The following is a 72089-nucleotide window of genomic DNA, read 5'->3' as shown; positions in this document are numbered from 1 at the left end:
CCTGAAGAGACTCAGGATGAGAAAACACAGGATTTCTGTCCCAGACAGCTAAAGAGAAAGTGTTAGTCACTCAGTCGTGTCCAACTCTTTGCAATCCTGTGGATTGTAGCCTGCCAGTCTCCTCTCTCTGTCCATGGAATTTTCCAGGTAAGAAAACTGAAGTGGGTTGCCATTCCCTTCAGAGGATCTTCCCAGCTCAGGGATCAAACCTGGGTCTCCTGCATTGTGGGAAGATTCTTTACCATCTGAGCTACCAGGAAAGACCAATGGCTGAGGTTCGTATCAAAGGAATGATTTCAGTGAGCTAAAAGTATTAAATTCCTTAACTTGAGATATCTGGATTTCTTTAATAGTAAGCCTTTGACATTTCAATGACCTGCAAAAACTCCTATAGATCCTGGCTCCTCCCTCACCTCTTGGGTGTTGTCCCTTGGAGCCATCTGAGGGTCTGCTTTCTGGGCTTAAATCTTCAGTTTCATCCATCAGAGAAAATATTCTCAACTATTAGCTTGTGGTTTTTTTTTTTTTTTTAAGTCAACATCTCTGACAAATTTTAGTATACAAGAATATTGGATGGGTCAGAAATATGTTTGGGTTTTTCTGTAAGATGTTATGGAAAAATCTGAATGAACTCTTTGGCCAATCCATAGAAATAGAAATAATTTTATGACTATATCTATTATGGATACCATTGTTTCATAGTACTATCTACATAGCAATATGAAACCAATCAATGAAAATACCACATTCCTCTCATATGTGTCTTTGAACTTAAGCATAAACAGCTGCAAACAGTCACAATGCCATCTATACAGATGGATTTGTGTCTCTCCACCAGGCACTTAGATATATGTGTCTGTATATCAAACAGACAAGCGTGCTGCTCTTGAAATCAGAATTTATGTCACTTTAAACTTGTCTACATATTCTCAGGGCATGGGTTGCTAATGCAGTTATGAAAAACAAAGACAGTAATAGTGTGAAGCCAGTTAACAGCTAATATGTCTGGCAAAAGAAAAAAAAAATGACAAATGACAATCTTTCTTTTTTTCTGCTTTCCTGAATTCAGTTGCTGCATTTGCTGTTTTAAAGCAAATCTGCATGTTTTGGAACTTATGCATATCCTTTATCAATACATTCTTAATAGAGTTTTCTGGAAATTAAAAAAAAAATAGTTCTGTGACAAAACATGCTATACTATAAAAAGCTATGTGAATCACAGCAGTGAAATTAATTCATGTAATACTCCAAGTACAAAGAGAAAAACACTTTATATAATAAAAAGAAATACATGAAGTAGGAGCAATAAGATGGGTTATTTCTAGTAAATGATGCCTTTATTGACTATATTAAGCTTTCTCAGTATTTCTCATTTGTGCCTAATGCCAACTATGAAAACAAGCAGGGAAGGTGTTTTTTTTCCCAGTTCTAGAAGCTTACCTGGTAGATGGGAAATGCCCTCCTGACCCCCCAACAAAGAAGTCCAAGTTCCAATTCCTAGAAATTGTGACTGCTTCATTGCAAAACAAAAGGGACTTTCACAGCTGTGATTAAGTGATGGATACTGCTCCATCCCAATATAATCCTAGCATCCCTAAAAGAGGGAGGCAGGAGAGTCAGAGCCATGGAGAAAAAGTCACGATGGACACAGAGGCTGGGTTGACACAGAGAAGGAATGAAAGCTGGGGACACTGGCAGTTCTGGAGGCCGAAAAAGCAAGGAGAGAGATTCTCCCTTGAAGGCAGTCCTCTTGACACCCCGATTTTAGGACTTTTGACCTCCTGAACCATAAAATAATAAAAGCCACCATATTTACAATAAGTCATTAAAATAGCAATATAAAGCCAATACACATGAGAAAACTAACACTCATATTTTATACATGAGTTTATTCCAAATCTCAAATCCAAAAATTATCGGGCCTACATCCAACCCAGGATACATGACATTATTTGCTGCTGTTGCTGCTAAGTTGCTTCAGTTGAGTCCGACTCTGTGCGACCCCATAGACGGCACCCAACCAGGCTCCCCTGTCCCTGGGATTCTCCAGGGATGAATACTGGACTCGGTTGCCATTGCCTTCTCCAATGCATGAAAGTGAAATTGAAGTCACTCAGTCGTGTCCAACTCCTAGCGACCCCATGGACTGCAGCCTACCAGGCTCCTCTGTCCATGGGATTTTCAGGCAAGAGCACTGGAGTGGGTTGCCATTGCCTTGTAGAGTTGAAAAAGAAATAAACAGAAACCTCAATTAAATAAGTTGTGAGACCAGCAAGGGGCTGTCTCATGCTCTGTGACATAGCCCAGCTCAACAGGAAGGAGAAAGACTCATAGCCATTGACTCAGTTTCCTATAGCCCTTCCAAGTGTCCCTTTTCCGCCCTATAAAAGTTTTCCTTCCCTTGCTGTGGGGAGACTTCCACATGTATCACTATGGGTTCAGATCCCAGTTGCAATTCTCTGCTGATCCCAAATAAGCCTATCTTTCCTGAAGAAATATCTGGTAGTCTACAGGTCAACAGAGTAATTTAATTCCATCAGCCACAAAGGTCTCCGTTCAGCTCAGTTAACTTCAGTTGTTCACTTGTGTCTGACTCTTTGCAATCCCATGCACTGCAGCACGCCAGTCCTCCCTGTCCATCACCAACTCCCAGAGTTTACTCAAGCTCATGTCCATTGAGTCGGTGATGCCATCCAACCATCTCCTCCTCTGTCATCCCCTTCTCCTCCTGCCTTCAATCTTTCCCAGAATCAGGGTTTTCAAATGAGTCAGTTCGTCACATCTAGTGTCCAAAGGATTGGAGTTTCAGCTTCAGCATCAGACCTTCCAATGAATATTCACGACTGATTTCCTTTAGGATGGACAGGTTGGATCTCCATGCAATCCAAGGGACTCTAAAGAGTCTTCTCCAACACCACAGTTTAAAAGCATCAGTTCTTCAGCACTCAGCTTTCTTTATAGTCCAACTCTCACATCTATACATGACTACTGGAAAAACCATATCTTTGACTAGATGGACCTTTGTTGGCAAAGTAATGTCTCTGCTTTTAAATAAACTGTCTAGGTTGGTCATAACTTCTCTTCCAAGGAGCAAGCATCTTTTAATTCCATGGCTGCAGTCACCATCTGCAGTGATTTTGGAGCCCCAAAAAATAAAGTCTGTCGCTGTTCCCACTGTTCCCCATCTATTTGCCATGAAGTGATGGGACAAGATGCCGTGATCTTAGTTTTCTGAATGTTGAGCTTTAAACCAACTTTTTCACTCTCCTCTTTCACTTTCATCAAGAGGCTTTTTAGTTCCTCTTCACTTTCTGCCATAAGGGTGATGTCATCTGCATATCTGAGGTTATTGATATTTCTCCCAGCAATCTTGATTCCAGCTTGTGCTTCCTCCAGCCCAGCGTTTCTCATGATGTACTCTGCATATAAGTTAAATAAGCAGGGTGACAATATACAGCCTGACGTACTCCTTTCACTATTTGGAACCAGTCTGCTTTTCCATGCCCAGTTCTCACTGTTGCTTTTTGACCTGTATACAGATTTCTCAGGAGGCAGGTCGGGTGGTCTGGTATTCCCATCTCTTCTCTTGAAGAATTCTCCACAGCCTGCTGTGATCCACACAGTCAAAGGCTTTGGCATATGCACTAAAGTAGAAGTAGACTTTTTTTTGAAACTCTCTTGCTTTTTCTATGATCCAACGGATGTTGACAATTTGCTCTCTTGTTCCTCTGCCTTTTATAAATCCAACTTGACCATCTGAAAGTTCATGGTTCATGAATTGCTGAAGCCTGGCTTGGAGAATTTTGAGCATTACTTTACTAGCAGGTGAGATGAGTGCAATTGTGCAGTAGCTTGAGCATTCTTTGGCATTTCCTTTCGTTGGGATTGGAGTGAAAACTGACCTTTTCCAGTCCTATGGCCACTGCTGAGTTTTCCAAATTTGCTGGCATATTGAGTGCAGCACTTTCACTGCATCATCCTTTAGGATTTGAAATAGCTTAACTGGAATTCTGTCACCTCCACTAGCTTTGTTTGTAGTGATGCTTCCTAAGGCCTATTTGACTTTGCATTCCAAGATGTCTGGCTCTAGGTGAGTGATCACACCATCATGATTATCTAGGTCTTGAAGATCTTTTTTGTATTGTTCTTCTGTGTATTCTTGTCACCTCTTCTTAATATCTTCTTCTTCTATCAGGTCCATACCATTTCTGTCCTTTATTGTGCCCATCTTGTCATGAAAATTTCCCTTGGTATCTCTGATTTTCTTTATGAGATCATTAGTCCTTCCCATTCTATTGTTTTTCTTTATTTCTTTGCACTGATCACTGAGGAAAGCTTTCTTATCTCTCCTTGCTCCTCTTTGGAACTCTGCATTCAAACAGGTATATCTTTCCTTTTCTCCTTTGCCTTTTGCTTCTATTCTTTTCATAGCTGTTTGTAAAGCATCCTCACAACCATTTTTCCTTTTTGCATTTCTTTTTCTTGGGGATGTTCTTGATCACTGCCTCCTGTACAATGTCATGAACCTCCATCCGTAGTTCTTCAGGCACTCTGTCTATCTGATCTAATCCCTTGAATCTATTTGTCACGTCCACTGTATAGTCGTAAAGGATTTTATTTTGGTCGTTTTTGAATGGTCTAGTGGTTTTCCCTACTTCAATTTAAGTCTGAATTTGGCAATAAGGAGTTCATGATCTGAACTAGTTAATTCAACCTAATTTGAGGACAGCCTCACACAACATAAATAGACCTACAGTAAAATCTTGAGTTAGAAGTCAAAACCACATAAAAGATGCTGTAAAACTAGGCATTAATTATTAATAGAAAGGGCCCTCCTGAATGAACCAAGATGTGATTATTGACATAAACAGTGACAGCGTTAGAGACATAGAGAAGAGTTTAAGAAAACTGAGTCAAAATAATCACCAATAAGGTAAAGCTAAAGTAACTATGCTATTTTATGTTTTTATGTTATGGTCAGTGAGGCCCTTAGAGGAAACAGGGGACAGACTCAGGATGTCAAAACTTTATTATACTCTCAGGCCCTAGAAATGATAGGCAAGTCACATCACATACGGTCTCATAGGAAGCCCCAGGTTGTGATCAGAAGGCACAAGACAGGTGCAAGGGGCAAGCACTAGACCAAAGCCTATATTGGGGTTTCTGTGTGGAAAGCAAGGCAATGTGATTAGAAGAGTTTAGGACTGGTACTCTGGATGATTTTGTAAAGAATGGGAGGAAAGTTCAAGAGAGAGGGGAAGATACATATACTTGTAAATACTTCATGTTGATGTGGGGCAGAAATTACCACAATATTGTAAAGCAATTTTCCTCCAATAAAAATTAAAAGAAAAGAATGCAACAAACGAGAGGTTAATTTCCAAAATATAAAAACAAATCATAAAGCTCAATTATTAAGAAAAAAATCCAATCAAATAATGGGTGTAAATGAAATGGACATTTCTCCAAAGAAGACATAGAAATGGCCAACAAACACGTGAAAGATGCTCCACCTTGCTGATTGTTAGAGAAATGCAAACCAAAACTACAATAGGGGTATCACCACACAGTGATCAGAATGGCCATCATCAAAAGCCTAAAAATAATAGTTGTTGGAGAGATGGATAAAAGGGAACGCTCCAACACTGTTTGTGGGAAGGTAAATTGATACAACCACTATGGAGAACAGTATAGAGGTTCCTTAAAAAACTAAAAATAGAGATACCCTATGATCCAGCAATCCCAGCCCTGGGTGTATATCCAGAAAATATGAAAAGTTTACTTTGAAAAGATACATTCACCCCCAAGGTTCATAGCAGCACTACTTACAGTAGCCAAGACATGGCAACAGTCCAAGTGCTCATCAACAGACGCTTGTCTTAAAAAGGTTTTATTTTTATGACTAACAATCATCTTTATATTATAAAAGGTAGTTGTGAAATGGGAGCTGAGAACTAGGAACTCATTGACACTCCATCCAGTACAAGTCCTGGAGGGGTTGCCTGTGAGGCTGACTGGGCTGAGAGTTCACAGTCAGCTTCTTGCTCTCACTGTAGAATTGCTCTCACATATAGAATTGAATTAAGTTAGATTGACTGTATCCTTGAAGGGACTCCTCTCCACTGATAACTGGAGCTGAGTTTATCAGTTCATGTTTATTTTGTTCACATCTAAATGCAAGCCTGAATCCTCCCAGGCGATGTGGAATGGAGAGCAGCTTAACCAGTGTCCTAGGGCTCTGATCAGAACTGAAATACGGACATAAAGGTTTCTGTGAAAACATCTAAAAATGTCATTTGTTCATAATCACATCACTAGAAATTACCTAGAAGGTAGTTTCCTCTGAAAGGTCATAACATGACATCCTGGTACACACTACATCTCTTTTCATGAGCCATATTTTAATTATCCAATTTCTTACATTTGGCATAAATACTGAAGTTCCAGATTTATTAAAGTGAGAGGCTGACATTAGAATTCTTTGAGGTCATTCAGTGTTGACCAATCTAATCTCACATCCATTACCTATAACTGGTTATGCCAGACCAGGAGTCCCCATCTGTGGGACCTAATGCCTGATGATCTCAGGTGGAGTTGATGTAATAAGAATAGAAATAAAATGCACAGTAGATGTAATGTGCTTGGATCATCCCCAAAACATCCTACCCCTGTTGGTGGAAAAATTGTCTTCCATGAAACCAGTCCTTGATACCAAAATAGTTGGGGACCACTGGTCTATATGACACTGATGAAAGCCTTCTTCCTGTTTCATTGTCCCTGACCTGCACTCTGAGATCCTCCAGGCTCAATGTTCCTGGAGACAGTCGATTAAATGGTAAGGGGATTCCTGTACTCTTCAGCATAAAAACCTTTAAATGTTTACTTAAGGTGTTCAAACTATTCATTCCAGACCTCTAAGTCTTATAAGATCTACCCCCTTTCCACCTCCACTTCATATGCTATGTATTTGTACAGTCTATATTGTGGACATTAGACTTTGGTATTAAAACTAGCTGATTTTCCCATGTCTACACCTGCCTGCTGAACCCCATCCACCCTTCCAACTTCAACTCAAGATTCTTTAACCATCTTTATGAACTCTGAGATCAGACTTAGAGCTTTTTGCTTTATGCCATCAGCATAGTTTGTAAACACTCCTGTTATGGTAATAATCACCAATAACTGTGTACTATCCTTCTCTATGAGATTTTGATCTTTTTATGAACAGGGGCAAGTTATTGATTAAATTGCCAAATTCTGTCCCTGATCCAGCATAGGAACTGATTGTCACATAATAAGCACTTGAGAAATGGAACATTTCCTGCAATATTTGTAAACAAAGGATGTCACAGTCAACAGCAATTGCAGCTGGTTCCGATGGTGAGCTGATGAGCCTGAGGGAACTCAGGAAATAAAAAATATCCACCATCTAGCAGTCATTAGACTGTAGCCACTCCCTATAATGAGCCCTGAGAAAACTCAGGAAGTGAAAACAGGATACTGGCCCCAGATAGCTGCGATGCATATCAAAGAAATTATTTCAGTGAGCCCAGACTCTTGCATCTTCCAATACATAGAAAAGTAATAAATTCCTTAACTTGGAATATCTAATTTCCTTTAATTAGCAATAACCTTTTGATGTTCAGACTATCTGCTCTTCATTGCAAAACTTGTATATAACCTGCCTGCTACCCTCACCTCCTTGGAGCAATTCTCTCAGGGTTACTTAAGATGCTGTCTCTCAGACTTGAACCTAAAAATTCCCACTGAATAAAACATAACCCTTGGCTTTTAGGTTGTGAATTTTTTTTTTAAGTCCTTACACTCAAGGATATTTGTTTGATGGATTAATTAACTGAGGAATTTTTCCCTAAACTAAACAAACCTGCTTTTCCTGACACTCAGGGAAGTTACATCAACTACAAATTGGTAAAAAGTAACTGTATCTGTTAATCAATTAGCAAGAATATTTCAAAGCTCAGTCTAATTTCAGTATGACCCTACATCCTTTCCAGGGTGCACGTATTTTGGAGACAAACCACCTTGCTCATTAACTCATTTGTTTTCTCCATAAGAAACTGGTTTGTTTGCCCAGCAACATCTACTTTCACTTCAGCTGAAACTGGCAAAACTGCCAGAGGAAAGAATTGACATTTTCCGTCAATTTCTGGAAAGTGCACTATTACCAAATGTCATCAGGCTCGAGTTATATTGGGAATTAGTTTAAACTGCTCATGTACATGCTCGCAAAGTTTAATGTCAATCTTCATGGCATAACAAGTAGGGCAATCTAGTATCTTGTGAAAGAGACTGGCCCTACGGTCACTGAATACTGCATTTGGCTCAATCAATCAAATACTTTTGGACAAGTTTTGTGGTGCTAAAGTTGAGTAAAACTCGATGGGGCTAAAACAGACATGGAAGATACAGTCTTTACTCACAAAATCTTTCTCTATAAATGAAGAGGCAAAAAAAAAAAAAGAAAGAAAACCACATACACACATTAAAAAAATACTGAGTAACAAAGTAGAAGGGTAATATATTGCACTGAAAAGGAGATATGCTTTTGAGTTCAAAGTCATACATCGTAAATAGCAAAATCTTTAACTGAGTGATGCATGTTTAAGGAGAGATAGATTTCACACAAACTGCTGGTTGGGTGGCTCAGACAGGAAGAGCAGAGGATCTGGGCACATGTAAGGTCACAATATTTGGGCTGATGTGGGAAGATTTAACTCAGAGAAAGGATAGTTTTCAACGAAGAGGCTGAGATAAGGGATGGAGGAGGGTGACAATTTAAAGCAAGGAGCAAAGCCAAATTCAGCAGGAGGGAGAAGACAACAGGAAGTCAGATTGTGAGGAGGGCCAAGCTGTCTTGTCCTGTCAACATCAGCAGGTGGCAGGTGAGTCAGGAGGTGTCCTGGTGCCACTGTTTCTGCAGGTGCAGGTGAGGGGGACATTGCCAGCATAGAGAGCCAAAGTGATGAACCATGCTGCTAGAATTATGGCTTGGTTACTTCCCTCTATCTGACACCTGTTACCTGATTTTCTTTCCATTTTTTAAATCTGGAAAATGAAAACACATAATATGTGGCAGAACTCATTATGTTCCAGGGACTCACAAGAGAATAAAATGAAAGAATAGGTACAAGTCCCCAGCACAGGTCCACATACATATTACATAACCATTAGCTTCTGTCCCTCCATGCAAGAAAAACAAACAAAAACAGCCAAAAAGGGAAGGTCGTTACTGACTGATTGATAATTTCTGCAGGTGCAGAAACACATTTCCTAATTTCTCTCATGAGCACAGAAAGTAGAGTATCTGTACAAAAAGGACAACATGAAAACATTGAAAGACTCACATGTAAAATATAGGCTTCAATTCACACTCAAATTAATCCAAAGTATTACACAAACTTCTTGCCTAGAGCTGGTAATCTCTCAAATGCACAGACACATAAAAATTAGGCACTTACAGAAAATTTCTGTTTTTTTTTTTTAATTTTGAAAGGAAATCCAATGCAAGCCATTGGTCACAAGTATCTTTCCTGGGAACAACTATTTTCCAGTGGAAATTGACTTGCACACATCAAGGTGAACACTGCATGGTCAGCGCCCTCCTTCCCTGTAACTGGGGCACTACACAGGAACCCAGGTGCCTAATTTGCTCTGAAAGCAGCTTGACAGCAGGGTACCACTTAGTATCCTCTGGACAAAAGAAAGGAGAATGAAGCACAGCTGTCTGCAAAGGCAGCCTTAAGGGAGACTAAATAGGTGGAAGCTACAGCCCCTCAGAGCCCAACTTCACAAACACTTTGAAAGTTATGTCAAGCATGACAGGTTAGCAGAAACTCTCAAAAGCAAAAGAAACTCAAGGAAACCATCTTTGGAAGGTTTCAATTAAAAGATTGCATAAGAAAAGTTTTCATGTGGCCCCTTTAAGAAGGAACACATTTGGGTTGCTTTTTCAAAGGAATCATGGGTTATAAGTTTCCTAAACTCCCCAACACACTGGCACAAACAAATTTTATGTCTGGCTGTGCAAATACAATATAACACACACACACACACACACACACACACACACACACACATATATATATATATAGTAAATGCATATATAACTTTGAACAGCACCAAGAACTGCTTTTTAAGTATTTTTATCATGTTACATAGTCATGAGATCATATTAGCTCTACCAATGATCATAAATGATTTGCATTTTAATTTCTAACAGCAGTTTATAGGTACAAACTGCCAGGAGAACTGTGTTCAAGACACAGAACCTTCATCAAGTTCAGTGAGAGAAGTGTGGTTAACTGCTCACATTGAGAACAGGGAAGAAAGTGGTTGTGCATATACTGTAGATCTGGTAGTTCTCAATTTAACTACAAGTTATGATAACCACCCCAATCCAAGAAGAATAGGAAAAGTAGGTAGACTTAATTTATTTAGTAAAATTTTGATGCATCTTGTGCTATAAATTATTCCAACAATAACTATACAGCATGTTCAGCATTGTATCTTAGAACAAAACCATCACAATATTAAAATGATTCATCCAAAATGAGTTATGTCTCAGGAGTCTCACCATATTTGTTTATGCTTTTCTGTTAGAACTGACCATACAGGATTTTCTTCTCACAGGAGACTGAGTTCCTTGAAGCTAGGATGGCATCGTGTTCATTTGATACCTAAGCTAACACACTGTGTATAACACAATTGGTCCTCATTTAAACTGTATTGAAGGAACCATCAAAGGATGAAGGATAGAAAATATAGTGGACAACAGAGTAAGAGGTTTTAGAGACTGGAAGAAATGTTGAGGATTTTTCTGGTATCTTGAAACTGGGGTCAGCATCTATTTGAAAACTTAGAAATATATTTAAGATAGGTGAAGAAACAACTAAACTATAGGGTCTATTTTATTTGTATGTCTATTTTGCTGTTACACTTTTCTCTTGGTAAGTATAATCCATCAACTTCTTCTTTCAGGACAACTAGTTTATTCTGAACTACATTTGAAACTAGTACAGGTCTTGGAAGTACAAACTCCAAAATCTTACCAAGATATACCCATTATATGTATCCTTTGCTGTGATTTACACGAAAATACTTCAAGACAAACCACATCATATGTATTTGCACATGTTTGGTTTAATCTAGATCCCAGGAATGGCTAACTAGTTGCAAGTGAGAGCACAGAATCAGGAATAGTGCTGCCAACAGTGTCATCTGTGTTTCTATCAGGAATCAATGCAATCAGAGGCAATAATCTGTCATTTAAACTTTGTCAATAACATTAAGTTTGGTCATTAGCAGAAAAAGATATAAGAAATAATTTTTTATTGTAAAATGAATGTTCAAGTTTTATCTGGCAGGAAATAATCATAGAGGTATTTCAAGTTGTACGCAAAAAAAAAAAAAAAAAAAAAATGCAGCATCTGAACCAACCGGTGACCCCATAGCAATAGTCTCTCAGGAGTCCTGTTGGTCCCTCAAGCATCGGTCACTTAAACCAATCACAAACCAAACTTGTCCTTCTGTCTGCATGTCCATTCATCAATCTTTATATCAAATCTGATGCAAAGTGCTAATTATAGTGCCTTCACCAGCAAATGCAAATTTCCAGAGGTATAGAATAAGTACATGTTAATTCTATAAGAATAAGAAATGGTAAGCATTTTCTTCAATTCCTAAAAACGTTTGTACATTTGAAAAAACTTGAGTTTAGACTTATCTTTTTTAGATATTTAGAATAGGAAAAAGGAGTCCATAATGGCAGTGGCTAAAAGACAAAGAAGGGAAAAGACCACAAAAATAGACCAGAAGAAGGTCAAGGATTGGAGTGAGGGCCTAGGTGAAGCAAACAGCTCCTGCCCAGTCACACAGGCAGGCTCAAGGGGAGGAGAAACAACAAGTAAAAGGAGAAGCCAAAATTGAGTCTCTCCTCTCGTCTCTTCGTGTCTTTTGGGTCAGCCTGCCCTCATGCCTTGAGGATGTATTTTCCTTTGCTTACCAAGTAAAACTGAGTTGTAACATTGTTCCATCCATTACTTCAAATTTTTGCTGTGGCAAGACAGAACTGAGGAAATTACAAACTCCCCCGACATCTTCCTTTGGCTTTCCACCTAATATGGATTAGTTGGCCCCAAGAAACATCTATTCATTGTCAGCTAACAATATTCACCAAAGGCACTTGATACTTTCTGAACAACCAAACTGTCCTTGGTCAGTTTGCAACAATAATGATCTCATTATCAATATACTACAATTATTGCTATCAATGTCTTTCTCTTTACCAGTAGCCTAAACACACTTAGAGGGGCAAGACATATATCGTATCCAGATCTTGATATATAATACAATTCTAATAAAGAATTTTAGACTTAGTAAATGATTAACCATCTTGAGTACTCAGAAAGGAGCATAAATATTGAAATGTAAAAGTCATCTCTGTTGGTAAGCAGACTGTTGCATTTTTAACAAAATGAAACATTTACATTGGGATATTGGCAACACCATAAAAACAATGCTTCTCCAAGAGTTACACCATGGTTGTAGAATAAATAACTTCTTTGGAGTTATTGACACATATTTTTACAATTGACACCTCAACCTGATTTCTTTCTTTTCACCTCCAGAACAATTACTATGAGATAGCCAATTGCTAAACGTGTTGGCTACTTGACAGCCCCCATTCAGAACTAGTTCTCACTTTCCTCCACTTCCTTAGAATCACAAACTCAAATTCTATTTTTTTCTAAGTTTCTTTCCACTCTTGTTACTAAAACATTTCCAAGGTCCCCTCTTGAATGTATTTTCTTTCATTTCAGGAATTCAAATAAATAATTCATTTGACTATGGCTAGGTTTTCAATGGCCTTTGGCTGGTGGGCTTGGAACAATACTTACTTAAATAAAAGAATAAATGATTTGAATCTCTCAGAATTGTATTCATTGCATAGAGCATATAAAATTATATTGAATATTAAATTGTTCTTGCTGTAGCTGTAATTTTCAACTTCCAACATTGATCTATCTGATTAATTTAATGTTGCTTTAGTTCACAACCTTTAGATTCCTAAACATCTTGTGACTTCCCAGCCTGAATCAACCATTGTTTTGAAGTATTATCAAGCCCCACTGTGATAATTATATACTTCAAAATGGTCTTTAATAGTTTATACACATATACTTATCTCCTTTATTACATAATAAGCAAATTAAATGGAGGTTAACAAAGAAGAATACTGACCTTCCTTCTCAAATTAGAAATTGGCATTATAAATGGAATGTCCAGTTTTCTAAGAGTCCTCTCTCATTTCATAAAGAGCCAGCTGGTGAGGGAATTCTAAGAGAAATAGTCCAGACCCACAGCATAGAAAATCATACTTCAAAGCTTTGCTAATGTCTGTGATTTGTTAACATGCATTGTATTCTAACCAAGAGTATACACTTCAGGGGTGGTCACTTGGCATGTAAAATACTCAAAGAGAAATTAACATCAATGCAATACTAAAGGAGACTTTCATACCCTACACTGAATAATGGAAACAAAAATTCAGACAATCAATAAGGAAATAGCTGATATGAACAACACTGTTGACCAAACAGACCTAACAGATGTACACAGAACCCTCTAACAACAGAAAAATGCATTTTTCTCAAGCACGCTCATAACAATCTCCAGGAAAGATCACATGTTAAGTCACAAAACAAATTTTAATAAATTCAAGAATATCAACATCATTCTAAATATCTTTTCTGATCACAGTGAAAGGAAACTAGAAACCACTAACAGTAAGAAAACCAGACAATTATAAAACACATGGAAACTTAGCAACATTCTGTTGAACAACAACTGAATCAGAGGAAATCAAAAGTGAATTCAAAAAATATCTTCAGATAAAAATATAAACAGAAAATACCAAAATTTATGGAATGCAGTCAAATCCTTGTTAAAACAAAAGTTAACAGTGATAAATGCATACATCAGAAAAAGAAAGGTCATTTCATACAGATACCAAACCACTATGTTGCATACCCAGTACAAGGTTATATTGATTGTATCTCAATAAAAATAAGACCTCAAATAAACAACCTAATTTTAAACCTCAAGAAAATATAAATGGACAACAAAGTTAGCAGAAAGAAGAAAACAATAAAGATTAGAGAAGAAATGAATACAGAAAAATATAACCAACAAAAAAATCAGCAAAATAAAAAGTTGCTTATCCAAAATATAAAACTGATAAACAGCTAGATTAACTTAGGAAAAAAGAGAAGACTGACATAATTAAAATCAAAAATGAAAGAAAAGTCATTATAATACATGACACAGAAATAAAAAGGATCAAAAAGATTATTATGCTCAATTACATACCAAAAAATGAAACAAACGAGAAAAAAATGAATAACTTTCTATAAGCATGGAACCTACTGAAACTGAATTAATTAAGAAAAAGCATGAATAGACCAGCAACAAATAAGGAGACTGAATCAGCAATTCAAAACATCCCAACACTGAAGCCCAAGACCAACAGCTTCACTGGTGAGTTCTACTTAACGTTGAAAGAAACAGTAACACCAATCTTTCTTAAAATGTTCCAGAATATGGAAGAGAGAATTTGCCCAAACTCATTTTATGAAGCTGGCATCACCATGATATCAAAGCCAGATTAAATACACCACAAGAAACTCAAACAGCAAAAGAAAAACTACAAACCAATAAACTTGGCATGGATGTGAGAGTTGACTATAAAGAAAGTTGAGCACTGAAGAATTGATACTTTTGAACTGTGGTGTTGGAGAAGACTCTTGAGAGTCCTTGGACTGCAAGGGGATCCAACCAGTCCATCCTAAAGGAGACAAGTAGTGAATATTCATTGGAAGGACTGATGCTGAAGCTGAAACTCCAATACTTTGACCACCTGATGTGAAGAACTGACTCATTTGAAAAGACCCTGATACTGCAAAACAGTGAAGGTGGGAGGAGAAGGGGACAACAGAGGATGAGATGGTTGGATGGCATCACTGACTCAATGGACATGAGTTTTAGTCAGCTCTGGGAGTTGGTGATGGACAGGGAGGCCTGGCATGCTACAGTCCATGGGGTCACAAAGAGTCAGACAACTGAGCGATTGAAATGAACTGAACTGAATAAAGTTAATGAACTTCAGTGAAAAAAAAATTATCAATAAAATACTAGCTAAACCAAATTCAAAAGCACATCAAAAAGATTATACATCATGACTAAGTAGGATTGATACCCAAAATGCAAGGAAGACTTAATAAATGAATAAAAAATTTGAATAAAAAAACACAACATGATCATCTCAAAAAATGCAGAAATAAAAAATGTTTAACAATTCAACATCCATTCACAATAAAAACTCTCAACAAATTTTTAGAGAATAAAACTGCCTTTAAAACTGCCTCAGCACAATAAAGGTTATATGTAAAAAGCCTGCAGCAAACATCATGATACACTGAGAGAAACTAAAACTTTTTTCTTCACAATCTGGTACAAAGCAAGAATGCTACTCTTGCCATTTCTGTCCAACACAGCATGCTCTAGCCAGAACAAGAAGAAAAGAAAATAAATAAACTTCATTCAAGTAAAGGTAGTACCTTTGTTTGCAGATGACGTCATCATATATGCAGAAAACCCTAAGGGCAAATAAAAAAAAAAAAACTGCTAGAACTAATAAAATAATTCAGTAAATTTGTAATATATTAATACAAGGTCAATATACAAAAAACAGTGACTTTTCTATATACAAACATCCATCCAATAAGAAAATTAAGAATATAATCCCTCTGACAATGGCAACAAAAATAATAAAATGCTTAAAGATAAATATAACCAAAGAAGTAAAAGACTTGTACATTAAATATGATAGAATAACAATGCAAGAAGATAGAGAAGACAAACAAATAGAAAAATATTATTTGTACATATATTAGAAGACTTAACATTATTAAAAAGTACATAGTTCATGAAGTGATCTACAAATTCAGTGCATTTGCTATCAAAATTCTAGTTACATTTTTTACAGAAACTGAAGGAAACAAAGCTGAAATTCATATGGAACCATAAAAGATATTGAGTAACCAAGAAGTTTTGAGGAAGAAGAACAAAGCTAGAGGCAGACATCACACCCTTTAATTTCAAAACATATTGCAAAGTTACAGTAACCAAGAGTATGATACTGGCAATAACATCTAGTTGTTTGGACGTGACCCCCAAATTACAGGTGAAAAAGCAAAACTAGATGACTGGGACTGCACCAACTACAGTAGGCAGTCAACATCATGAAAAGGTAACAAATGAAAAAGGAGAAAATATTTTGCAAATGGTATATCTCATGAGGGGGTTACTATCTAAACTATATAAAGATTTCATGCAATTCACTGGAAGGAAAACAAATAACCCAACTAGAAAATGGGTACAGAACCTAAGCACACATATTTTGAAAGAAGACGTTGATGATCAAAAGGTGTATTTAAAAAAAAATTAAAAAGCTCAACATCATTAGTGATTTGGAAAATGCAAATCAAAACCAAAATAAGATCTCACCTCACACCTGTTAGAATGTTTATAATAAAAAGACTGCTGCTGCTACTGCTAAGTCGCTTCAGTCGTGTCCGACTCTGTGCGACCCCATAGACGGTAGCCCACCAGGCTCTGCCGTCCCTGGGATTCTCCAGGCAAGAATACTGGAGTGGGTTGCCATTTCCTTCTCCAGTGCATGAAAGGGAAAAGTGAAAGTGAAGTCGCTCAGTCATGTCCGACTCCTAGCGACCCCATGGGTCTGCAGCCTACTAGGCTCCTCCACCCATGGGATTTTCCAGGCAAGAGTACTGGAGTGGGGTGCCATTGCCTTCTCCGTAATAAAAAGACAAGAAATAGCAAATCCTGGAGAGTGTATCAAGAAAAGGCAAGCCTTGTGCACTGTGGCTGGGAAGGTAAGTTGGTACAGCCACTATGGAAAACATTTTAAAGGTGCCTCAAAAATGTTAAGAATAAAACTATCATATGATCTAGCAATTTCACTTCTGGGTATATGCCCAAAAGAAATGATATCAGTATCTCTAAGAGATATCATTATTGGTGATATTATTATCACCAATATTCCCATGTCACTGTAGGGTTACTAACAGTAACTAAAATATGGAAACGATGTAATGTCCATCAGCAGATATACAATAGAATAATACTCAATTTGTAAAAAAGAGAAAAAAATCCTGCCACTTGTTACAACATGGATAAGTTTAGTGAGCATTATGTTAAGTGACATCAGACAGGCACAAAAAGACAAATAAACTGCATGAACTCACTTATTTGTGGAATCTAAAATTTTAATTGACAGAAACTGAGAGTAGAATTGTAGTTGCCAGGAGTTGGGGATTAGAACATGAGGAGATATTAGTCAAAGGTTACAAAGTTGTACAGGATGAATAAGTCATGGAGATCTAATATGCAGCATGGTTGTTACACCTAATAATATTGTATTGCACACTTGAAATTTTCTAAGAAGCTTGATCGTAAATGTTCTTATTATAAAACTAAACTATATAAGGGGATGGGTATGTTAATTAGCTTGATTGTGGTAATAATTACACAATATGTAAAGTGTTAGTTGCTTAGTCATGTTTGACTCTTTGTAACTCCACGGACTGTAGCTCACAAGTCTCCTTTATCCATAATTCTCCAGGCAAGAATACTGGATGGGTAGCTATACCCTTCTCCAGGGGATCTTTCTGAGCCAGGGATTAAACTTGGGTCTCCTACATTACAGGCAGTTTCTTTACCATCTGAGACACCAGGGAAGCCACACAATATGTATGCATTTATTCTAACAACATGTTGTACATATTAAATATATACAATTTTTATTTGACAAAAATAAATAAAGACCTTAAAAAGGAGTCTTCATTCCAACCACACTACTAATGCTACATTACCAACATTTTTTTTTTTAATGCACAAAAGAGCATCAATTACCAAAATATGTTAGAACTGTTGTTGTTGTTGGGGAAATAAGGTTCACAGATGTGTGAACTTCTTAAAAATATGTGCAGTTACTGTCTCACGGTAAAATATATGAACAGAAGGTACTTTAGAGATCATCTGGTCTCGTGTCAATGTCATAAAAATTAAAAATAAAAGCAGAACTATACAGGGTACTAGTTGACAAGATATGTTGTGGATTTACTTAGATTTCTATTAATTATCACATTTTGGCCGCTAAAGATGTGTGACTTTGGGCCATATTACTTAGATTTTCTGTGCTTCAGCTTTCTCACATGTAAAAGATAAGTAATGATGTCACCCTATTTGAGATGCTGCAAGAATAAAACTGGTGGTTTAGATGGTAAAGAATCTCCCTGCAACAAGGGAGACCCAGGTTCAATTTCTGTATCAGGAAGATCCCCTGGAAAGGGAATGGCAACCCACTCTAGTATTCTTGCCTGGAGAATTCCATGGACAGAGGAGCGTAGCAGGCCACAGTCTATGGTGTTGCAAAGAGTTGGACACGACTGAAGCGACTAACACAACAAAAACAAAGTATAATTAAAACACATTTCATGTTATGCTATTGAATTTTGAAACATTTTAACAAGCTAAGAGATTGAATTAATCAAATGAAATTTAGTTTTACATTTTATTTTAATCAGACATCAGATGTAATGAATCAATTTAGGTTCAGCAAATTTTGAGTAAGAGAAATATGAAATAAACAGGGCTTTATAATTTTTGTGTATAGATTTTTATTTTATATAAGATATTGAATTTCAGTGCTAATAAATTATTTGTCCCAGTCTTAAAGCTGATAACTGGGGGAATAGACACTGATACTGAGTCTTATTAGTCTCTAAAGTATTATATAATATTAAGTTGGCCAAATTCCAAATTTGAATGAACTTTTTTGCCAACCCAATATATTAAATATATTCCAATATATTGGAACAAAGACAGGCAAAAGGCATAATGGTGATCATAGATACATAGATGTTGTTAAACAAAGCAAGAACACCAAAAAGCCATGATTTTAGAGTTAACACATTTCACCTACTGCTTTTGATATACTATGGACATCTATACCCTCTCTTCAAAACAATAGTGACCAAAGATAAAAAGAAAATTCATTTGTTTCTTCTACCCTACATAATACTTATTTATACATTGTCAAGGGAGAGTCACGTTTTTCCTATGTAAATAAGCTGTCAGAGAATCTTAAAAAATCTTAAAGGCCCTTGAAGTATAAATACTGACTTTTATACTAAACATAAAAGCAAATATGACTGAATCATTAATCTGAAAAAAAGTCAAAAGAACATTTAATCTATTTCCTGCCTCAAGAAAGAATTTCACTAAAACTTTATCTGTAAGATGTTAAATGCCTCCAGAGAAATACTAACTTCCCAAATATTTCAAAATTTTATTGAACGTATAGAAGACTGCTGCTGCTGCTGCTAAGTCGCTTCAGTCGTGTCCGACTCTGTGCCACCCCATAGATGGCAGCCCACAAGGCTTCCCTGTCCCTGGGATTCTCCAGGCAAGAACACTGGAGTGGGTTGCCATTTCCTTTTCCAATGCATGAAAGTGAAAAGCGAAAGTGAAGTTGTTCAGTAGTGCCCGACTCTTCACGACCCCATGGACTGCAGCCTACCAGGCTCCTCCATCCATGAGATTTTCCAGGCAAGAGTACTGGAGTGGGGTGCCATTGCCTTCTCCGTATAGAAGACTACACAACACATATTGTATATGAATCCTAATGTGCCAACGCAAGTGTATAGGAATGCGAACTTTTTTTCTGTAATTTAATCTTTTGTTGTTCAGTCACCCAATCATGTTCGACTCTTTGCAACCCCATGGACTGCAACATGCCAGGCCTTCCTGTCCATCACCATCTCCTGGAGTTTGCCCAAGTTCACGTCCATTGCATCGGTGAGGTCATCCAGTCACCTCATCCTCTTATGCCTTCTCCTTCTGCTCTCAATCTTTCCCAGAATCCCAATGAGTCAGCTGCTCACATCAGGTGACCAAAATACTGGAGTTTCAGCTTCAGCATCAGTCTTTCCAATGAGTGTTCAGGGCTGATTTCTGTTTAGATTGACTAGTTTGATCTCCTTGCTGTTCAAGGGACTCTCAAAAGTCTTCTCCAGCACAACAGTTCCAAGGCATCAATTCTTTGTTGCTCTGCTTTTTTTACAGTCTAGCTCTCACAACCATCCATGACCACTGGGAAGAACATCACCTCAACTATACGGACATTTGTCTGCCAAGTAATGTCTCTGCTTTTCAACACACTGTCTAGGTTTGTCATAGCTTTCCTGCCAAGTAGCAAACATCTTCTGGTTCCATGGCTGCAATCAATATCCGCAATGATTTTAGAGACCAAGGACTGGAAATCTGTCACTACTTCCAACATTTCCCCTTCTATTTTCTATGAAGTAATGGGGTCAAATGCCATGATCTTAGTTTTTGTTTTTTTAATATTTAATTTTAAGCTGGCTCTTTCACTATCCTTCTTCACCCTCATCAAGAGGCTCTTTAGTTCCTCTTTGCTTTCTGCTGTTAGAGTGATATCATCTACATATCTGAGATCATTGATGTTTCTCCCACCTATCTTGATTCCTGCTTGTAACTCTTCCAGCCCAGCATGTCTCATGATGTGCTCAGCATATAGATTAAACAAACATGGTGACAGCAGACAGCCCTGTCATACTCCTTTCTCAACCTTGAACCAATCAGTTGTTCCATACAGGGTTCTAACTGCTGCTTCTTCATCCGCATACAGGTTTCTCAGGAAACTAAGTAAGATGGTCTGGTTTTCTAAGAGCTTCCCATCTCTTTAAGAGCTTTCCACAGTTTATAATGATCCACACAGTCAAAGTCTTTGGCGTAGTTGATGAAACAGAGGTAGATAATTTTCTGAAATTCCCTAGCTTTCTCTAAGATCCAGTAAATGTTGTCAATTTGATCTCTGGTTCCTCTTCCTTTTCTAAACCCAGCTTGGACATCTGGAAGTTCTTTATTCACATAATGTTGAAGTCCAACATGCATGATTTTAAGCATGACCTTACTAGCATGGGAGATGAGTGCAATTGTCCGATGATTAGCACATTCTTTAATACTATCTTTCCTGGGATTTGGAATGAGGATTGACCTTTTCCAGTCCTGTGGCCACAGCTGGGTCTTCTAGATTTGCTGACATGTTAAATGCAACATCTTGATGGTATCATCCTTTAGGGTTTTAAATAGTTCTACTAGAATCCCATCTCATTCACTAGCTTTATTAACGGCAGTGCTTCCTAAGGCCCACTTGACTTTGCTCTCCAGAATGTCTGACTCTTGGTGGCTGACCACACCATCCTAGTAATCTGGTTCATTTGGATATTTTTCATACAGTTCTTCTGTGTATTCTTTTCATCTCTTCTTGATCTCTTCAATGTCTCCTAGGTCTCTACCACTTATGTCCTTTATTGTGCCCATTTTCAGGCAAAATTTTCCCTTGCTATCTCCAACTTTCCTGAAGAGATGTCTAGTCTTTCCCTTTCTGTGGAAATCTTTATGTCCAGCCTAAACCAACTGCTATCAGTAACTTTCCCACAACTGTGACCCTATTAGAATAAAGGTATTTGTGGTTTGGGGTAGGATCTGATTCTGGGCGACTAGTCTGAACAGGAATTGGCTAAAATGCTAATTTTAGTCTGTGGTGGGATATTTTGTTTCCATGGTTCTCTGTTTTTTCCCTCAGCTACCTCACTCTCTGATCCTGTAAGAACAGAGACCGCATAGTCATCTTCTATCTGAGTTGTCACCCATTCTCAGCTGCCAGTGCGGAAATTGAGTCTCTCTCAACAGGTATGACTGCATCAGAAAATATTACCAAGATTGAATCTGTTTCCTAACACATCTCAGATAAGCTTTTCTCTAATTTGGGTTCATCCATAGGAAGATTCTTTCCTGATTTTAAACTTTGTTTCTGCCTTTCTTTTTCCCTTTCAACCAATCTCTGTCTTTCTATGTCTCCTTCTCTCTCAATCTCTCTCCTCAACATTCACATACACATAAACTGCCAAACACAACTATGCAATTATTTACAACAAAGTAATTGTTTTCAAATTGTGAATTATTTTTCAGTCTGTATAATATCAAATTGTTCTACATTGCTCAGTCTGTTTATTAGTTTAGCTATGAGCAGAAACAAAAGTGAGATAAAATTAAAATTCACACATTTGTTTGCAAACTTATAGGACAGTCTTACATTTCAGAAATAACTCCTTTATAATTGATGTCAGATGCAAGAATGTGTCCACAAACATTTGAAAGGACTGAACTAAGAAAAAACTATAAAGAGATTTTTAGCAGCACTGTATAATACAATATATTTATACAAACAATATGACATGTCTTGTTCTAGGCACCTGGTAAGATAAACAAGATCTCACCCAAATAACAGACTTGTTAATTCAATGAAAAATATGGTTCATAAATATTTGTTGGTATAAAAGAAGTTTGTATGTCCTTGCTATGTGCATGTTTATATGTGCTAGTTATGAAATTGAAGCCCATTTTGTCATAAGTAATATTTGAGTGCATGTTTGTATGTGTAGGAAAAGTGTTATACACCAAATTAACAATAATTTTCCCTGGATGGATGTACTAAAGCCTATTTTACATTATTTTATTAAATAATCTTCATTTTTCCCCATGTTTGAGGTATCATAATGGTTAATAAAGTAAGTGTGGCCACCTGATGCGAAGAACTGATTCATTGGAAAAGACCCTGATGCTGGGAAAGATAGAAGGCAGGAAGAGAAGGGGACCACAGAGGATGAGATGGTTGGATGGCATCACCAACTTGATGGACGTGAGTTTGAGCAAGCTCTGAGAACTGGTGATGGACAGGGAAGCCTGGCATGCTGCAGTCAATGGGGTCGCAAAGAGACACAACTGAGCAACTGAATGAAAATAAGTTTGACCTCACAATAAAACACCATTAGCACTCCATCAGAGTCTTATTTTGAAGGCACAAAAATCCTACTGAAATATAAAATGTTTTTTACATAAACTGGCTGTTGGTGCTTAAAATCGTATCATTGACTTTTCATTCTTTTCAGCATATAACGTCTCCATTAACCCTCAGGAGTGCAATGCTATTAATGAAGAAGAATATAAAATAAGGATATAGGAATCAGGATCTGAGCAAATAGACAAGATGTATGGAAATGAGATTCTTTTCCCATTTTTTCCTATGCCTGGCAATGACAAAAATCTTCACTAAAATTTAGCTACGGTCTATTTGTCAGAGAGCATCATAAAATAGGCATGATATCCATACAGATAACATTTCAGCTCAATTTAAGTATGAATAATTTATATTTCTAGGCAAGTTTAGAAGTGCTTTTCAATTGGAAGCTTCAATTTAAAGTTATGATTCTCAAAAATTTTAAAGGCAAATAAAATACTTCACTGTGTAAATATCAAAACAATTGATTTCTTTTATCTTTGATGAAGACAGTGAGATTGGAAGAGGGGATGTTCTCTCCTTTTTCTTTTCAAGTTATTTAAGCTAAAAATTAAAACAGTTCACCCATTTGTCCAAATCTCCACCTCCTGCCTCTGGTGACCACCAATCTGCTCATGTTCTCAGGATCTATAAGTTTATATGTACACTACTTACATATTACCAAATTGGTTCCAAATTGGGAAAGGAGTACATCAAGGATGTATATAGTCACCCTGCTCATTTAACATATATGCAAAGCACATCATGTGAAATGCTGGGCTGGATGAAGCACAAGCTGGAATTAAGATTGCAGGGAGAAATATCAATAACCTCAGATATGCAGATGACACCACCCTTATGACAGAAAATGATGAAGAAGTAAAGAGCCTCTTGATGAAAGTGAAAGAGGAGAGTGAAAAAGTTGGCTTAAAACTCAACATTCAGAAAACTAAGATCATTGCATCCTATCCCACCACTTCATGGCAAATAGATGCAGAAGCAGTGGAAACAGTGCCAGACTTTATTTTTTGGGCTTCAAAATCACTGAAGATGGTGACTGCAGCCATGAAATTTAAAGATGCTTGCTCCTTGGAAGAAAAGCTATGACCAACCCAAGACAGCATATTAAAAAGCAGAGACATAACTTTGCTGACAAAGGTCCATCTAGTCAAAGCTATGTTTTGTTTTGTTTTGTTTTTTCCAGTAGTTATGTATGGATATGAGAGTTAAACTATAAAGAAAGCTGAATGCTGAAATTGATGCATTTGAACTGTGGTGTTGGAGAAGACTCTTGACAGTCCCTTGAACTGCAAGGAGATCAAATCAGTCAATCCTAAAGGAAATCAGTCCTGAATATTCATTGGAAGGACTGATGCGAAAGCTGAGGCTCTAATACTATGGCCACCTGATGGGAAGAATTGACTTAGTGGAAAAGACCCTGATCTTGGAAAGACTGAAGGCAGGAGGAGAAGGGGATGACAGAGGATAAGATGGTTGGATGGCCTCACCAACTTGATGGACGTGAGTTTGAACAAGCTCTGGGAGTTGATAATGGACAGGGAAGCCTGTGTGCTGCTCTCCACGGGGTTGCAGAGTTGGACACAACTGAGCAACTGAACTGAATTTATTTACCTATTTAAATATATATATTATATATATATTTAGATTCCGTTTCTTAGACAGATCATATGGTTTTGTTTTTCTGTTTGACTTACTTCACTCGCTATAATGCCCTCCAAGTCCATCCCTGCTCTCATGAATGGCAAGACTTCATTCTAAAAAGGAATGAATTGAGTTAATAACATTCCAATGGGTTTGTATATTTTATATATATATATATATACGTTTGTGTGTGAGTGTTTGTGTGAAATCTAATGCCTGTATCCATCCATCCATTGATTATGGCTGTTTCTACATCTTGACTATTGAAAGAATGTTGCCCTATATGTGAGACAGCAAAAGAGACGCAGATATAAAGAACAGACTTTTGGACTCTGTGGGAGAAGGTGAGGGTGGGATGATTTGAGAGAATAGCATTGAAACATATATATTACCTTATGTGAAATAGATCACCAGTCCAAGTTTGATGCATGAAACAGGGCACTCAAAGCCAGTGGGTGCACTGGGACAACCCAGAGTGATGGGATGGGGAGGGAGGTGTGGGGGGGGTTCGGGATGGGGGACACATGTACACCCGTGGCTGATTCATGCCAATATATGGCAAAAACCACCACAATATTGTAAAGTAATTAGCCTCAAATTAAAATAAATAAATTAAAGAATCACCACTGCTGCTGCTGCTGCTAAGTCCCTTCAGTCTTGTCCGACTCTGTGCGACCCCATAGATGGCAGCCCACCAGGCTCTGCCATGCCTGGGATTCTCCAGGCAAGAATACTGGAGTGGGTTGCCATTTCCTTCTCCAGTGCATGAAAGGGAAAAGTGAAAGTGAAGTCACTCAGTCATGTCCGACTCTTAGCGACCCCATGGACTGAAGCCTGCCAGGCTCCTCCGTCCATGGGATTCTCCAGGCAAAAGAGTGCTGGAGTGGGGTGCCATTGCCTTCTCCGCTGACTGGTATGAGGTGATACCTTATTGCAGTTTTCATTTGCATTTCTCTTATAATGAGTGACATAGAACATCTTTTCATGTGTTTATTGGCCGTCTGTACATCTTCTTTGGAGAAATGTCAGTATAGCTCTCCTGCTCATTTTTTTGGTTGGATTGTTTGTTTTTCTGATTTTGAGCTTCATGAGCTGCTTGTATATTTTGGAGATTAATCCTTTGTCAGTTGTTTCATTTGCTATTATTTTCTCCCATTCTGAGAGCTGTATTTTCATTTTCTTTATAGTTTCCTTTGCTGTGCAAAAACCTTTAAATTTAATTATGTCCCATTTGTTTATTGGAGAAGGCAATGGCACCCCACTCCAGTCCTCTTGCCTGGAGAATCCCATGGATGGAGGAGCCTGGTAGGTTGCATTCCATGGGGTCGCTAGGAGTCGGACACAACTGAGCAATTTCACTTTCACAGTTCACTTTCATGCATCGGAGAAGGAAATAGTAACCCACTCCAGTATTCTAGGAATGAAACTACCATATGACCTAGCAATCCTACTACTGGGCATAGACGCTGAAAAAATCATACAAAAAGACACGCGTATCCCAACGTTTATTGCAGTACTATTTATAATAGCCAGAACAGGAAGCAACCTAGATGTCCATTGACAGATGAATGGATAAAGAAGTTGTGGTACATATATACAACAGAATAGTACTCAGTCATAAAAAGTAATGAATATGAGTCAGCTGAACTGAAGTGGATGAACCTACTACCTGTTATAATACAGAGTGAAGTAAGTCAGAAAGAGAAAAACAAGTATCATACATTAATGAATTATATGAAATCTAGAAAAATGATACTGATGAACCTATCTGCAGAGCAGGAATAGAGATGCAGACATAGAGAATGGACATGTGGACACAGCAGGGAAAGGAGAGGGTGGGACAAATTGAGAGAGTAGCATTGAAACATATATATTACCATTTGTAAAATAGATAGCTACAGTTGTTGTGTAACACAGGACGTTCAGCCAAGTGCTTTGTGACAATCTAGAGGAGTGGGTTGAGGGGTAGGAGGGAGGGGATATATGTATACTTATGGCTGATTCACATTGTTGTATGGCAGAAACCAACACAACATTGCAAAACAATTATCCTCCAATTAAAAATAAATTTTAAAATCATTTTTTAAAAATGGACACAAGGGGGTGGAGAGAGGGGAACAAAGATGGGTGCATGGGTTATATATGGGAAATGTCCCCTTTCCTCTCTCCTTCTCTTTTATACCCTTCATCCCATGTTTTTAAATATTTTTACCTGTCAAACCGCATGAATAAAGAAATAATTATCTTCCCCCCCAAAAAAATAAATAAAAAAATAAAATAAATTAATTAATTTTAAAAATATAATGCTGCAAAGAACTCAGGGAAGCATATAACTTTTCAAATTGGTGGTTTTGCTTTCTTTGAATAAATACCCAGATGTGAAATTTCTGAATTATATTGCAGTTCTATTTTAAATTTTTTGAGAAGCCTATATATTGGCTTCCATAGGGGCTGCACCAATTTACATTCTCACCAAGAGTACACAAAGGTTTCTTTTTCTCTACATCCTCACAAACACTTGTTATTTTTAGTGTTTTTTTTCCCCCCTAAATTTTTTGATCATAGCGAGTCTAATAGGTGTGTCGTGACATCTCACTGTGGCTTTGAGTTTATTTTCGTGATGTTTAATGATTGAGAAAATCTTTTCATGTACCTATTGGCCATCTTACTCCTTGCAAGGAAAGCTATGACAAACCTTGACAGGGTATTATGAAGCAGAAACATCAGGTTTCTGACAAAGTCCCATATAGTCAAAGCTATGGTTTTGCCAGTAGTCATGTACAGATGTGAAAGTTGGACCATAAAGAAGGCTGAGCACCAAAGATTTGATACTTTTGAAATGTGGTTCTGGAGAAGACTCTTGAGAGTCCCCAGGACTGCAAGATCAAACCATTTAATTCTAAAGGAAAACAACCTTGAATATTCATTGGAAGGATTGATACTGTAGCTAAAGCTCCACTACTTTGGCCACCTAATATGAAGAGCCAACTCACTGGAAAAGACCCTGATACTGAGAAAGATTGAGGGGAAAAGGAGAAAGGGCAACAGAGGATGATATAGGTGGATAGTATCACTGATTCAATGGACATGAATTTGAGTAAACTCTGAGAGATAGTGAAAGACAGGGAAGGCTGGCATGCTGCAATCCATATATAATTCAATTATTCATTCTTCAATATTTAGAAGCACATTTGCTATTATTGATATTTTTTAATTAAATTTATTTATTTTTAATTGAAGGATAATTGCTTTACAAAATTTTGTTGTTTTCTCTCAGACCTCAACATGATATAGCCATTTTAAAGTTGTTCTTGTGCTGAGGAGCCACATTTGAAGACTATAGTGAGAAAAATATCATTAAGTATTTATTTTTATATATTTTACTTTCCCCAAACATTTCCATGAAGTTAACTACATTTTACCACTCAGTTCCAAAAAGTGTTCAAGTTGACTGTCTATACACTGCATACCTATATTTGGCATATCAATATATCATATCTATTATATATGTGCAGAAATAGTCTTTTTTCAGAAAATAACAAAATTAGAAATAAAATCAATGCTAAAATATATTTTAAAATAGATTTTCAAAGTGCCTCATTTACAGGAAAGAAATTTAATTTGTAGACTGTAATGTCTGGGGTAAATTTTAACCCTTTGGAATAAAATTTCATATTTCCAGTAATGTTCATACAATAGAAATGAATAAACATAGTGCCAGAATTGCCTATTTACTATTCTTAGTAGCTCCAGAAAAAAATCAAAGGAAGGAAATAAAGACCCCCAAATATCCTGCTGTTTAAGAAAATGTTTAATTTAAATGATTGACAAGTCATGGATTAAGATAGACATTGGAAAATTAACTCTTAAAAAGGTGGGCACAATGAGTAAGAATCCTGATGGAAAATGTTAGTAAAAGCTTTAATTTATTATTTAAAAGTTTTAATTTAAATAACTGTTCAGGTTGAAATATATCTAAATTGTCTATCAGTTAAAAGATTCTCCCCTTGAGTGAATTACAGTTAGGATCTTCAGAGCTCTTTTTCAACTAGTCCTCAACTTCTGTACTTTTATGCTTGACTCTTTATTGTAAAATTCTAGCAAGAATCCTGATAAGTTAGTTTAGTCAGAGTTATCCATCTTCAATATATTATCGACCTTGATATCTGATCAGATTCTTCAAACATCTCCCAGATGATGTCTAAATACCTAGCCTGCCTATAAGCAAGGATCCTGGTAGATGAGTTTACCCAGAGGTCTTCCATACTCCTGATGTTTCCTCGTAGTAATTTTCCATCCAGTGACCCTGTGATTTTCCATCCACCCTGTTCATTGGCTATAAATTTCCACATTTTCTTGTTGTATTTGGAGCTGAGTTCAATCTCTCTCCCAATGTACAAACTGCAGTAGTCCTAAATAAGTCTGCTTTACCCTTCATTTACAAGTACCAAAATGAATAATTTTCTCTTTGACAGTTGAGTGACATGATTCAGATAGGATCAGATTCATCACTGAATCACTGAGTCTGTTCTCCAGGACACACGGTGTGTGCCTTTGAAAGCTACATCCCCATTCCACTAACTGATCAGGTATCCATTAGTGAATTTGGCTCTGGAGGCTTTCATATGGACAGATGTTCACTGGAACTGGCAAGAACAGAATTTAATCCTTGAGATCTGAAAATGCGCTATAAGCTGGGAAAGAGTCCTAGACAAACAGAGATTGGTTAGAGTCCTGAGGTTCTCTGCTTCTAACAATCTTGCTAGAGTTCTAGAGAAGGAACTGTTTCTAAATATCAGGGTTTCTTTGTTTCAAAGGTCCGTGATGGACTGAAAGTCTTTCTGCTTTCCCTGATTTGGCGATTGGAAGTTCTTCCAGGCTCCTTGTTTTGAATGAGGGTCCACTCCTCAGTCTCAGTTCAATCACTCAGTCGCCTCTGACTCTTTGCAACCCCATGGACTACAGAATGACTGGGCACCCTGTCCGTCATCAACTCCCAGAGTTTACTCAAACTCATGTCCATTGAGACGGTGATGCCATTCAACCATCTCATCCTCTGTCATTCCCTTCTCCTCCTATTTTCAATGTTTCCCAGCATCAGGGTCTTTTCAAATAAGTCAGTTCTTCATTTCAGGTAGCCAAAGTATTGGAGTTTCAGCTTCAGCATCAGTCCTTCCAATGAATATTCAGGACTGATTTCCTTTAGGATAGAAAGTTTGAATCTCCCTGCTGTCCAAGGGACTCTCAGTCTTCCTCAACACCACAGTTCAAAAGCATCAATTCTTCGGTGCTCAGCTTTCTTTATAATCCAACACTCACATCCATATATGACTACTGGAAAACCAATAGCTTTGTCTAGATGGACCTTTATTGGCAAAGTAATGTCTCTCTCTGCTTTTTAATATGCTCTCTAGGTTGTTCATAACTTTTCTCCCAAGTAGTAAGCGTCTTTTAATTTCATGGCTGCAGTCACCATCTGCAGTGATTTTGAAGCCCAAAAAAATAGTCTGTCACTGTTTCTGCATCAATTTGCCATGAAGTGATGGGATCAGATGCCATGATCTTAGTTTTCTGAATGTTGAGCTTTAAGCCAACATTTTCACTCTCCTCTTTCACTTTCATCAAGGAGCTCTACATTTTTCTTCACTCTCTGCCATAAGAGTGGTGTCATCTACATATCTGAGATTATTGATATTTCTCCCGGCAATCTTAATTCCAGCTTGTGCTTCATCCAGCCCAGCATTTCTCATGATATTCTAGGCATATAAGTTAAATAAGCAGGGTGACGATATACATCCTTTACGTACTCCTTTTCCTATTTGGAACCAGTCTGTTGTTCCATGTCCAGTTCTAACTGCTGCTTCCTGACCTGCATACAGATTTCTCAAGAGGCAGGTCAGGTGGTCAGGTAGTCCCATCTTTTTAAGAATTTTCCAAAGTTTGCTGTAGTCCACACAGTCAAAGGCATTGGCATAGTCAATAAAGCAGAAGTAGATGTTTTTCCGGAACCCTCCTGCTTTTTTGATGATCCAGCAGATTTTGGCAATTTGATCTCTGGTTCCTCTGCCTTTCCTTTTCTTTTGCTTTTTGTTTTTTAAAATTGCATTTATTTCTGCAAAAAATAAAATTACAGTAGAATCTTTCATACAGAATCTCTTGAATCCTAGAATCCTTTAATTTTTTATTATTTATTTATTTTTCTAATTTAATTATTTATCTTTTGTTTGTTTTTTTTTTTTACTTTACAATATTGTATTGGTTGTGTCATACATTGACATGAATCCACCATGAGTGTACATGTGTTCCCCTTACAGAACCCCTCTCCCCCATCACTCCCCATCCCATCCTTCTGGGTCATCCCAGTGCATCAGCCCCGAGCACCCTATATAATGCATCGAAACTGGACTGGCGATTAATTTCACATATGATCATTTACATGCTTCAGTGCCATTCTCCCATATCATTACTCTCTCACCCTCTCCCATAGAGTCCAAAAGACTGTTCTATACATCTGTGTCTCTTTTGCTGTCTTGCATACAGGGTTATCTTTACTGATTTACAAAATTTCATATATATGCATTAGTATACTGTATTGGTGTTTTTCTTTCTGGCTTACTTCACTCTGTATAATAGGCTCCAGTTTAATCCACCTCATTAGAACTGATTTGAATGTATTGTTTTTAATGGCTGAGTAATATTCCATTGTGTATATGTACCACAGCTTCCTTATCCATTCATCTGCTGATGGACCTCTAGGTTGCTTCCATGTCCTGGCTATTGTAAACAGTGCTACGATGAACATTGCGGTACACATGTCTCTTTCAGTTCTGGTTTCCTCAGTGTGTATGCCCAGCAGTGGGATTGCTGGGTCATATGGCAGTTCTATTTTCAGTTTTTTGAGGAATCTCCACACTGTTCTCCATACTGGCTGTACTAGTTTGTATTCCCACCAACAGTGTAATAGGGTTCTCTTTACTCCACACCCTCTCCAGCATTTATTGCTTGTAGACTTTTAGATAGCAGCCATTCTGACTTGTGTGAAATGGTACCTCATTGTGGTTTTGATTTGCATTTCTCTGATAATGAGTGATGTTGAGCATCTTTTCATGTGTTTGTTAGCCATCTGTGTGTCTTCTTCGGAGATATATCTGTTTAGTTCTTTGGCCCACTTTTTGATTGGGTCATTTATTTTTCTGGAATTGAGCTGCAGGTGTTGCTTGTATATTTTTGAGGTTAATTCTTTGTCCGTTGCTTCATTTGCTATTATTTAAGGCTGACTTTTCACCTTGCTTATAGTTTCCTTTGCTGTGCAGGAGTTTCTAATTTTAATTTGGTCCTATTTGTTTATTTTTGCTTTTATTTCCAATATTCTGGGAGGTGGGTACAACTCTCACTGTTTGCAGATGACATGACCCTAAAGACTCAACCAGAAAATTACTAGAGCTAATCAATGAATATAGTAAAGTTGCAGGATATAAAATCAACATACAGAAATCCCTTTCATTCCTATACACTAACAATGAGAAAACAGAAAGAGAAATTAAGGAAACAATTCCATTTACCATTGCAATGAAAAGAATAAAATACTTAGGAATATATCTACCCAAAGAAACAAAAGACCTATATACAGAAAACTATAAAACACTGGTGAAAGAAATCAAAGAGGACACAAGTAGCTTTAAAAATATACCGTGTTCATGGATAAGAAGAATCAATATAGTGAAAATGAGTATACTACCCAAAGCAATCTATAGGTTCAATGCAATCCCTATCAAGCTACTAATGGTATTTTTCACAGAACTAGAACAAATCATTTCACAATTTGTATGGAAATTAAAAAAACCTCAAATAGCCAAAGCAATCTTGAGAAAGAAGAATGGAACCGGAGGAATCAACCTTCCTGACTTCAGGCTCTACTACAAAGCCACAGTAATCAAGACAGTATGGTACTAGCACGAAGACAGAAATATAGATCAATGGAACAAAATAGAAAGCCCAGAGGTAAATCCACGCACCTATGGACACCTTATCTTTGACAAAGGAGGCAAGAATATACAATGGGGAAAAGACAATCCTTTAACAAGTGGTGCTGGGAAAACTAGTCAACCACTTGTAAAAGAATGAGACTAGAACAATTTCTAACACCTTACACAAAAATAAACTCAAAATGGATTAAAGATCTAAACGTAGGACAAAAAACTATAAAACTCCTAGAGGAAAACATAGGAAAAACACTCTCCTACATAAACCACAGCAGAATCCTCTGCCTTTTCTAAATCCAACTGGAACATCTGAACTGGAACACAGTTCATGTAATGTTGAAGACTGGCTTAGAGAATTATGAGCATTACTTTGCTAGATTGTGAGATGAGTGCAATTGTGCAGTAGTTTGAGCATTCTTTGGCACTGTTGTTCTTTGGGATTGGAATGAAAACTGACCGTTTCCAGTCCTGTAGCCACTGCTGAGTTTTCCAGATTTGCTGGCATATTTGATTTGGAAAACTCAGCAGTGGTCACAGGACTGGAAAAGGTCAGTTTTCATTCCAATCCCAAAGAAAGGCAATGCCAAGGTATGCTCAAACTACCGCACAATTGCACTCATCTCACATGCTAGTAAAGTAATGCTCAAAATTCTCCAAGCCAGGCTTCAGCAATACGTGAACCGTGAACTTCCAGATGTTCAAGCTGGTTTTAGAAAAGGCAGAGGAACCAGAGATCAAATTGCCAATATCCACTGGATCATCGAAAAAGCAAGAGAGTTCCAGAAAAACATCTATTTCTGCGTTATTGACTCTGCCAAAGCCTTTGACTGTGTGGATCACAATAAACTGTGGACAATTCTGAAAGAGATGGGAATACCAGACCATCTGACCTGTCTCTTGAGAAACCTGTATGCAGGTCAGGAAGCAACGGTTAGAACTGGACATGGAACAACAGACTGGTTCCAAATAGGAAAAGGAGTACGTCAAGGCTGTATATTGTCACCCTGCTTATTTAACTTATATGCAGAGTACATCATGAGAAACGCTGGGCTGGAAGAAACACAAGCTGGAATCAAGATTGCCAGGAGAAATATCAATAACCTCAGATATGCAGATGACACCACCCTTATGGCAGAAAGTGAAGAAGAACTAAAGAGCCTCTTGATGAAAGTGAAAGAGGGTAAAAAAGTTGGCTTAAAGCTCAACGTTCAGAAAACTAAGATCATGGTATCTGTTCCCATCACTTCATGGTAAATAGATGGGGAAACAGTGGAAACAGTGTCAGACTTTATTTTTTCGGGCTCCAAAATCACTGCTGGTGGTGATTGCAGCCATGAAATTAAAAGACGCTTACTCCTTGGAAGGAAAGTTAGTATCAACCTAGATAGCGTATTAAAAAGCAGAGACATTACTTTGCCAACAAAGGTCTGTCTAGTCAAGGCTATGGTTTTTCCAGTAGTCATGTATGGATGTGAGAGTTGGACTATAAAGAAAGCTGAGCACTGAAGAATTGATGCTTTTGAACTGTGGTTTTGGAGAAGACTCTTGAGAGTCCCTTGGACTGCATGGAGGTCCAAGCATCCATCCTTAAGGAGATCAGTCCTGGGTGTTCACTGGAAGGACTGATGTTGAAGCTGAAACTCCAATACTTTTGCCATCTCATGTGAAGAATTGACTTATTGGAAAAGACTCTGATGCTGGGAAGGATTGAGGGCAGGAGGAGAAGGGGATGACAGAGAATGAGATGGCTGGATGGCATCACCGACTCAGTGGACATGGGTTTGGGTAGACTCCGGGAGTTGGTGATGGACAGGGAGGCCTGGCGTGCTGCAGTTCATGGGGTTGCCAAGAGTCGGACACAACTGAGCAACTGAACTGAACTGAACTGAAACTATGGTGAAGATAATGAAGATAATTGCAACCTCTGTCAATAGGTCCCATGCATGCACTGCTACCCTCAGTGTCCCCCAGCCCTGCAGCAGGCCAACACTGGCACACACCTCTGCCACACACTCCTGGACTCTTAGGGGAAAGTCTGGGTCAGTCTCCTGTGGGGTCTCTGCTTCTTTCTCCTGGGTCCTGGTGTGGAAAGTGTTCTGTTTGTGCCTACCAAGAGTCTGTTTCCCCAGTCATGTGGAAATTCTGGTGGCTTTATGGTGGGGTTAATGTCGACCTCGTCCAAGAGGGCTTATGCCATACTCAAGTCTGTGCACCCAGAGCCCCTGCCCCTGCAGCAGTCCACTGCTGACCCGTACTTCCACAGGAGATACTCAAATACAGTTCTGTCTCAGTCTCTGTGGGGTCTCCGGGTCCTGGTACACAAAAGGCTTCTTTGAGCCCTCTGAGTGTTTCTGGCACAATGGGGATTGATTCTAAACATGATTTCGCCCCTCCTACTGTCTTGCTGGGGCTTCTCTTTGCTCTTGAACATGGGGTATCTCCTCACAGTCACTCCAGCACTGTGCAGCCACCACTCCAGTGCCTACCATCTTGCCAGGGCTTGTCTGCCCTTGGACGTGGGATATCTCCTCAGAGCCACTCCAGCAGCTCTGCACAGCCTCCATGCAGTCACCGCTCCAGCCACTACCCCAATCCTAGGGAGCAAAAATTCTCCCAGCACTTAGTGAACCTCTCTGTTCTTTCTCTAATCCTACTTCTGCAAGTGGGACTTCTCAGTAAATTGGAACTCCTTTCTCAAACCCCTGCTGACTATGTGTTACATCAATTCTATCCACTTGTTTCTTGTTGGCATGATTTTATTAAGAATAATTTTAATTTTCAATAGCCTCTTTGAGAAATAAGATCTAAACAGACTAACCCTCTAAGACCTCTCTCTTCCACACCCTCTCCTCAATCCTGCTAAGCCCTGCCCTTCCCATTTCAACAACTCAAATCCCTATAATCATTGAAATTGTAGACTCTTTACACCCATAGGGGCTCTCAAAGGACTCAAGGCCTCCGCAGACCAACTACTTGAGGCTGAAAAGGAAAAAAAGGCTGACTGGAAACAGCCTTAATGTATCCACTCAGATGGCTTTGGAGACATTCAGATGCCACTCTGCTTCCTCAGTCACATACTTAAAATGTAGTCCACAACCTCCTTAAGATTTCATAACAGGACAAAACAAAATCTTAAAAGCCTTTCCCACATATTAGTTAAAAAATTTTTAGTCCTTATTGAGTAAGTATACTCAACTTCTTCTTCTGTTGTCAGAAACATGGAACAATTCAGAAAGAAATTTAAAGTGGAGATAAGCTAGTGAGTTTTGTGTTACTGTATTGACTGATTGATGGCTAAAATTTTAAAATAGAAAACTATAAGATGAGATTTCTTGGTGGTCTTGTGGTTAACAGTCCACCTTGCAATGAAAGGGATAGCAGTTTCATCTCTGGTCCAGGAAGATCCCACATGCTGTTAGGCAACTAAGCCCATGTACCAAAACTACTGAGCCACCACTCAAGAGCCAGTGAGCCACAACTACTGAAGGTGATGCACCCTCAAGCCCATGCTCCACAACAAGAGAAGCCACTGCAGTGAGAAGCCTGCACACTACAACTAGTGAGTAATCCTTGCTCTCCACAACTAGAGGAAGCCCACACGCAGCAAGAAAGACCCAGTGCAGCCAAAAATGACTCACTAAATAAATACACACGTAAAAAAATTTAAAATAACACTGATATCTATTTGCATCTATCTGTAAGTTTATGCAAGTAAGTTGTAAAATGTGATCTTTTTCTACCTCTGCATTATATTACCAAATCAATTTATAAAATTTTTAAAGAAGTTCTATTCAGATTGGCATAGAGATAAATGAGCAATTATACAAATTAAATATTTCTAAACCACTCAGAAAAAAAATTTGAAGTTCATAAGATGGGCAAATTTTTGTCAGCATTAAGTAAAATATAAGAATAGATTTCTTTAAAATATATATTTGGGTTTACTAATTAAATAAAGTTAAAATAATTAACAAGGAAATAACAAGATAATGGCTAGCTTTGTATGGTGTTGTAGTGTGTGTACTCAGTTGTGTCCAACTCTTTGCAACCCTGTGGACTGTAGCACACCATGCTCCTCTGTCTATGGAATTTTTCAGGCAAGAATACTGGACTGGGTTGTCATTTCCCACTCCACTACTATTGTAGTATGCTTGCCTAAAAGTAGTTTTCAAAATCTCTTTGGCATCTTTAAACCTAGAGGTTTAAACATCAAAAATTGCACTCAGAAAATTGCAAATATCTCTAAGAAATGGGGGGTGATATAGCTGTAAAATTCGCTAGCCTACTCATCTAAAATCTTGGTATATGACAAACAATTCACACTCATTTTTCTAATTCCCAGTTTTATTTGTAAAAGAAAAATCATTAGTTGTTGAAAATCAATATCAATATATATAAAAGAAACTATTAGAAATCATAAAAATTAAGAGAAACAACTTTGCATGAAAACCATACAAGGTACATAGCATACATTTTGACAAGCCAAAAAAAAAAAAAAAGAGTAATTTTATTCTAAGGTAGAATGGCTAATTGTTCTTAAATTAGAGAGAGGAAAAATTAGGGGGGGGGGACTAATTTGATATTAAAAAATTGTAAAAGCTTTACATAGAAGACATCTTATATAATGTAGTCAACTTGGCTAAAATTTAAATTGATTAATTTATAAGGTTTCAGAAGAGAGAATGCCAAAAATGTACTGCTTGAAATCTAGAAAAACAAAGTTTTCTTGGATTATTGGTCAGCTCTTAATCAGAGATGCTAAAGGTATTTTCTTTATCTTTTGAGAAATCTTCCCAAGAAACCATGATTCTGTGTTTTATCAGAATAGTTTCCTTTGCTTTCTGTTGACCTCTATCATGTTCTTGATTATTTCAGAAAACCTAAGTATTATTGCTCTGTAATCTGTAATGTTTTTGAACCGTGGTGTTGGAGAAGATTCCTGAGTGTCCCTTGGATTGCAAGGAGATACAACCAGTCCATCTAAAGGAAATCAGCACTGAATATTCATTGGAAGGACTGATGCTAAAGCTGAAACTCCAATACTTTGGCCACCTGATGCGAAGAGCTGACTCATTGAAAAAGACCCTGATGCTGGGAAATATTGAAGGCAGGAGGAGAAAGGGACAACAGAAGGGGATGACAGAGGTTGGATGGCATCACTGACTTGATGGACATGAGTTTGAGCAATATCTGGGAGTTGGTGATGGACAAGGAGGCCTGGCGTGCTGCAGTCCATGGGATGGCAAAGAGTCGGACACAACTGAACTGAATCTGCAGACCTCCCTAATCAAGTGTTCAAATATTTTTATATTTTTGACAATCCTGCCTTTCCCTTCCACAAATCAGATCCCAAATAGAATCTTCTTGTCCTCAAACTGAAATTTACCAGAGAGCTCCTTGAAAACCTTAAAGGATTTGTTCTTTCACATTTGTAAATCTCTCTTTACAGTGTTAACATTAATTAGGTTTATTTAATATATTAAATTGCGTGAAAAGAATTGTCAAATAAGAAGGGATACTTAACCTTCCCTATGTTTATGTTGGTAAATATTATTAATGAAAGTTTTTTTTGGTTTCCCAGACTTGAGAGGCTTTCAAATGTCTAATCTGAGATTTCATTTTAAATGTTCCAGCAAACAAACTTTAAAAGACCTGCATGGTCAATTACCACTAGTGCTGCACTTACATAAATAGAGGCCAAAACTAATGAGATCAGATTTATTTTCAAACAAGAGTAACATTACATTTGCTATTTTTAATCAAAAGGAGGGTGAATATAGAGAGAATTTTATGTTTCAGTGGAAACCTATAGCACACCCTTATATTTTCCTCAACTATTGTTTTACAAACTGATATTCTCAATTCGTTCTCCCACCCTTCTGGCTCAGAATCACTGGGAGCTAAGATGGTCAATAACCACATGAAAAGATGCTCAATATCACTAATTACTAGAGAAATGTGAATCAAAACTACAAATAGGTACCACTTCACACCAGTCATTATGGCCACCATTGAAAAGTCCACAAATAGCAAATGCTGGAGAGGATGTGGGAAAAAACGTAACTCTCCTACACTGTTGATGGGAACGTTAATTGATACAGCTACTACAGAAAACAGTATGGAGATTCCTTCAAAAACTTCAGATAGAGTTACCTGATGATCCAGGAACCCCACTATTGGTCATATACCCAGAGAAAATTGTAATTTAAAAAGATACATGTGCCCTATGTTGACTGAAGCACTGTTTACAAAAGACAAAACATGGAAGAAACATAAATGTCCCAGGACAGACAGGTGAATGAATAAAGAAGATGTGGTGTATATATACGTGCATATTACACAATGAAATACTACCCAACCATAAGAAAGAATAAAATAATGCCATAGCAGAAACTTGGATAGACCTAGAGATCATCATATTAAGTGCAGTAAGTCAGATAAAGACAAATATCATATAAGATCATTTATATGCAATATCTAAAATATGGCACAAATGAATGTATGAAACAGAAACATACTCACAGACATAGAAAACATACTTATGGTTACCAAACTGGATAGCTGGTAGAGGCAGGGAAAAAATAAATTACGAGTTTGGGACCAAAAAGTACACACTGCTATATATAAAATAGGTAAACAAGTACCTACTGTATAGCATAGGAAACTATAGTTAATATCTTATAATAACCCACAAGGGAAAAGAATTTGAAAAACAATATATAGACACACACATACACACATATATATGAATCACTTTGCTGTATGCCAGAAACTAACACACCATTGTAGATTAACTATAACTTAACAAGAAATAAAATGGACATGTAATCTGGGAATACTTAACTGTTCTTATACTTTTAATTGCTCAAACATCTGTAAATAATAAATATTTTAGCCTGATCTACCCTTTTTTTCCCCTTATGGAATTTTTTTTTTTGCTTTTTTTACATTGATTAGGATGGATTTCATGTAAACCATCTAAATTAATATAAATTTGATAAATTTTAATGCCATAAACTATGATTTTGTGATTTTTAAAATTATATTCTGATCACTTCCACTGGCTCATGAAAATCTTCAAGGGGAAAATAAGATTGTTGATGGATAGTCTATTTCAGTGGCTGACGAAAAGACAGCTTGAATATAGTAGGTTATTTCTTATAATACCCAAACATTATAACAGAATATAGTTTACCTTAAAGTCCTCAATGATATACTCATGAAAGTGAAAGTATTATTTGCTCAGTGGTGTCTGACTATTTGAGACCCCATGGGCTGTAGCCTCCGTCCATGAAATTCTCCAGGCCAAAATACTGGAGTGGGTAGCCATTCCCTCCTCCCAGAGATCTTTCCAATGTAGGGATGAAACCCAGGTCTCCCGTTTTGAGGGCATATTCTTTACCATCTGAGCCACCATGCTGCTAAGTCACTTCAATTGTGTCCGATTCTGTGCGACTCCATAGACGGCAGCCCACCAGGGTCCACTGTCCCTGGGGTTCTTCAGGCAAGAACACTGGAATGGGTTGCCATTTCCTTCTCCAATAGATGAAAGTGAAAAGTGAAAGTGAAGTCGCTCAGTCGTGTCCGACTCTTCGCGATCCCATGGACTGCAGCCCACCAGGCTCCTCCATCCGTGGGATTCTCCAGGCAAGAGTACTGGAGTCGGGTGCCATTGCCTTCTCCATGAGCCACCATAATACATTGTAAAAAATAGTTTTGTTTTTTTCTATTTTAAAAAGTAGTGACTTAATTTAAGCTTAAATAAAAGTATAAGGTAGGAGTTGTAGACAATAAAAACTTCTATCTTATAAACTGTTTGACATATTTTACTTTGCAATTACTTACCCATGGGAAAAATTCCCTGTAATACTCTATCTATCTCTAAACTAAGAGAGAAGCAGTTGGATAGCAAATTAGTTGTTCTGTCACAATATGGTCTGAGCAATCATGTAAACAAAGAAATCTTCTAATCAAAGGCAGTTTCTCACAAAACAAAGGCAGCAGCTAATTGAGAGCATCTGAGGCTAAAATAAGATTAACTTCAAAATGAAAGCCCTACAGCTTCCTGTAGCCAAGCTGTTGGTGTAATAATGAAGCTTACAGCAGTTTAGAAGTGGAGATGTTGGTAAAACACAATTCCCCACCCTGGCAAAATATTTGTACAAACTCCATAATCAACATTCTCTAGTAAAGGACTTGACAGCACATAAGAAAATGATGAACCTGGATCCCTCAGGGTCCAGAAGAGAAGAACATATTATAAGCAAATCCACCATAGAGTGAGCCTTCCATGGTGAGCATGGCGTGCCCTGCTCAACAGCTGTTTGTGCCTCAAGAGCAAAAGCAGAACATGCTGTGGGCTCTGAACCTCCTCTTCTTCAATGGAGGCAAGAAACACTAGCGGCAGGAGGTTGTGAGGTAGGAGGAGTTCCAGGGCAGAAGACAACCTGAGTGTGCAGAAGAATTAGAAAGGATTCTTCTGATTCAAAGGGCAAGAGGCAGAAAGCAATGGCCGCACAGTTCGCTGAGTAAAGATTACTCATTAAAGTGTTTCCTAGAGACATACTTAACTGGGTAAAAGTAGAAAAATGGCTCTAACATCTAATTCCATCAGAAAGAGGAACAAAAGTAAGTGTCATTTTCACCACATAGCACAGAGAGACAGAAAAAGGATTCTAAAGTAGTGAAAATAGATACCTACCAAAATAGGACAAAGCCCAACAGGACAGAGTCTCAGAACCTTTTGTTTCACTTGGTGTAAAAAATGATGTGCTATATCAACTCTGCTTTTAAGGAGATACACACACACATTTAACACATATATATAATTTAAAAAATCCAGAGATTTCTACTGCACATGGAATTCTGCTCAATGCTATGTGGCAGCCTTGATAGGAGGGGAGTTTGGGGAAGAATGGATACATGCATGCACATGGCTGAGTCCCTTAGTTGTTCACCTGAAACTATCATAGCACTGTTAATCAGCTATACCCCAATACGATATGAAAAGTTTAAAATTAAACAAAAAAAATATAAGGATTACATTAATGTTCAAGAAACTTGGTGACATTAAAACACAAATGTCCTTTAATGCTGCTGCTGCTGCTAAGTTGCTTCAGTCATGTCCGACTCTGTGCGACCCCATAGACAGCAGCCCAACAGGCTCCGCCGTCCCTGGGATTCTCCAAGCAAGAATACTGGAGTGGGTTACCATTTCCTTCTCCAGTGCATGAAAGGGAAAAGTGAAAGTGAAGTTGCTCAGTCGTGTCCGACTCTTAGCAACCCCATGGACTGCAGCCTACCAGGCTCCTCCTTCCATGGGATTTTCCAGGCAAGAGGACTGGAGTGGGGTGCCATTGCCTTCTCCTTTAATGATTGATACTTTAAACTCTACTACTCATCTCATTTATACCTAATTTATTAGTTCAGTCCATTATTCATAAAGACTTGAAGAAAGTGAAAGTGAAATTGTTAGTTTCTCAGTTGTGTCTGACTCCTTGCAACTCCATGGACTGTAGCTTGCCAGCCTCCTCCACGGGATTTTCCAGGCGAGAATACTGGAGTGGGTTGCCATTTCCTTCTCCAGGGGTTCTTCCCCACCCAGGTATCAAACCCATGTCTCTTGCATTGGCAGGTGGATTCTTTACCACTGTGTTACCTGGGAAGCCCCAAGATAAGTTTTATTTATTTCATACATCAATGTTGCTGTCAGATTATGGACACTACTTAAGTCTATCTGAGTTTTTCCTATGTCTCCAAGAATATGCTTTTAAACAGGAAACAAAGGTGGATTGTGAAGGCATGGGAGGCTGGAAGGTGCAGGTTGGGGGGAGGGGTAGGGATACTTCCAAGGTGGCCTATCAGAGAACTAAGTATGCAGCAAGGGACTTGGGGGTCGGAAGCAAGAAACTGTGGTTTTAAGTTTACACTCCAGTTCTGCTCATATGCTTTCCTTCAAGTCCCAGACAGAAAGCTCTTAGAATTAAAGGTGCTCACTTGCCCAATCCAAGGTTTTCATTAAAATCATTCCCTGGTTACACACTTGCCAGGATCTTAAAAAAAAAAAAAAAAAAAACTTGGAATAATATAATATCGCACATAGCAATTTAATAGGTCATCTGAGCTAAAGAAAGGCCCAGTTCTCTGGGATATAAAGAATAATCCTGGAACTTTGTTGGCAGGGTGTCTTCTAAGCAGACCACAGATGTACTCTACGAATGAGAAGGGCAAACCAATATACTCAGATCACTTTTTAAATTAGAGAAAATGAATCCTGAGTGCTTAAAACCAGAGTGCTTAAAACTCACTTGGTTCAACCAGAATCAAGTGAGAAAAAGAGTGGGAGCAAATAACACTAATCCATCCTGTTACCAGAAATTGATTTACCATCATATTACTGGAAGGAGGGCTTATTCGGTATTTCATATGATTATAATAATACAGCCTGAACTTCTGCAATGAGAAATTGTTTTCCTCCATGACTTTTCCTCAGTATTATACTTCATTATATGTTGAATTTCTTAGAGTACAAAGAAAATGTCCTCAACTCAATCCATTACTGTAATCAATAAGAAATTCATCACTTTTAAAATGATTATAAGTATTTCAATATTTCATGCTATAGATAGTTCTGTGGTTTCTGTGAACCACTGATGTAATATTATTCAAGTTCAGTAGTTAAGAATTAAATTACTTTTTTCTGAATACAATTTCTTAAAGTTTACATCTGGGTGAGATAGGCTATTAATATAAAACATAAGAATTTTAAAACATCATAATGAATTTCCTTTTAGCTTACCAGTAGCCCATGAGACACACAGAGGGGATAAACTAGGAGCAAAGGCAGAACATGTAAAGGAAAGTTTTGAGAAAATCTCTACTTGAGTTTTAGAATGATGATTATTTGAAATATTTGAACTACATCAGGCTGAAATTAAAAAAAAAAAAAAACATTTCCAATCATTCATTCTTATGGATAATATATAAGCAGGATATATTGTTTTCCTATAATAATTAATATTGTTGCTGTTTAGTCACTAAATCATGTCTGCCTTTTTTGTGATCCCATAGACTGCAGCCCACTAGGCTCCTCTGTCCATGGAATTCTCTAAGCAAGAATACTGGAGTGAGTTGCCATCTTCTTCTCCAGGGATCTTCCCCAGCTAGGGACTGAATCTGTATCTCCAGCATTGACAGACAAATTCTTTACCACTGAGCCTCCTGGGAAGGCCATAATAATTAATATACCAAATAATTAATACTTATATATTATATTGTGCTTCCCAGATGACACTAGCAGCATACGGCAGGGAACCCTACCTCTCCTGTAACCTTATTCTCTTGTTCTCTTGACAATAATGTATCCAAAAGCCTCAAGGCAGGCAAAATTACAGATTACCTTTTCTAAATGATTTTCTTGGTTCTCTCAAACTATGGTTTCCTGAACTTAGACCTTACTCTATAGCATGGCTTTTTTAAAAAATATCCACAGATGAGTGCCTTTTATTTTTATTTTCTTTATTTAAAAAAAAATTGTATTAAGTATATTTTCTTAACAATGCTCTGTTAGTTTCTGCTGTGCATTCATGCTCATTTGCTTCAGTCATGTCCGATTCTTTGCAGCCCCGTGAACAATAGCCTGCAAAGCTCCTCTGTCCATGAAATTTTCCCGGCAAGCCTACTAGTGTGGGTTGACATTTCCTACTCCAGGATATCTTCTGACCCAGGCACTGACTTCGGCATCTCCTGAATTGAAGGTAGATTCTTTTACTACTGAGCCACTGGGGAAGTTTCTACTGTACAACAAAGTGAATCAGCTATACATATGCAAATATCTCCTCTTTTCTGGATTTCCATTTCATTTAGGTCACCACAGATCACTGTGTTTCCTGAGATATACAATGGTGGTTTAGTCGCTAAGTCATGTCCGACCCTTGAGACCTCAGGGACTGTAGCCTGCCAGGCTTCTCTGTCCATGGGATTCTCCAGGCAAGAATACTGGAGTAGCTTGCCATTTCCTTCTCCAGAGCTATACAATAGGTTCTCATTAGTTGTCTTTTTTATACATAGTATCAATAGTATATACATGTCAATCCCAATCTCCCAATTCATCCCACACCCCCTCTCCTCTTGGTATCCATACATTTGTTCTCTAGGTGTCTGTCTTTATTTCTGCTTTGTAAATATGATTATCTGTACCATTTTTTTGCAGGTTCCACATAGATGTGTTTATATGATATTTGTTTTTCTCTTTCTGATTTACTTCACTCTGTATGAAGGCCTCTATGTCCATCCACACCTCTACATATGACCCAATTTTGCCCCATTTTATGGCTGAGTATATATTCCATTGTATATATGTACCATATCTTCTTTATCCAGTCCTCTGTTGATGGATGTTTAGGTGGTTTCCATTCTCAGTTATTGTAAATAGTGCTGTTGTGAACATGTGGGTACATGTACCTTTTTGATTTATGGTTTTCTCTGGGTGTATGCCCAGGAGTGGGAATGCTCGTTGCATGCTTTTTTATAGTGTTTGAATCTCTGCTTCTCTCTCTCTCAGTCTGTTTCTCTCTGTCTCTCTCCCTGCCTCTCTCCTTCTCTGTTTCCCTCTCTCTGTCTCTCTCTCACACACACACACAGACTTTGCTTTAACTGATAAATCATCTGTGCTCAGTTCTTTCTGTTTATCACTGATCCAAAGTATCTCTTGATGTCATTATTTTCTGCTGTGTCTTCTTGTGCTGTAACTCGATGGCTTTCACATCAAATTATAGCAGTTCCCTAGGATAGCGTCCACTATAGGAGGCACTCGTTTGTGAGTCTCCTTGCTTTGGGTTTCTCTTGTTCTTAGAAATAGAACAGTTTCTTTTTAATGAAAAGAAAATTTAATAGCAATGTTGTATTCTCTCTGAATCAAGCTAATTGTCCCCTTAGACCCCAGAGTGGGGTGGGGATGGGGCTGGGATGACCACATGCAGGACTGAAATATGATGGTCAGCATCACTTAAATGTAACAAAGCAAAGCTTCAGCCACTGGGCTGAGGACCAAGAAGCAGCATTTGAACTGTGAGCTGAAGCAGGTCTAGCATGAGTAGTATGTGTAAGGAAATCAAAAGGCCATCCCAAAACACAATTTCCAATCATGTGGTCTTGTGAGGAAGCCAGAACATGAGCTGCAGAGTTCTGGCTACTGCAACCAATGATAAACTGGGTATTCCTGATCTATGGCTATAGTCTGATTGTAAGGAAGAAAAGAAAATTTCAGACTATCAGGTTCTACCAACAACAGCTGTAGTTTCAAATCTAAGAAAAACCTTTAAAAATGATACAATGATCGTACCATCAATTTCCATGCATAGAGGCTATTATAAAAAGTTCCAAAGCAGAATCTTAAACAAACAAAAAATCGACATGCACCCCACAATAATATTCACAATCTGATTGCTTCAAATGAAGAAAAATAAACCTACTATTTCTAAATAATCATTCATAAAATCAGCTACAATTCTATGAACATTGTTACACACACTTTGTGAGCTTCCCTATTGGCTCAGATGGTAAAGAATCTGCCTGCAATGCAGAAGACCTGGGTTTGATCCCAGGGTTGGGACAATCCCTTGGAGAAAGGAATGGCAACCCACTCCACTATTCTCACCTGGAGAATTCCATGGACAGAGGAGCCTGACAGGATACAGTCAATGTGGTTGCAAAGAGTTGGACATGACTGAACCACTAACACTACACAATGCTTTGAACAGAAAAGATGTACATATATGTAAAACTGTATGGTATTTTTAAAAATGTTTAATAGGAATGAGAGGACATCGTCTGCTAAGTTGTGTCTGACTCTTGATACCCGATGGATCCCATTCTTGTGGCCTGCCAGGCTCCTCTTCTGTCCTTGGGATTCTCTAGGCAAGAATACTGGAGTGGGTTGCCATTTCCTTCTCCAGGGGATCTTCCCCACCCAGGAATCGAGCTCAAGAAATCCTTTTTAGGAAGACATCTCATAATTGCTAGGCAGTGTTTCAGAGGTTGACAACTGGCTCTAAAATACTGCATATCATAGGAAGGGTGCTCCCATTTTTTCCTTAGCCTGACCCCAAGCCAGAAAAAAATCCTTTTTAGTGCTTGATACTCCATGTATCTATGAACAACGGACAAAGTTTAAAATGTTCAGTATCTCTTTGTTTAATTTTATCTCTTTTTATTGATTTGTCTGTTAAAGTTTTCTTTCTCAACTGTCATTTATGAAAAATAAACACACAATATGCCACAAAACGACAGGTTCAAAGCATATGATATACTATGGGGTGCTTATATACAAAAATCATCATTTATAAAAAATCTCTGTGGCAATTAACTCACGTTTAACACATTATCGATGGAGATTTTTGCAGTAACTAATGCATGTTAGTTACATGTTAATACATATCCAGTCAATAATGTGTTAAAACTGACATGCATGCAATAGAGTCCAAGAAGTAACTCTGCAAACAAACTGATGATTTTCACTGCAATTTCAAGAAGTATACATAAGTGTATTTGTAATATCAGGAAGAGTAAAAGAGAAATTAATAGAAGAAATATTTAAATCACTAATGGTCAAGAAGTTCCCACATTAAGGAGACCACCAACCACAAACCCAGCAAGTTCAGAGGACAACAGAATAAATAACACCACCAAAGCTACCCTGAAGCATGCCATATTCAAAGTGTAGAAAACCTAACACAAATAAATACACAAAGTAGGCCAAAGGAAAACATACTTTAATTTTAAAAGAGCAAAGATAAGAATCACATGGCAGACTTCTTATCGGAAACCATGAAAGAAAGAAAACATCTGAGTGAAATATTTAAAATACTGAAATTTAAAACACTGATGTATAATTCTGTAGAAGATTAAATTATCTTTCAAAAATAACAATCACTTTATCATAAAATTTAAATATGAGGGAATTCATCATAAGACCTGCCGTATAAAAATTGTTAAAAGTTCTTCAGGAAGGAAATATATATATATATATATATATATATATATATATATATATATATGTCAATTTATATATATATGACAAAAGCAGGTATCTACATAAGGAAAGGGAGAACAATGGATACAGTAAAATATTTCTTTCTATTCTTAATCAGTTTAACAAATGGCAGTATGTCGAACTCTGTTATAAGGAAACCACCACAGAAGGTGTGTAACAGAGTTATTTGAGATTGATATAAATTAGTTTAATACACATTATTACAAACCCTAAGGTGACCACTAAAACACAACAAAATAAAACAAGAAATGTGCACCTGACATACTAGGGAGAATATAAAATGGAAGCATATAAAATGCTCAGTTAAACCAGAGAATGCAGTAGAAAAAGAAGGCAACCTAAATGTCCATCAACAAAGGAATGGATAAAGGTGTGGTACATATATACAATGGAATATTGCTGCTGCTGCTGCTAAGTCGCTTCAGTCGTGTCCGACTCTGTGCGACCCCATAGCAATGGAATATTACTCAGCTATAAAAAGAAATGGAACTGGGTCATTTGCAGAGATGTGGATGGACCTAGAATCTGTTACATAGTATCAAGTAAGTCAGAAAGAGAAAAACATATTATGTATTAACACATATATAAGGAATCTGTTTTGTGGTGGAGTGAAAGTCTCTCAGTCGTTTCTGACTCTTTGAGACCTCATGGATTGTACAGTCCATGGAATTCTTAAAGTCAGAATACTGGGGTGGGTAGACTTTCCCTTCTCCAGCGGATCCAGGGGTCTCAATCCAGGGATTGAACCCAGGTCTCCCGCATTGCAGACGGATTCTTTACCAGCTGAGCCACAAGGGGAACCCAAGAATAATAGAGTGGGTAGCCTATCCCTTCTCCAGCAGGTCTTCCTGACCCAGGAATCGAACTGGGGTCTCCTGCATTGCAGGCAGATTCTTTACCAACTGAGCTATCAGGGAAGACCCTGTTTTGTGGTATGTGCTAACAATTCTAATACTGATATAAATATACAGTGAAATTTTAAAAATTAAGTAACTATATATATAATGGATGGTGGGAGCCATGTTTTTTCAATGGTGGGGTGTGAATTTATAAATAAGCAAGGTAAGGAGGTTAGAATGATCCATATAATAGAATAGAGATCAGAGTTGTAGTCATCAGAATCAACTCACATGTAGCACTATATAGGTACAAATAGTTACATCCAGACATACTTAGAGACATGTGTACATACATAGGTATAAATGTGCACACATATTTCTGTATTGTAACATGATGTAGATGAATGACCGTGCAGAAGGAACTAACACACCCAGTATCCAGATCTTCAAGTCTAACACCTTTTTCCAATAAAAGCAAAACAAAGTAAACAACAAAAACCTAGGGTTCATTTGAGAAATGACCGACTCCAGGACTGAGACAGGCAATATACAAAATGAGCCTGGAGTACCTGCAATGCAAAAAAATTAAGGAAGTGCTTTTAAAAATCGATGGGGAAAAAAAAATCAATGGGGAAATGTCAAAGGGCACAGGAGCCAACTAAAAGATGTTACATATGGCCACAGCTTAAACACTTAAGAAAGAGAATAAATGAAAAAGAAGAGAAGTGAAAGGCAAAGGAGAAAAGGAAATATATATCCATTTGAATGCAGAGTTCCAAAGAATAGCAAGGAAATAAGAAAGACTTCCTCAGTGATCAATGCAAAAAATAGAGGAAAACAACAGAATGGGAAAGACTAAGGATCACTTCAAGAAAATTAGAGATACCAAGGGAAGTTTTCACGCAAAGATGAACACAATAAAGGACAGAAATGGTATGGATCTAGCAGAAGCAGAAGATACTAAGAAGAGATGGCAAGAATACACAAAAGAACTATACAAAAAGGATCTTCAAGACCCAGATAATCATGATGGTGTGATTGCTCACCTAGAGCCAGACATCCTGGAGTGCAAAGTCAATTGGGCCTTAGGAAGCATCACTACGAACAAAGCTAGTGGAGGTGATGGAATTTCAGTTGAGCTATTTCAAATACTAAAAAGATGATGCTGTGAAAGTGCTGCACTCAATATGCCAGCAGATTTGGAAGACTCAGAAGTGGCCACAGGACTGGAAAATGTCAGTTTTCATTCCAATCCCAAAGAAAGGCAATGCTCAAACTACCGTACAATTGCACTTATCTCACATGCTAGCAAAGTAATGCTCAAAATTCTCCAAGCCAGGCTTCAACAGTAAGTGAACCATGAACTTTCAGATGTTCAGCTGGATTTAGAAAAGGCAGAGGAACCAGAGATCAAATTGCCAACGTCCACTGGATCATCAAAAAAGCAAGAGAGTTCCAGAAAAAAACATCTACTTCTGCTTTATTGATTATGCCAAAGCCTTTAACTGTGTGGATCATAACAAACTGTGGAAAATTCATAAAGAGATAGGAATACCAGACCACCTGACCGAAGAAATCTGTATGCAGGTCAAGAAGCAACAGTGAGGACTGGACATGGAACAACAGATTGGTTCCAAATAGGGAAAGGGATATGTTAAAGCTGTATATTGTCACCCTGTTCGTTTAACTTACATACAGAGTACATCATGAAATATGTTGGGCTGGAAGAAGCACAAGCTGGAATCAAGATTTCCGGGAGAAATATCAATAACCTCAGATATACAGATGACATCACCTTTATGTCAGAAAATGAAGAAGTAAAGAGCCTCTTGATGAAAGTGAAAGAGGAGAGTGAAAAACTTGACTTAAAACTCAAAATTCAGAAAACTAAGATAATGGCATCTGGTCCCATCACTTCATGGCAAATAGATGGGGAAACAATGGAAACAGTGGCTGACTTTATTTTGGGGGGCTCCAAAATCACTGCAGATGGTGACTACAGCCAGGAAATTAAAAGAAGTTTGTTCTTTGGAAGAAAAGTTTTGACCAACTTAGACAGCGTATTAAAAAGCAGAGACATTGCTTTGCCAACAAAGGTCAGTCTAGTCAAAGGTGTGATTTTTCCAGTAGTCACGTATGGATGTGAGAATTGGACTACAAAGAAAGCTGAGCACCGAAGAATTGATGCTTTTGAACTATGGTGTTGGAGAATACACTTGAGAGTCCCTTGGACTCCAAAGAGATCCAACCAGTCCATCCTAAAGGAAATCAGTTGTGAATATTCATTGGAAGGACTGATGTTGAAGCTGAAACTCCAATACTTTGGCCGCCTGATATGAAGAACTGACTCATTTGAAAAGACACTGATGCTGGGAAAGATTGAAGGCCGGAAGAGAAGGGGACAACAGAGGATGAGATGGCATCACCTACTCAAAGGACACTAGTTTGAGTAAACTCTAGGAATGATGTACAGGGAGGCTTGGCATGCTGCAGTCCTTGGGGTTGCAAAGAGTTGGACACGACTGAGTGACTGAGCATGCACGCACACACACACACACACACACACAGGGTTCAGAGAGTGTCCAGGTTGGTGAAGAGCTATTTTGCAATTAAATGAGACAAATAAGATCATATAAAAAATTCCTAAAAAATACAATTTACCAAAGCTAACCCCAAAGGATATATTAATAGAAAATCTGAATAGCCTTATATTTCCCAAGAGATTGAAATAATAGTTAAAAACCTTCATATAGAAAACTCTACCATTTTCACAGTTGAGTTCTATGTAATATTGTGGAAGAAGTAATACTAATAGTGTACAAAGCCCTTTCAGAAACAAGAAGGGAATACCTTCCCATTCATTTTCTGAAGCCAAGGAACATCTCAATACAGGTACGAGGAGAGCCATATATATATAAAAAAGTCAAGTGAAGTCGCTCAGTCATGTCCGACTCTTTGCGGCCCCATGGACTGTAGCCTACCATGCTCTGCCGTCCATGGGATGTTCCAGGCAAGAGTACTCGAGTGGGTTGCCGTTTCCTTCTGCAGAGGATCATCCCAACCCAGGGATCGAACCCAGGTCTCCCGCATTGTAGGCAGTCACTTTACCATCTGAGCCACCAGGGAAGTCATATAAAAAAAGTGACATACAAATATACTTATGACCGCAAATGCAAACATTCTGAATAAACATTAGTAAATCAAATACAGCCCCATAAAAACTGACAGCTTGTGATAGGTTTATTGAAAGAATGATCATTTCAAAATTGGAACTCAATCAAGCAATACCAGATCCTCAACCTTTCCTCATGTTTTATGATCTTAATATTTTTACTGACTATTTGACTAGCTATTTTTGTTTCATGTATCTTGCAACTTTTCAAAAGTTCAACAGGCTTTTACTTAGCTACTTTTTAATGTTCCTTTCCTGGACTTCCTTGAACTTTGTAATCCAATCATAGAGGGATTTTTCAGATGTCAAAGGAAAAAAAAATTTATTTTAAATTTAAATGGAATTGAATTTTAAACTAATAAAATACTTCATCAAGTTTCAAACAATACTGTTTCTTTATGTTATTTACTATTTTACGGATCCTGTTGTTTGAATGAGTTCTCTGAACAGTTAATATTTTTTTAATATTTTATAACTCCACTATATATATTGAATTATCCCTCATAGCTTTTACTGTGTAAGGATACATTTAAACTGTCAATGATACATGACAAGTGAAAAGAAAAAAACCGTAAAATAAATTTACTTTGTCCATTCTGTCCTCAAATTATTCTATAAGAGTGTGTTTCTTTCTGAAAAAAAATTCCTCAAATTGCACTGGACACTTGGCATCACTGCCTTGCTAACATCTTTTCAGCGTGACAGAATTTTTTATCCTATGACTCTAATACTTTCTTTGACTGTAGATATCCATAATATGGGGCTACCCAGGTGGAACTAGTGGTAAAGGACCCGCCTGTCCATGCAGGACACTTAAGAGACTCAAGTTGGATCCCTGGGTTGGGAAGATCCCCTGGAGGAGGGTATGGAAACCCACTCTAGTATTCTCCCCTGGAAAATCCCATGGACGGAGGAGCCTGGTGGGCTACAGTCCAAACAGTCACAAAGAGTCAGACCTGATTAAATGACTTAGCACAGCACAGCATTCCTAATATGAACAGATTTTCTTATTTATAAAATTTGACTCTTCAAACGATTCTTTTACAATTTTAATTCAAGAATGTTCACCTTCCCCTGAGAACTCTGTGTTCAAAAACAATCTAATAGATGGAAATTAATAAAGCACCCCCAAACTGACAATCCTCAAAATACAGGATATGCTTAGTAAATATGGAAATAGTGCATAAGTTTACCTTCATATTACCCAAGTACAGAAAAAGGCACTATCTGAAATGAAACCTAAGAAAATAAAGGCATAACTGGGGATGGTTGGTTAATAAATTGCAAAAATGCTACTTGGTTGTTGTTGTTTAGTCACTAACTTGTATCCAACTCTTTCATGACCCCATGGACTGTAGCCTGACAGGCTACTTTGTCATTGGGATCTTCCAGATAAGAATATTACCTATTAAAAACTTACGAACATGAAAATATCCAAAATTTAGTGAAAAAGCTGATGCTTACTCTCAGAACTCTTCTTGAATACGACTATTAAAAATAATCTGTATTTACCTGAGTCACACTGCATTATGACTGTAGCTGTGAAAACAATCAATGTGATTTCAGAGGGGCAGGGATGCTGAAAGATTCAAAAGTAGAACAAAGTTTAATTTTTCACTTTATGTCATTCTTTAGGAAAAATAAAACATTCAACTCCTTTAAAATAACCTTCTTCTTTTCTTTCAGTCAAAATCAGGCAGAATAAACATTTCAATTTAAATAGCTCCTTATACATAAATTCTCTTCCCTGTATCACATCTACAAAATGTCATATTTCAAATGAGCTGGGAGCTTGAGGAAAAAGTGTACCGAAAATCATAACAATAACTGGAAGTAGTGGTTAAAATTGAAGCTAAAATTCAGTATTAGTGAAATTATTTTTAGTCTTTATCACAGTATTGTATTGGAGAAGGAAATGGCAACCCACTCCAGTGTTCTTGCCTGGAGAATCCCATGAACAGAGGAACCTGGCAGGCTACAGTCCATGGGGTCACAAGAGTCGGACATGAATGAGCGACCAAACCACCACCACCACAGTATTATGCTTCCCTGTTGGCTTAATAGTAAATAATCCACCTGCCAATTCAGACATGGGTTCAATCCCTGGGTCAGAAAGATCCTCTGAAGGAAAGGGCAAGTCACTTCAGTATTCTTGCCTGGGAAATTCTACGGACAGAGGAGACCGGCGGGCTATAGTCCATGATGTCTCAAGAGTAAGACACAACTTAGCGACTATACAATAGCGACAGTTCTACATGGCGTTTTTTTGTTTTTGTTTTTTAATTTTCAGCATCACTATTAAGTATCAATAATTTTATTTAAGCTCTCTTTCCAAGATTATGAGGAATTAGTGAGGGATTTGATTTGTCTCACTCTAAAATATGTGCTCTGTAACAGTAAATGAATGTTATTTCTCTACATGGTCTAGTTCTCCTCACCATATGCCCGGAATCCTCCATTGTTCCTAAATGCTTTAAAAATGTGTCATGTTGTGCAGTTATTTTTGATTATTTGTGACCCTTTGGACTATAGCCCATCAGGCTCTTCTGTTGATGGGGTTTTTCAAGCAAGAATACTAGAGAGAGTTTGCCATTTTCCTCCTCCAGTGGATCACCTGACCCAGGGATTGAACACACATCTCATGTATCTCTTGCATTGCAGGGAGATTCTTTACCCACTGAGCCATTCGGGGAAGCCCAAAAATCCATTGTAAAATGAAGGGCAGCAAAGCCTAGGTTGAACCACTACAGTTTTTTGAATTACTTCAGAAAAATTAATAAATAAATAAATAAATAAATAAACAATAGACAATAAACTGTGAAATGCCCCAAGACTCAACATTTTCTCCTTGTCAGTAAGACAAGGTGGAAAAGTTTCTCTTAGTAATTAGAAGATGTTTTATATTTCTTGAGGCATTTATTGTAGTCAGAGCATGGCTGGCTGGAAGAATAAGAAGATGTTTCTATCTACAGAGATGTTTAAAAGTACTTCAACTTAAGTGACAGAACTGAATGAAAAAATTTTTTTTTTATCTCTCCCTTAATTCCTCTCTCTCCTTTCCTTGTGGCAAATTCCTTCATTCACTGATGAGCTGAATCTCATCTCTTAGGCTGACATGAAGGAAAGGGAAACCAAATCTAAGTCAAAAAGAACTTGAATGTCATATTTACATAATAAAAATTATCATAATAAGCTCTGCATTCTGCACTTTCCTGTTCTCCACCTTGTTTCCGTGCTATTGCCTGAAGACTTCCCAAACTCTGAGCTTCCCCTATTAAATCTTAATCTCAAAAAAAAGAGAAAAAACAAGATTTTAGAAGTAGAAGAGAATCTCTTTTATGACAAAAGGCTATGGGACTTAAGGATATCAAACCAGAGCTAATGTATTATGAAAGGAAATAGATTGGGGAAACATCCACTTGCAATTTCATTTAATGTGTCTGAATTACTAGGAATTAATCCATAAATGACCTAAATAATCCAGAAAAATCCAAAAACAATTATTAGAGCACAATTTTAATTTGAAAATGTCCTGGAATTATTATATGGGATATATCAAGGTGAAAGTCTGGTATCTTCCCCTGGACAAAAGCCTGCTTATGGCATTTACCTGGTTAACAAACAATTGAAATTTTAAAAAGGGAAAAAGCAGACTGGTTTCAAGGAGATTTCAGGCTATTGAATCAGACTGGCCTTAATAAGAGACCCACGGAGCAGTTCACCTACTGGTAATGAAAATGAAATCTATACTTAGCAGGGTCGGCAGCTGTCACCTCTCTTTGAGCTTTAACAAGTCTGCTGATACACACGTGACCCAGACTTTGAAGAGGGGTCTGACTTCGCTGAGATAGTGTGGCTAGAAAATTGCTGGGAGATACCGCAGTGAAGCAGCCAACATACTCTGGATGTGTTTAAAGGGAATTTGGACTAAGCCTGCTGAAGCCATGGATGTGTTTATAAGAGCTCATCATTCACATTTCAGACTATCTAAGATAGACAGTGTCTTCATCACCCTGACAAAAACTTGCATCTAGAAGTGAAGTATGAAATACTTTAAAAAGGAAAACTATTAATAGTCTAAATGTAAGGAAAATCATTTATATGAAGTCACTTCTATATAACTATGCTTTTATATATTCTGGAAACAGTTAAGAAAGGAATGCAGTTTTGAACATGAACCTAATTTGATCACAGCACAGAAAAAGTGCTTTCTTAATTTCCTTTCCAACCTGAAACACCCTTTATTTGGACAGAAATCAGGCCAGAATTTTCTTCCTCTAATTCTTACTATCACCCTAGTAACCATGAAAAATGCTTGTCTTTGAAGAAATGGAAAGGTCATTCTAAACAAACTGCCGTAATTCAAATGGCTTTGAAAGAAAGAAAATTTCACACACACACACAAGCAAACAGCTTATTTCTAACTCTTTTTCCACTTATAAAATAAGTTGAGAAAAGTAGTTTAGATTCCTCAGCCCAAATCTATCGTGTGTGTATGTGTGCACGCTCAGTTGTATCTGACTCTTTGCAACCCTATGGACTGTAGACCATCAGGCTCCTCTGTCCATGGGATTCTCCAGGAAAGAATACTGGAGTAGGTTGCCATTTTCTTCTTCAGAGGATCTTACTCACCCAGGGGTCCAACCTGCGTCTCTAAGGTGGATTCTTTAATACTGCACCACTTGGGACCACCAAAGCTGTGGTATCACAGACCTAAATCTCAGAAGGTAACAAACAACAAACAAAATCAGTTGTCTGAAAATATCACTGTTACACTTTGAAGAAGAAATTAAAACCTGAAAGAGAGCATTTTCCCCTCTATCTACTGGAGAAGATAATTTCTATTCTAAATTAGTGATGTTCGGGCAAAGGTTGAAGATAGGACACAATTAAAATTTGTATTATATATGCACATATGTGTATTATACATTTTATGTATGTATCTATACAAACACACACACACACTCATAAATAGCTACAGATCTAAATTCATATGCTGAGGTCCTAACCCCCAAGGCAAGACATTTGGAGATGGACCTTTCGGAGGTAATTAGGCTTAGATGAGGTCATGAGAGTGGGGACTTCATGATGCAATTAGTGTTCCTAATTAGAGACCAGGAAGCTTGCTCTTTCTCTCTGTCCATGTGAGGACACAGAGATCAGGCAGAGGTACATAAGCCAGAGAGAGAGAGCTCTCCCCACAGCTGACTACAAGGGAACCCAGACTGTGAACTTCACATGCTCCAGAACTGTAAGAAATTAATTTCATTTATTTAAGGCACTCAGTAATAACATTTTGTTATGGCAGCCCTGACTAAACTAATAGATACATATGTGCTGCTGCTGCTGCTGCTAAGTCGCTTCAGTCATGTCCGACTCTGTGTGACCCCATAGACGGCAGCCCACCAGGCTCCCCCATCCCTGGGATTCTCCAGGCAAGAACAATGGAGTGGGTTGCCATTTTCTTCTCCAATGCGTACAAGTGAAAAGTGAAAGTGAAGTCACTCAGTCATGTCCGACTCTTAGCGACCCCATGGACTGCAGCCCACCAGGCTCATCTATCCATGGGATTTTCCAGGCAAGAGTACTGGAATGGGTTGACATTTCGTTCTCCACACATATGTGCTAGAGTATCCAGTAAACACACAGGTGTGTGTAATACCATCTATTTTCAATGGACTGAATGTGTCCCCCCAAAATCACATGTTAAAACTCAGTCTCCAAAGTGATACTATTTGGACCTGGGGTCCTTAGGTGGTGACTAGGTCATGAAGGTGAATGGGATTAGTACCTAATTAAAGATGGTGCAGTGGTAAAAAATCCACCTGCCAACACAAGAGATGCAAGAGACATGAGTTTGATCCCTAGGTAAGGAAGATCCCCTGGAGAAAGAACTCACAACCCACTCCAGTATTCTTGCTTGAGGAATCCCATGGACAGAGAAGCCTTGAGGACTGCAGTCTACGCGGTCGCAAAGAGTCAGACACATGTCGCATGTCACTTAACTAGAGGCCCCAGGCAGCTCCCTCCCTCCTTGAACCATGTAAAGACACAGCACAAAGACAGCTCCTGTGAAACAGGAAACGGGCTCTCAACAGATACTGAATCTGCTGATGCCTTGATCTTGGACTTCTCTGAATTAGAGGGAAATCCTCAAAGATATCCACACTACATCCTCCTAAACATCAGCAATGTTTCTACCAGATTGCAGTCCAGTTGACAATTCATCTTCCTGTCTGACTCACTTTTTAATCCAGGCAGTTTTCTGTCAAAATCAATCTACTTTGCCGGTCATCTGGCCACTAACATCAATCTACTTCATATGATAAATAACTCTTGGAGTGGAGAGGAAGATTTCATGTTAATGTAAGATTTTTCACTACTGACAGGAAACCAATGTTAAAGATTTTCAGTATGTCATCTCCCTTGTAATACAGCTAAAAAACAGTGCTTGACCTAATATATTTAATCATAGTTTAGTGGCTGACAGTTTTTGGTATCAACTTTAGATTCTTATTTCCTAGGTTTACTCTCTCAATATTTCTTAATATTAGCTTTCATTTTTAAAAGGAATGATGAAAGGTCAGGTCTTTCTGCATAAGATCTGTATTAACTACCACTTCAAATCTTTTATTTAATTTTGCAGACTCTTTGATGAATATACCATAACATATGGAAAATAATGAATTGCCATCCAATACTCTTTACTAGCCTTCGCTAAATGCTGCTGCTGCTAAGTCACTTCAGTCGTGTCTGCCTCTGTGCGACCCCATAGATGGCAGCCCACCAGGCTCCACCATCCCTGGGATTTTAAATGTTAATGTACTCTTATTTTGTGCTTCAGTAATTTTTCATATTTAGTGGTCTTATTTTGATTTTGGCAGTTAGGTATGGAAGCTGGGAGAAAAAAATAAATTACCTTTAAATATAATTAATCTGCTAAAAATATCTAGACACAACTTTAACAGAATGTACATTTTCAATGTTGGAGAACTGGACAATATTGGAAAATGTCATAAGGGAGAATATTAAATAATTAAGTATATTTTTCAGTAAATACAAAATTAAAGGGACTTCCCAGGTGGTTCAATGGTAAAGAATCCACCTGCAATACAGGAGATGCAAGAGACATGAGTTCGATTTCTTGGTTGGGAAGATTTCCAGGAGGAGAAAATGGGAACCTGTTCTATTATTCTTGCCTGGAAAATTCCATGGGCAGAGGAGACTGTGGGCTTCAGTCCATGCAGTCACAAAGAGTGGACACAACTGAGCACACCCATGCACAAAGTTAAAGGGTTTGAGAATATATTGAGTGGCTGATAGAGTTTGGGGGTGGTTTTAGGCATTTAAGGTACTAGAACCAGGACATATTAGAAGCAGCAAGACATGTAGTCAGTTTAAGGCAGGAGATGTAGAAAGAGATGGAAGATTTGGCTAATGATGAATGAGATAATCAAGGAATGCACTGGGCACTGGACAGGACAGGGCAGCGCAGAGTGGGCTTTGAGACTCCAAGACAGGGCATGCTCCCATACAGAAACCCTGTACAGTGTAAATACAAGCCCACCTATTCATAAAGCCAAAGAGATGCCCTCTATCTTACTAGTGAACAGATGAAAACAGGCTTTTCATATCTCCCTTACTCATAGGTTCTATGTCTGGAATACAAGCAAATTGAGTTCAAAAGTTTGGCAGATCAGAGAGACACGAGCAAGTCTACATAAGCAGCAGGGATATTAGTAAATTAAGAAAAGATTATCAGATTCTGAAGCACAGCTTTTTTTTTTTTTTTTTTTTTTAGCAATTTGGGTATTTTTAGCTCTTGCAGTGAGGAATCACATGGGATTTACTGTTTATGACTAAGCACCCTGGAGCAGAATTGTTCCAGGATGAGACAGAGGCTAAAAGGTTAGGGTTTAGCACAAAAACTGAAGATATAGGCAAATAAAGATGTTTATTGAATTTTCATTATAAATAAATCTTGTCCAGCTTGCCCAACTGTGTAGGTAATGCAGATAATTGAACAGTTCCTTATATATTTTGTTCTCTATGGCACTCTACATAGTCTGTTTCACACAAACATGTTTTCTAAATGTTTCAACTTGTATTTGTTACATTATAGTGTTTGTTTTCAGTATCTACAGGCTTGAATAATTAAGATATACTATGGGCACTTAGAAAATAGCTGTGTATGTCCTTTGAACAGATGAAAAGCAATGTAACAGACTTCAAATAAGAAACACATAGACTATATGGCAAAACCTAAGGGAATGGGGTGGGAAGTAGGGGAGAGGTTCAAGAGGAAGAGGATATATATATATTTATGGTTGATTCATGTTGATGTATGACAAAAACCAACACAATATTGTAAAGCAATTTTCCTCCAATTTAAAAAAAAATCTTATATGCCTATATTGAGATCAATATATAAAAATTAATTTTATTTCTACACACTAACAATTAAAAATTAAAATAATTAAGAAAACAACTCCATTTATAATACAATAAAATTAATAAAATATATAGGAATAAATTTACAATAAATGTTTAATAAATTTAACAGTGTAAGATTTATACACTAAAATCTGTAAACATTTCTAAAAGAAATTAAAGATATAAGGTATAAATAAATGAAAAGACATCCCATGCCTATTGACTAGAAAACTTGATAATGTTATAATGGCAATACTTTTTAAACTAACCTACCAACTGAATAAAATGCTTATAAAAATCCTAGCTTTTTTTTTTCATAAAATTACAGGTTTATCTGAAAATTCATGCAGAATTGCAAGAAACACAGAAACACAAAATCACCTAAGAAATAAGAACGAAGTAGCAGAATTCATTCTTCCCAATTTCAAAACTTGCTACAAACAAGAGTTATCAAGTCAGTGTGGAGTAGGCATAAAGATTAACCTATAGATTGATAGAGTTACACTATGAGCCCAGATATAAACCCATACACCTTTGGTCAATTGAGTTTGACAAGGAGGTCAGGAAATTTTAATAGAGAAAGCATAATCTTTTAAACAAATCTTGCTGGAACAATTGAATACCAAACAGGTCAAAGAATACAAGTGGCTCTCTTCTTTACATCATACACAAAAGCTAACTCAAAAATCAACAACAGACTATATGTACTAGTTAGCACTATAAAACTTTTACAAAAAATACAGAAGTAAATATTTGTAATCTTGGGTTAGGCAAAGCCTTCCTAAATACATCAAGAAAACCACAAAATGACATATGTAAAACAACTAAAATGGATTATATCAAAATTTAAGAACTCTATGCTGAAAATAATGCTGCCACAAAAGTGAAAAATGCAAGCCACAGAATAGGAGAAAACATTTGCAAAAACATATGTTTTAAAAGACTTACTCAGAATATAAAAAAACAGTACTCCTAAACTAAAAAGAAAAATAACATAATTAAAAATGGGGAAAATACATTAATAGACAGCTATTCAAAGAAGAGATAGAAAGAGACAATAAGCATGTTAAAATGTGTTCAACATTTGTCATGTGAAAATACACATGAAAACTAGAAGGATATACCTATTTCCCACCCATTGAATGGCTGCAATCAAAAAGACAATAACAAGTGTTGGTGAGGACATGGAAGTTGGAACCCTCAGACATTGTCAGTGGAGAGATATAACTGTGCAGACACTTTGGAAAGCAGTTTGGCAGTTTCTCAAGATGTTAAACAAATAACCATATGAACCCACAGATTCACTTCTTTTTTTAATTAATTAATTTATTTTAATCAGAGACTAATTACTTTACAATATTGTGGTGGTTTTTTGCCATACATTGACATGAATCAGCCATGGGTGTACTTGTGTCCCCCCATCCTGAACCCCACTCACACCTGCCTCCACATCCCATCCCTCTGGGTTGTCCTAGGGCACCGGCTTTGAGTGGCCTGCTCCATGCATTGAACGTGGACTGGTCATCTATTTCACATATGGTAATATATATGCTTCAGTGCTATTCTCTCAAATCATCCCACCCTCCCCTTCTTCCAGTGTCCAAAAGTCTGTTCTTTGCATCTGTGCCTCTTTTGCTATAGAGTCATATGGAGTCATTCTTACTATCTTTCTAAAGTTCAAATATATGTGTTAATATATTGTATTGGTGTTTTTCTTCCTGATTCACTTCACTCTGTATAATAGGCTCCAGTTTCATCCACCTCATTAGAACTAACTCAAATGCATTCTTTTTAATAGCTGAGTAATATTCCATTATGTATATGTACCATAGCTTTCTTATCCATTCATCTGCCAATGGACATCTAGGTTGCTTCCATGTCCCAGCTGTTGCAAACAGTGCTTCAGTGAACATTGGGGTGCATGTCTCTTTCAATTCTGGTTTCCTCGGTGTGTATTCCCAGCAGTGGGGTTGCTGGATTGTATGGCAGTTCTATTTCCAGTTTTTTAAGGAATCTCCACACTGTTCTTCATAATGGCTCAACTAGTTTGCATTCTCACCAACAGTGTAAGAGAATTCCCTTTTCTACACACCCTCTCCAGCCTTTATTGTTGGTAGATTTTTTGATGGCAGCCATTCTGACTGGTGTGAGATAGTACCTCGTTGCGGTTTTGATTTGCATCACTCTGATAATGAATGACATTGAGTATATTTTCATGTGTTTGTTAGCCATCTGTATGTCTTCTTTGGAGAAACGTCTGTTTAGATCTTTAGCTCATTTTTTGATTGGGTCATTTATTTTTCTGGGATTGACCTGCATGAGCTACTTGTATATTTTTGAGATTAATTCTTCATTGGGTGTTTCATTTGCTATTATTTTCTCCCATTCTGAAGGTTGCCTTATCACCTTGCTTACAGCTTCCTTTGTTATGTAAAAGGTTTTTAAGCTTAATTAGGTCCCATTTGTTTACTTTTGCTTTTATTTCCGTTACTCTGGAGGTGGGTCATAGAGGATCTTGCTGTGATTTATGTCAGAGAGTGTTCTTCCTGTGTTTTCCTCTAGGAGATTTATAGTTTCTGGTCTTAAATTTAGATCTTTAATCCATTTAGAATTTATTTTTGTGTATGGTGTTAGGCAATGTTCTAGTTTAATTCCTTTAGAGGTGGTTGACGAATTTTCCCTGAACCACTTGTTAAGAGATTATCTTTTCTCCACTGTATATTTTTGCTTCCTTTGTCAAAGATATGGTGCCCATAGGTGCATGCATTCATCTCTGGGCTTTCTATTTTGTTCCATTGATCTATACTTCTGTCTTTGTGCCAGTACCATACTTGATGACTGTAGCTTGTGCTATAGTCTGAAGTCAGGATGGTTGATTCCTCCAGTTCCATTCTTCTTTCTCAAGATAGCTTTGGCTTTTACAGTTTTTTTTGTGTTTCCATAGAAATTGTGAAATTATTTATTTTAGTTCTGTGAAAAATATCATTGGTAGCTTGAAAGGGATTGTATTGAATCTATAGATTGCTTTGAATAGTATACTCATTTTCACTATATTGATTCTTCTGATCCATGAACATGGTATATTTCTCCATCTATTTGTGTCATCTTTGATTTCTTTCATCAATGTTTTATAGTTTTCTATATATAGGTCTTTTGTTTCTTTAGATACATTTATTGCTAAGTATTTTATTCTTTTCATTGAAATGTTGAATGGTATTGTTTCCTTAGTTTCTCTTTCTGATTTCCCATTGCTAGTGTATAGGAATGCAAGGGATTTATGTGTATTGTTTTTATATCCTGCAAATTTACTATATTCGTTGAATAACTCTAGTAATTTTCTGGTGGTGTCTTTGGGGTTTTCTATGTAGAGGATCATGTCATCTGCAAACAGTGAGAGTTTTACTTCTTTTCCAATCTGGGTTTATTTTATTTCTTTTTCTTCTCTGATTGCGGTGGGTAGGACTTCCAAAACTATACTGAATAGTAGTGGTGAGAGTGGGCACCCTCGTCTTTTTTCTGATTTTAGAGGAAATGCTTTCAGTTTTTCACCATTAAGGATAATGTTTGCTGTGGGTTTATTGTAGATGGCTTTTATTATGTTGGGGTGTGTTCCTTCTAAGCCTGCTTTCTGGAGAGTTTTTATCATAAATGGGTGTTGAATTTTGTCAAATGCTTTCTCTGCATCTATTGAGATAATCCTGTTTTCATTCTGCCATTTTGTTAAAATGATATATCACATTGACTAATTTGTGAATATTGAAGAAACCTTGCATCCCTGGGACAAAGCCCACTTGGTCATGATGTATGATCTTTTTAACATGTTGTTGGATTCTGTTTACTAGAATTTGGTTGAATATTTTTGCATCTATGTTTATCAGTATTGGCCTGTAGGTTTCCTTTTTTTGTGACATCTTTGTCTGGTTTTAGTATTAGGGTGAAGTTGGGCTCATAGAATGAGTCTGGGAGTTTATCTTCCTCTGACTTTTTCAGAAAGAGTTTGAGTAAGGTAGGTGTTAGCACTTCATTAAATTTTTGGTAGAATTCACCTGTGAAGCCATCTGGTCCTGGGCTTTTGTTTCTTGGAAGATTTTTTATTATACTTTCAATTTCTGTGCTTCTGATGGGTCTGTTAAGATTTTGTATTTATTCCTGGTTCAGTTTTGGAAGGTTTACTTTACTAAGAATTTGTCCATTTCTTTCAAGTTGTCTGTTTTATTGGCACATAGTTGCTGATTGTAGACTCTTATGATCCTTTGTATTTCTTTGTTGTCTGTTATGATTTCTTAATTGTCACTTCTCATTTTATTGATTTGATTCTGCTCCCTTTTTTCTTGATGAGTCTGGTTAATGGTTTGTCTATTTTATTTATCTTCTCAAAGAATGAGCTTTTAGTTTTGCTGATTTTTGCTATAGTCTCCTTCATTTTTTTTTTTATTTCTACTCTGATTTTTATGATTTCTTCCCTTCTGCTAATTTAGGGGTTCTTCAAACATAGTTGCTTTAACTGTAAAGTTAGGTTACTTATTTGATGTTTCTCATGTTTCTTGAGGTAATCTTGTATTACTATGAACCTCCCTCTTAGCATTGCTTTACGGAATCCCATAGGTTTTGGGTTGTTGTGTTTTCATTTTCATTTGTTTCTATTTTGATTTCCATTTCCATTTCTTCTGTGATCTGTTGGTTTTTCAGAAGCAGTTTGTTTAGCCTCCATCTGTTTGTATTTTTAATAGTTTTTTCCCCTATAGTTTATATCTAATTTTACTGCATTGTGATCAGAAAAGATGCTTGAAAAATGATTTTAATTTTTCTGAATTTACCAAGGCCAGATTTATGGTCCAGGATATGATCTATCCTGGAAAATGTTCCATGTGCGCTTGAAAAAAGGTGAAATTCATTGTTTTTGGGTGAAATGCCCTCAGTTCAGTTCAGTCGCTCAGGCGTGTCCGACTCTTTGTGACCCCATGAATTGCAGCACGCCAGGCCTCTCTGTCCATCACCATCTCCCGGAGTCCACCCAAACCCATGTTCATCGAGTCGGTGATGCCATCCAACCATCTCATCCTCTGTCGTCCCCTTCTCCTCCCGCCCCCAATCCTACCCAGCATTAGGGTCCTTTCCAATGAGTCAGCCCCTCGCATGAGGTGGCCAAAGTATTGGAGCTTCAGCTTCAACATCAGACCTTCCAATGAACACCCAGGATTGATCTCTTTTAGGATGGATTGATTGGATCTCCTTGCAGTCCAAGGGACTCTCAAGAGTCTTCTCCAACACCACAGTTAAAAAGCATCAATTCTGCGGTGCTCAGCTTTCTTCACCGTCCAACTCTCACATCCATACGTGACCACTGGAAAAACCATAGCCTTGACTAGACGGACTTTTGTTGGCAAAGAGATGTCTCTGCCTTTAAATATGCTATCTAGGTTGGCCATAACCTTCCTTCCAAGGAGTAAGCGTCTTTTAATATCATGGCTGCAGTCACCATCAGCAGTGATTCTGGAGCCCAAAAAAGTAAAGTCTGACACTGTTTCCACTGTTTCCCCATCTATTTCCCATGGAGCGATGGGTCCAGATGCCATGATCTTAGTTTTCTGAAAGTTGAGCTTTAAGCCAACTTTTTCACGCTGCTCCTTCACCTTCATCAAGAGGCTCTTTAGTTCTTCTTCACTTTCTGCCATAAGGGTGGTGTCATCTGCATATCTGAGGTGATTGATATTTCTCCCAGCAATCTTGATTCCAGCTTGTGTTTCTTCCAGCCCAGCGTTTCTCATGATGTACTCTGCATATAAGTTAAATAAGCAGGGTGACAATATACAGCCTTGACGTCCTCCTTTTCCTATTTGGAACCAGTCTGTTGTTCCATGTCCAGTTCTAACTGTTGCTTCCTGACCTGCATACAGGTTTCTCAAGAGACAGGTCAGATGGTCTGGTATTCCCATCTCTTTCAGAATTGTCCACAGTTTATTGTGATCCACACAGTCAAAGGCTTTGGCATAGTCAACAAAGCAGAAACAGATGTTTTTCTGGAACTCTCTTGCTTTTTCGATTATCCAGCCGATATTGGCAATTTGCTCTCTGGTTCCTCTGCCTTTTCTAAAACCAGCTTGAACATCTGCAAGTTCACGGTTCACATATTGCTGAAGCCTGCCTTGGAGAATTTTGAGCATTACTTTACTAGCATGTGAGATGAGTGCAACTGTGCAGTAGTTTGAGCATTCTTTGGCATTGCCTTTCTTTGGGATTGGAATGAAAACTGACCTTTTCCAGTCCTGTGGCCACTGCTGAGTTTTCCAGATTTGCTGGCATATCGAGTGCAGCACTTCCACAGCATCACCTTTGAGGATTTGAAATAGCTCAACTGGAATTCCATCACCTCCACTAGCTTTGTTCATAGTGATGCTTTCTAAGCCCCACTTGACTTCCCATTCCAGGATGTCTGGCTCTAGGTGAGTGATCACACCATCGTGATTATCTGGGTCGTGAAGATCTTTTTTGTTAAGTTCTTCTGTGTATTCTTGCCACCTCTTCTTAATATCTTCTGCTTCTGTTAGGTCCATACCATTTCTGTCCTTTATTGAGCCTATCTTTGCATGAAATGTTTCTTTGGTATCTCTAATTTTCTTGAAGAGATCTCTAGTCTTTCCCAATCTGTTGTTTTCCTCTATTTCTTTGCATTGATCGCTGAGGAAGGCTTTCTTATCTCTCCTTGCTATTCTTTGGAACTCTGCATTGAGATGGGAATATCTTTCCTTTTCTCCTTTGCTTTTCACTTCTCTTCTCTTCCCAGCTATCTGTAACGCCTCCTCAGACAGCCATTTTGCTTTTTTGCATTTCTTTTCCATGGGGATTTTCTTGATCCCTGTCTCCTGTACAATGTCACAAACCTCTGTCCATAGTTCATCAGGCACTCTGTCTATCAGGTCTAGTCCCTTAAATCTATTTCTCACTTCCACTGTATACTCATAAGGGATTTGATCTAGGTCATACCTGAATGGTCTAGTGGTTTTCCCTACTTTCTTCAATTTAACTCTGAATTTGGCAGTAAGCAGTTTGTGATCTGAGCCACAGTCTGCTCCTGGTCTTGTTTTTTGCTGACTGTATAGAGCTTCTCCATCTTTGGCTGCAAAGAATATAATCAATCTGATTTCGGTGTTGACCATCTGGTGATGTCCTCGTGTAAAGTCTTCTCTTGTGTTGTTGGAACAGGGTGTTTGCTATTACCAGTGCGTTCTCGTGGCAAAACTCTAATGCCCTAGAGATATCAATTTATGTTGGGTCCACATATATTTATAACTGTTATGTCTTCTTCTTGGATGGATCCTTTCATCATTATGTAGTGTCCTTCTTTGTCTCTTTTCATGGTCTTTATTTCAAAGTCTTTTTAATCTGATATGAGTATTGCTACTCCTGCTTTCTTTTGGTCTGCACAGATTCACTTCTTAAAAGATAAATTTTAAAAAAATGCATCCACAAAAATACTAATATACAAATGTTCATATCAGCACTGCTCACAGTAGTTAAGAAGTAGAAACAACTCAAAGGCTTACCAACTGATGAGTGAATAAATAAAATTTAGTATATTTTATGTGAAATACTTACCACTAAATACTTCTTTAGTGGTTAAAGAACCCATCTGCAAATGTATGAGACATAAGAGACTAGGGTTTGATCCCTGGGTTGTGAAGATCCCCTGGAGGAGGGCACGACAACCCACTCCAGTAATCTTGCCTGGAAAATCCCATAGACAGAGGAGCCTAGCTGTCTGAGTCCAAGGGTTGCAAAGAGTCAGGCATGACTGAAGCAATTTAGTATGCATGCACGCATCGTTACTACATCTGTAAGCTGTAGTCACATGAACTAATGATGTACATATCCCCATAGGACAATCTCACACCTAACCAATACCCTTCTTGTTTAAGGATAAAAATCCCCCAAGAAACTGAAATATTCTGCTATCCTGAATTGGGCATTTCTATATTTTCAAATGGTAAACTTCATGAGTTCAAGCACTGTGACATCTAGAACACTGCTCACATACATGTATGTGTTCAGGAAATCATTACAAATTGCCTCCCTTACATTCAGACAGTTGTAGGAAACCTGAGCAGGGCAAAGGCTTAGACTGCCTTCAGTGAAATAAAACTGCTATGAGTTACATGGCAGACTAGTTCCAGAGGACACAAAATGCATAGGCAAATGGAAATGCCAAAAAAAAAAAATTCCAAATTGCTATTTTTTTTTTATCAAAGATCGACTGAAATGTAAAATTTACTGAGCATCCCTTGTATCCTCTTTTGTGCCTGTTAAATGCTTAGGAAGGCTGCAAAGCTATACGCTAACTGAATTTAAGTAATTCACCTAGAAATAAATTTCATTTTCTAAACCATTTTCTCTTATTTGCCAAAACAATTTTTCTATGTTTTGCAAGAAAGAGTATTTCCATGTTCCTCCTTCAAAGAGCAAATAATAAGCCAACATGATATTAAGATGCTGTAATCTCACACTTAGGGTTTCCCAGGTGGTGCTAGCATTAAAGAACCCACCTGACAATTTAGGAGACATAAGACCCAGTTTGATCCCTGGGTCTGGAAGATACCCTGGAGGAGGGCATGGCAACCCACTCCAGTATTCTTGCCTGGGAAATCCCATGGACAGAGGAGCATGCTGGGCTAAAGTCCATGGGGTTGCAAAGAGTTGGACATGACTGAAATTATTAACAGACATGAATGCATTTCATACTTAAACAGGAACAAGAAAGCATAATGGTCTTTAATAGTTTTTGATTTAAAGAATAGTCAATGACATTTTGACATTTAAATGAAGAGAAATATAAATTTTACTCTAGAAATATCTGTTCATCTGACTTTAGTTACAAAAGATGTAAATGATAACGTTTTGTGCTAAACACATTTGTCTCCTGCTTCTATTTCTCATACTGATTAAAATCAGAATGATAGCTGTTTAGAAAACAGTTCTAATCAGAGTGATTTTTTTTTTATTCCTCAGAATCTAAGCAAGTAAATTAATGAAAATATTAATATATTTCAGTTCAGTTCAGCTCGCTCGTTCTGTCATGCTCTTTTCCTCCTGCCCTCAATATTTCCCAGCATCAGGGTCTTTTCCAATTAGTCAGTTCTTCTCATCAGGTAGCCCAAGTGTTAGAGTTTCAGCTTCAGCATCAGTCGTTCCAATGAATAGTCAGGACTTATTTCCTTTAGGATTGACTGGTTTGATCTCCTTGCAGTCCAAGGGACTCTCAAGAGTCTTCTTCAACACCACAGTTCAAAAGCATCAATTCTTTGGCACTCAGCTTTCTTTATAGTCCAACTCTCACGTCCATACATGACTACTGGAAAAACCATAGTTTTGACTGGACAGAATTTTGTGATTTTTAATATGCTGTCTAGGTTGGTCATAACTTTTCTTCCAAGGAGCACGTGCCTTTTAATATCTTTACATCATTTAAAACTCTGAGTCTTGCTTAAACATTATGATTAAACACATATATTTACTGAGCAATTGTTAAACATGGGATACAGTACACAGTAAGGAGGGGAAATGCTTAAAATTTAGACTTTAAAAGACTTATATCTAATCATGTTATTAGAGAAGTACAAAAGCATCTAAAAGAACATGGCATAAAATTGGAAAATCTGTTTAAGAAAGAATTTTTAAAAAACATATTAGGTAGTATTTCAATGGACCTGCTAGTTCGATTGCTTATTTAAAATAAGCAGAAACTGAAACAACGCTAGTTTTTATAGTTATGATGGCATACTCATTATCATGTAATTTATAATGTTATATGGTGCCCTATAAAAGTGAAAATAAAGGCATATAATAAGTCTCTCTGATGTTTTAGGATTGAAGTCTTCCACTGGAAGTTAAGAGATCCCGAGTTCTTTAGAGGAAAGAAAACATGCTAAGTGAAAAAGGACATTAACAGTTCCCATTTCAGAGCCTCTCATGCTCAGGTCTCACCTGTTTCCCCAGAGACTGACTCCTGAGTGGAGTTTCATGCCTTCATATCTTTGTCCTCTTTCAGCCTGCCTTCATACCCAAATTTCTCTTTTTGGTGTTTTAAGCACTTTATTTCAAAAGCATTTGTCACTGTGCAATTAATAAAAGGCATGTGACATTCACAACAAACAGCTGATTTGGAGATGAAATAATTTTAACATTTTATGGGATTCAAACTGAATTTCAAGTCATAGTGGGATTTATGTTGAACCAACACTCCATCCCCCATGCATAGGAAAGATGCCATGGTTAGACTGGCAATTTATGTAAAGGAATAGAACACAATGGGCTTCACTGGTGGCTTGGTGCTAAAGAATTCACCTGCCAATGCAGGAGAGGCAGGAGTCAGGAAGACTCCCTGGAGGAGGAAGTGGCAACCCACTCCAGGATTCTTGCCTAGGAAATCCCATGGACAGAAGAGTCCAGCTGGCTACAGTCCCTGGGGATGCAAAAAAAATCAGACATGACTTAGTGACTAAACAACAAAGAAACATTAAAACTGAGGCATGGTTGAAAATATGTAAGATGTATGACTGGAAAATGCCATGGTTCAAAGAGCCTGGTTGGCTACAGTCCCTGGGGTTGCAAGAGTCAGACACAACTTAGCGACTAAACCACCAAACCACCCCCATGACAAATGCTAATATCAGTACCTTATATGAGTATCATACAGAATCTTTCTACAGTATCCATGGCAGATTGTTTCTAAGCCCCCACATCTCCTCCCACAAGGGAAACAAAATCTGCTGAAGCTAACGTCCCTTGTATAAATCCAGAACCCATGGATATAGAGGGCAGACTATATACGTGGCTTTCACATTAAAGTATCGTATATATAATACCATATATACAATTATAGGGGCTTCCCTGTTAGCTAAGCAGGTAAAGAGTTTGCCTGCAATGCAGGAGATGCAGGAGAAGGAGGTTCAATTATAAAGTCAATTATAAAACAAATATTAATTCCCTTTATCCTCAAGCTATTCTTCCTAACAATTAGTCATTTTATGGATCTTTGTATTCATAATCAGGTATAACCTAAACCACTGATTGTCTGATTCTGTCATGCAGCCAGGAATAATTGCCATCTTCCTAATGAAGACAGGCACTCAAGACAAGTGATATCTTTCATATTATTGAGAGGATATTCAGTCTCCTATTGTCTACAATCATATCTTATTTTCAAACCAGATTTCTGTCTGAATTATGAAAAACCATCAGGTAAATATTATTCTAAAGGTATATCACTTTACAAATTTGAATTAACAAAGTTCTTGAAAATTTTAACTAAAGTGAATTATGAATTTGAATTTTACAGATATAGATAGATGTCTTTTAATTAGTACCAGTTTAATTGACTTAAAAATATTTTAAGAGAATCCCACCATGTGCATCTCATAAAACCTAGTTTCATTTCTCAAGGGTCTAAACAAATTAAAGTGATAATACTCTAGTAGTGTTTAGATCATCTACATTAAACTAGAGCAATGGGTTTTAAATTTAATTAACTTAGACAACAACAAACATTTAAATTGCCCATCAATATGCTGAGCATTATTTGGGGTATTAGAAATGCAAAGAAATATGATACTTCTTAATGAACAGCTTTCCACATTGTGAGAAATAATACAGGTGCTTTGTTTTCCATGAAGAAAGGATTTGAATGAAGATAAGAGCTAGATAGAAATGCATTCATAAACTCAATCTACCAATATTTGTATGTGTCTATTATATACTGGGAGCGCACTGGTGTACAGTACAAACAAATTTCCTTTCTCAGCATGATCAATGAATGGAATAAATATATCAGTCAGTGGAAAACTGGGGTGCGGATGCTTAATAAAGATGAACGAGTTATAAAGTATCTTGCTACCTTTATTTATATACAGTTGACATATAACATTATATA

Source organism: Giraffa tippelskirchi, chromosome 1, assembly GCF_054371585.1.
Source record: "Giraffa tippelskirchi isolate mGirTip1 chromosome 1, T2T-mGirTip1v1.2.pri, whole genome shotgun sequence".
Lineage (NCBI taxonomy): Eukaryota > Metazoa > Chordata > Mammalia > Artiodactyla > Giraffidae > Giraffa > Giraffa tippelskirchi.
Note: the sequence above shows the minus strand (reverse complement) of the source record.